Here is a 72,089-nt window from a genome sequence, read left to right on the forward strand (position 1 = left end):
AACCATGTCCATATATAGTACTGTAGGTGGTGTGGTAGACGCGTATACAACGAGGGCAATTACATTGCATAGACACGGTCACCACCCGCGTATTAAGAACACGGCCCACCGACCACTGCCCACTAATGATGGACCTAGTATCTGAGGGAATATTCCTCGTACCATTGCCTCGGGGGCTCCCGCCCCCAGCTGGGGTTCCCACTAAAGACATATGCACCATGGCTACTCCTCATAATGGGGGCCTAACAAATGTGCATTATACATCAAAGTGAGATACATGCTGAGATGCGGGCATTAAGTGTATACTAACAGCAACTTCCTTGTTGGTAACAAGAGCAAGCTCAAGGTTATTTCCTTGTTATGTAGGGCATGAAATGTATTACAAATGTCTCTTTACTAAGGCCATGTGAATTATGCAATGAGAATTATAGCCACATGGATGCCTGAGAGACTACCTGCCATGAGGTCCATCATTTGGTGCTTAGATAAGCAAAGGAGCTTTCCCAAGCCAATTGCTGATGTACCTCTTGGGATGTTGTGGGTAGCGAAGTTGATGGTGAGGTCCTCCATTTGATGCTTAGATAAGCAAAGGAGCTTTTCCAAGCCACTTGCATTACTTCTATTGTGTTGATGTACCTATTAGTGCCTAGATAAGCAAAGGAGATTTTCCAAGCCACTTGTATTGCTTCTATTTCTGATGTACTTATTGGCTCTTGGGATGTTGTGGGTAATGAACTTGATGGAGAGGTTATGGTGGAGATTGAAGAATTTCCCTCATGCAAGACGAGTACTTATGATGTTGCATCTTTTTTGGATGCAAGTCCTTGTGGTTTCACTCATGTAAGTGCAGTGAGGTTTTGTTGAGAAAAGAGATGCTCCACTTTTAAGAGTAGCAGTAGATCTAGCTTTTACCTACCCTTATAGTGTGTATCTCACAAGAGGTTCTTGTTTCTTCTCCAATTGCACTTGTGGTCTGCTTACTCTTTCTTATGCCTCCACTTGAGATTTTATTGAAAAGAAATGCTCCACTTTTACGAGTAGAGGCAAATCTAGCTTTTACCTACCCTTATCACGTGTATCTCACAAGCAAGTTCTTGTGTCTTGTGCCCAATACTTATGGTCTGCTTGCTCTTTCTAAGTTGATGAAGTATAGTTTTTTGTGAGGTTAGTGATGGTTTTGGGGCCTTGTGCCTAGGAACCCAAATGGTTGAGTTTCCATCTTAGAAGCCTTAAGCTTCTAAGAGAGTTTTGGGTAACCATTCTTCGACTTGTAACATGGGTTCTTTGTGGCCAATGCTTCCTAGTATTGTTTGGCGTCTTATTTGAATTAGATTGGTGTGAGGCTATGGGAGGTGATGTTGGAAGCTAGAGTTGGATATAGCTTTCATTAAAAAAAATGAGCATCTAGTAGGCTTTTGGGAACCCAACAATGTTGACTCCTTTGAGCTTGAGGTTTAAGGGCTCGCTAAGTTTAATGCTAAAGATTTCCCCTTTTAAGTCACATGTGTTGTTGACAACTTCTCTTTTGCTTTGGCAAGAGTGTCATAGTCTGAATTGATATTTTTTAATGTCTCTAAGTCATACCTAAATTAATAACTATTATCTAAAGAAGTGCTATTAAAGAATCTTATTTCTCATCATACTAGCATTTACTAATGTTTCATGGAAATGTCAAAGATCTCGACATCTCGATTGTACTTCAAGTTTATTCTATAGAGATTATTGAAAATATTAAAGTCTTTTACCAAAGTTGTTAAACTATGACAAATTTCTAGCAACTATGTCAAGTCTCAATAATTTGTGATATTAGTATAGAATAAAACTTCTTGGTCAACTATGATAGGACCTATGAAAAATCTCTAGCAACAATGTCAAGTATGAGAGGATCTATGACAAATCTTTAGAAACTATGTCAAGTCTCAATAATTTATAGTATTAGTATAAAATAAAGCTTCTTGCGATAGGACATATGGTCACCTTATCCTACTATCTTAAGGATAGTCTTAACTGTAGATTTGTAAAACTTAGCTAGTTTATTAATCATATAGATAATACTTTAATCATCAAAGTTAACCAATAGTAATCTAAAGTTAGTGGTCCTTTTGTGTGATCATAGATTTTCTCTATAATGTAATTAATGTACGAAAGTAAAGAAAAAAGGAAAGGAAAAAGCTTATCTAGCCCTTGAATTGTTTGGTGATTGCAAAATTTGTTTTGTGTTTGATACAATACTCAAACCTTGTTGGGTCATCTCTGAATTGGATTGGTGACTGTGCTAGTGATGTGAAGTTTGGTTGTTTTGATCATTTGGCATCCATTTGCTGAAGCTTGTTGAGTCACCTCCATGACATAATCATTGCTTTCTTTATTTTTTATCACCCAGTACTACCCTTTCATTTGTAATCTCTGTTTATAGGTTTAAAGCTCCTCGTCACCAATCACCTTTCTTCTTCTCGTGCTAGTTGGTTGATCCCCTTTTCATAACAGTTCTCCTACACAATGGCATGCCTCATAGGCTTGGATGAACATGGAATGATATGATAGTCTCATAAAAGTCCAAGAAACAGTGGGAAAGTGAATTTGAATACTACTTACAATGTGTTTGCGTATAACAGCTGGAACACTAATGTTAGGGTTTTAGTATGTTAGTTTAAAAAATCTATAAATATTACTATTATTTGTTAAAATGAAAGTACTATTATGTTAGTAGCATTATATTACAAAAAATGAGAAGGTACAAAATTATCATTAATAATTTTAAATAAGAGTAAATAATTCATTTTTTGGTAAAGATTTGGCCAAATAACATTAAACATAGAATGATTGAAACTAGTTTGAAGAGTAATCGAAACTATAAAAATGGTATAGTAATTATTTGTCATACATGAGTATAGTAAAATATTTGTTGTGCATAAGTGTGCTTGTTCAGAATGCGTAATTGAGTTGCTCAACTTGTACTTGAGCAAATTTGATAACTCTTCAATTGAAAAGATATTAACATAGAAAACTCATCAAAAATTAAAATTTTACAATATCTTTAATAGTTTCTAGTGGCAGGAATATAGAAAGGAATAATTATCTTTTTCGAGTGAAGTTTGGATTTTAGGTATTCCAAACGAGCATGGAATTGCTCATTGGATATACTTGGATCAACTTCAATAGTATAACCCTAGATAATATCATAGCATTCCATAAAATGATAGAATTGAATACTTGGTCCAAATAGCCCGATGATTGTTGATAGGAATTGACGAAATGTACTTCGTGATTTCTCGACCATATCTTTGACCATTCATCAATGTAATTGGCCCATTGAAAATTAGAAGTAACACTTGGCACAAAAAAGCATTTTGTTGAGAGATGATTGCCAAGTGTACACACTCCATAGAAGCTCCGAGGTTTGAGTAAATTGATGTGGAATTGTTTGAGCCATCAAGAAAAATATTGCTTTATTTCCTTTATCACCTTTTGTTCAATTTATTGCGAGAATTAATTTTGTTGAAGCCGTCTCTTTTCTAAAATTTACACAGATAGTCTTTGGTAGCCTCCCCCTTATGCCATTAAAAAAAAAGATCTTATTTAAGGCTTTTATTAATGCATTTGAGCCTTTTTATAGAGTGATGTAACTTTCGACTAAAGATATTTAATAAGTCTTTTGATTTAATAAGCTTTTCATTTTAAGGCTTTAAGCTTTTAAAGCTTAAAGCCTTAAATCCTTTTGATTTTTAAGGCTTTAAAATTTTAAAGCTGAAACTTATGAGCAATATATAGGGAAGTGAAGATCGTTATAGCTCAACCTATGAGGGAGAAAGAATCACAACAGTTCTAGAGGAAGAAGATGATTTCGATGTTTTTCCTCTTTTGAGAGTGGAGTCCTAGTCTTCTTTACCTACTGAATACATCCATGATGACCGATCTCGGAGAGGCTGAGGTTTTAGGAAAACCACTTTTCAAGAAAAAGGTGGTTTTAGACTCATGCAAATCCACTTCCCTCTAGCCTTTGGGTAATATGTAATATAGTTTTTCCTTAAGATAGATGTAATTTACTTTTTGAAAGCCGTGCAAGCTTTCCCCCCTCTAATTTAATTTGTTGAAGCTTCCAAATTACTCGAAACCTCTTGTGCTTCCACCAAAACTTGATATTTTTTCCTTTTTTTGTTCACAAACCTCCATGCTCAAATTATCCTTTAAGTTTGATCGTGCTCTAATGCCAATGTCAAAGGATCTTGTACATGGAGATTTATCTTACCCAAATCAATAGTAGAATCTTCTCACGAAGAGTTTACCTTCCAAGCGCTTTGCACAGAGTGGTGATGAGCATTGGATAGTATCTTCACTTGCTATTCTCCCTTAAAGGCACATTGGCCTTTAAGTGGGAGGTTGTTGGGGTGTAAAGGCCAATGGCCAAAGGTCGGGCGGGCACCCCTTATACATGTACACATTGTACTGTCATATATAAGTGAAGATAATGAAGAATAAGGGTAACTGAGTACCCACAAAAACTTTGTGTGTGCTTTGCTCTCTCTCTCTCACCCTCTTGCTCTCTCATTGCATTGACTCTGCATCCCACCATTGCTTCCTCTCAATTTGGTCTCATTGTTTGAGGGCGGATGTGGAACAGATTGTGTCTTAGTATCCCCCAACTGGCAATCAACATACATTACCAGTACTCCAAGTTGACCTCTTGGATGAACTAGACGTGCGAGAAGAAATCAAGGCTCTAGTAGCCATGGCATATGAGACGAAAATGAAGCACACCCATCGAGTTAAGGAAGATGATCTGGATGGTATGGGTCAGTAGTGAATTGGATCTAGAATTTAAAAAGAAACTCCATGAGTTACTAAAATCATATGTGGACGAGTTTGCCTGGAGTTACAAAGATATGAAGGGGTAGATCCTCACTTTTATCAACATTATATTAATTGTAAGGAAGATGTTGTTCCAATCAAGCAGCAAAGATACCAAATGAACCCTAAGTATGCAAAATAGGTCAAGGAAGAGATTGATAAAATCTTAAAAGTGGGATTTATTTATCCAATGAATAAGGTGACTTGGTTATCACCAATAGTAATAGTTTTAAAGAAGAATGGGAAGCTGCACGTATGTGGATTATAGAAAATTCAATGCAACAACTTAGACGGATTCTTTTCCACTTCCGTTTTCACAGATTCAATGATGGATGCTATATAGGAGGTCATGAAATGTATTCTTCCTAGATGGCTTCAACGGATATAATTAGGTCCTGATGGCCACAAAGGATCAAGAGAAGACATCCTTTGTGACAGAATAGGAAGCTTTTGCTTCCAATGTGATGACTTTTAGCTAAAAAATGCTCCAGCCACATTTCAAATAATAGTCCAAGAAATCTTTTATGAATATTTGGTCACTTTTATGTGAGTATTCTTGGATGATTTTGGTGTTTCAATCAAGAGACCCATGAGACTGCACCTCCTGTGAATGTGAAGACAAAACCTCTCGTAGACTTTCTAGAGTCCACATTCCCTGCAAAATCATCATCTGCATAGCCAAGGACATATGCATCCTTCCTTCCAAAGCAAATGCACATAGCTCTCGTAGACTTTGATGAGATCTTCTCACCAGTAGTATTCGCATGCCAAGAATGTGACCTGCATTCCCCAAGTCCTTCATGTCAAAGGTTTCATGCAACCTTTTCTTCAATGCATCCACATCCATGAGTGACTTCCCAGCAATAAGCATGTCATCCACATAAAGGATCAAGATCATAAGGCTACCATCATCCATAGCCTTCCGTGTGTATAAGCAGTAATCGGTCTCACTCTTTGTGTATCCTTGAGACCTCTTTGTGTATCCTTGAGACCTCATGAAGGCATCGAACTTATGATACCATTCCCTGGGAGCTTGCTTCAATTAAGCTTTTGTGGAGCTTACATACCAACTATTTTTTGCCTTCCACAACAAACCCTTCTGGTTGCTGCATATAAATATCCTCATGCAAGTCCCCATGCAAGAAAGCTGTCTTGACATCCATATGTATAAGCTCCATATCCTCCTTGGCAACCAAAGCAAGCACCGTACGAAGGGTGGTCATCTTGACTACTCGTGAGAAGATCTCATCAAAATCTATGCCCTTCTCCTACTTAAAGCCCTTATTTCTGGAATACATGAGAGGTATACTTCCCACCATTATCAGCATTTGAGCTTATTTCTGGAATACATGAGAGGTATACTTCCCAATCTTGCCTTGTACTTAGGCAATGCATCAGATGGAGACATTTTCAGCTTGTAGACCCATTTAAATGTTAATGCATGCTTACCCTTAGGCAAAGGAACCAACTCCCAAGTAGCATTTTTAACCAAAGAGTCCATCTCTGACTACATAGCCTTCTTCCGCTTATGACTATCATCCCTGGTCTTAGCATCAGCATAACATGAAGGCTCCCCGCAATCTGTCACCGTGACATAATCAAGAGACAGAGTGTACCTCTCTAGTGGTCTAGAGACTCTCGTAGATCGTCTGAACATTGGCTTAACCTGAGCATCTGGCTGTCCTAAATTGTCTATCCTGCTGTATATGTGAGGCTTCCCACCTTGCTGTGGCACTCCCACCTCAACATTTCCTGGCTGTCCTAGCCTTGCATGATGTGGGACGGGTCATACATGCTGCTCATATGGTGGCTGTCCATCCTCTTGGAATACTACCCTGCGTATGTCAACTGTCTTGATGGGCTGTTTATGCATATTCTCCTCATTGAAGATAACATCATGGTTGCGAACTATCTTCTTAGCTTCACGATCCTAAAGACGGAACCCCATCTCACCTGAATCTCCATATCCAAGAAAAATGCACTTCCTGGACTTAGGATCAAGCTTGTTCCACTTGTCCTTTGAGATATGCATATAAACCTCACAAAACCAAACACCCGCAAGTGATCAAGAGGGTTTGCCAGACAACACCTCTTCAAGAATCTTGCCATCCAATGGCTTGCTAGGTGACCGATTAATCAAATGAATAGCTGTCTTAATAGCTTCAGCCCAAAAACCCTAAGTGAGACCCGCATTAGACAACATACTCCGAACCCTTTCCTGTATGGTGGTCCTATTCATCTTTTCAGCCACCCCATTTTGAGGTGGGTTTTCAGGAGCAGTCAACTCCCTTTTGATACCATGCATCTCACAAAAGTTCTGGAATACATGAGAGGTATACTTCCCACCATTATCAACATTTGAGCTTATTTTCTAAAACTGATTTTTTGCATAAGCCAAGAACTTTTGGAATGCATTAAATGTATCGCTCTTCTTGCAAATAGGATAAGCCCATACTTTTCTAGCAGCATCATCAATGAATGTAACAAAAAAAGATGCTCCTCCCAAAGAAACAGTAGGCATAGGCCTACATACATCACTATGTACCAATTCCAATGGTTCAGATTTTCTAGTACCAAGACCCTTCTTATGTGACATTTTAGTTTGTTTTCCATACATGCTCCTCCCAAAGAAACAGTAGGCATAGGCCTACATACATCACTATGTACCAATTCCAATGGTTCGGATTTTCTAGTACCAAGACCCTTCGTATGTGACATTTTAGTTTGTTTTCCATACATGCAGTGCTCACACATTTCAAAGTCAGAGAAATTGAAAGTGAGAAAGAACTTTCATTCCAGTGAACTGACATATGGCCCAAACGATGATGTCAAAGAGATACAGATGGTTGTTCGGTTGACAGCTCCAATGTGATCTTTCACACTAGATACGCGCAAAGAGTACAAAGTGCCAGACTTTGGCCCTCTAGCAATAACAAGTGACCCTTTTCATATCTTCCAAGCATGACTATCAAATACCACACGGTAACCACCACAGTCATCTAGCTGTCTAGTACTTATGAAGCTTTTCTTTAAATCCGATATACGGACATTCTTAAGTACAAAAGAGGAACCATTGGCAAGTGAAAAATGTACGTCTCCCACTCCAACAATGCTGCATCCCAATCGAACACATCCCTTTCTACCAGCATCATATGTAGCAAACCACTCCCTATGAGGAGTAACATGAAATGATGCACCTGAATCAAGAATCCAGTCTTGAGACATACTATCATCTGTAGCAACAAGGAATGCATCCCCAAGAGTAAAGACATAAAGTACATCACCATCGTCACTGTTATTGCATATGGTGTTTACTTCTTCAATTTTAGCTTTCGGTTTGTCCTCTTTCTTGTCTGCATCACTCTTTTGCTTGCCTTTGTTCTTGCTCTTCCACTTAAAGCAGTCCTTCTTGATATGACCTTTCTTGTTACAATAAAAGCATTCCACATCTTTCCTTGTGCGAGACTCACTCCTTGAGTTCCCTCTATCACAGATTTCCCCCTTGCATTTGACCTCCCTCTAACTGTAAGTGCACTAGAGCTCTTGGAACTTGCATTATTCTTTCTGTTCACCTCTTCTGTAATAATAAGCAAGCTGCTCTCCACATTAGCACTAGTCAATCCACCAGAGGTGCCAAGTTACTGATTGTGGTCTTGAAAGTATCCCAACTTTCAGGCAAGGTTTCAAGCAAAAACATAGCCTTGACCGAATCCTCAAAGGCAATCTTTTGTGCAGACAACTGGCTAAAGATAGTGTTAAACTCATTCAGATGATTAGACATGGATGTCCCCTCCTCCTTCATATGAAGGTCTATGAGTTTCTTTAGCCAATTAACATGTGATGCAGCACTTTGCCTCTCATAGAGGTCGCATAACTTCTTCCAAACTCCATATGCACCACCCTCAGTGTCCTTTACATTAAAATAAATTGATTTTGATAGAGTCAACATAATGGTAGAGTGTGCAAGCTCATCCATCTCATCTCCCAATCATCTCTATCCATGCCTTCAGGCTTTACCCCTTCGCATTTGATAGGCTTAACCTGCTTCTTTTGCACTGAGACATTGTATATTTGTTCCTTCCAATATGAAAAGTTTGTACCATCCAACTTCTCAATATTAAACAAAGCATTTTCTGAAGCAAAAGACGAAGCCATAACCACAACTGCAATATGTGCAAACCAACAAGCAACCAAGATAGTATCAACAGCATAACCGAGAAGACAAGTATAGTTGCAATCCGAGTGCCACCGCAATGGCCAAACAATGGCTAATGCAATGCCAAAACAGCCCAAATTTGATGCCAAAATGATGTCCAGGCACTCCTCAATACATACTAATTTTCTGTAATTTTTTGGAAATTTTTAAGGCTATTTTTCAAGCATAAACCAGCCCCCGAAAAGTTGCATGAAATAGCCCTTTATGTCTTCCAAAGAAACTCGTTTCTTTACTGCAGTGAATGCAAAATAACTGAACCAGTTCACTGAAAAAACCAATTCAGATACATCCAGTGTGAAAACAGCTTCACAAATATCCAGTTTGCAGGTTTGCGGTGTGAACACAGCTCATCCAAGTGGTTTAATCTAAACCAGTTCAATTCTGCAGTGTGAAAGAAGCCTTCCAGAATATCCAACTCCAGAGTTCCAGTGTGAAAGCAGATTTCTTGAACCAGTTCTGTTTGAACCAGCTCACTGTTGCTGCCCAGTGTGAAAGGGGTTTGCTCCAAACCAGTTCAAGAGATGACCATAGTGTGAAAAGGGATTAATTAATACTAAGGTTAAGAAGCCTTAGTTAAGGCTTAAGGCCTTTTTTTTAAAAGAGCCTATCCACACAAAAGCAGGCCATCGACCGTCGCCAGACGGCGTCGATTTTGCCAGGACGAAGATGTAGGTTTGACACCGCCAATCCAGACGAAAACCTCCTCTAACAGCACTCGATTTGATTTGGAGGCACCAAGGCTACACTAAGCCATAGCCAATGTAGAAAAAAACTTTAACTCTTCTTCTCTTCTCCGACTAGTACAGGACTAAAGCAGGTCCACAGTATGTTCTTGATCCGATCGATTTGCTCTAGAGCACGCTTTTGTACCATGCAATGACGTTTGAGCTCCAAGGGCTCACCAAAACACCATGATAAGCTAGATTTCCAATCTCTTTTTTCTCTGTTTGTTCTCAAGACCCCTGCTTATGGGTAGCACAAGCAGGTCCCCTGTTTAAGCTGGCCCTCGTGCTTGCATATATCGAGTACATGTACCAAAAACTCTTCTCGAGCAATCAAAAAACAAGCTATTTTACCTTATTTCCAGCCACCACTATTGGCTGTCCAAACACTTCCGAATCGGGCTATGGCAGCCCCCAAACTGAGCCTCAATGGCTCCCTTAATCGGAGTACCTGTTTGACTTAAACGGAGAGCTCAGTAGTGAGATTTGTACCTCTTTCAAATCCAGATAGCAAGCACGAATGTCGCAATGGAGCTTGAATCCTCGATCTCGCGGACAAAGCTTGGCTCCTCGTGCTCCTCGGTCCAACGAGCTCCCACGGATGCAGCTCTGATACCAGTTGAGAGGAAGCAATGGTGGGATGCGGAGTCAATGCAATGAGAGAGCAAGAGGGTGAGAGAGAGAGAGAGAGAGCAAAGCACACACAAAATTTTTGTGGGTACTCAGTTACCCTTATTCTTCATTATCTTCACTTATATATAACATTTGGCCATTGGCATTTACCCCAACACAAATCTGGATTCTAAGAGAATCTCTTCCTCCTCATCAATATCTTCTGCCTCTTTCTCTTCCGTGCTCTTTTCCTATCGGGCTGTGCTTTAGCGACCTGCTTTGTATCACAAGCTTCCAAATCAAGTGTGATTGGTAATTAGGCACCAAGCACTGGTCCAAGGTCATATTGAGCTTCATGTCTTTAAGGTTTTCCTGCATATCATACTAAGCATTCGGCTTATCATCATCCCCAAGCTTCACCTTCATTTCACTTTTCCATATTGGCCTATCCTCCCCTATTTTACTTTTTTGTGTTGGGGTATCATCCCCCTGTTTCTTGAAGCATCATCCCCCCTTTTTTGTGCTGGGGTATCATCCCCCTGTTTTCTGAAGCATCCAACTTTTGGTTGCTTCGGTACTGTTGACTTTTCTTTCGGATGAACACCATCCAGCTGGATTTCCTTCACGCATCCAGTCTGTGCTCATGCTCTCTGGCCTTCCATAACCTTACTACTTTGTTCTCGGATTCTGGATTCTTCCAGTTCTATCCGAAACTGTTGTGCCTTCTTCTATCCTCCAAGCCACTCCAAACCAACAGCAACAGAATTACTTCTCAAACCTTTTTCTTGTATTTGCGGATTTAGACCATCCACTGGACCATCCACTGTCTCCTTGTATGGGGAGGAACCTGCTGATCATTTTGGACCATAACTTGTGCTTCTTGCACTAGTTTGGCAACCCGGTTGTGTGGACATGCCGTTGTTCTGCCCAATCCATAGTCTTCTCCTTCATCCTTGGACCCCCTTCTTCATGGGCCCTTGAGACCGTGTGACCACCACCAATACAGCCTATGGTGGGGTGTCTTCCAATGTTAACACAGCTCAATCTAGACCATATTAATTATCATGGCCTTGGAGGGAGATCCCTTTGTCTGATTCTATTATAGCTCCAGTTGATGGCACTACCAAACTGGGCATTCCAACTTCTAGTGCTTGTGAGCCTTATAATAATAACATTGACAAGTGCCTCTGGGTATTTCCCTTGGTCTACCTTGCCCATACAGATGATACGGTAGTGGGCCGGTGCTAACTTGATTAATAGGAGTCGCTTTGCTGTACTGAAATTGCTGTGTTTGTGCCGATTTCATTGCTCGTTGTGTGGATGATGAACTCGGCTATTGTACAACAAGCCTTGCTAACATGAGTAGTGGTTTAGCATATTGCACAATATGGGGTTAACTTACAATATTCCTTGGTATGACCTTGATTGGAGCATTTGGTACACCGACATCTAGTCTCTCCCGATCTAGTTCCTCCTACACTGCATCCGGTGAACTTTGCCAATACTACCAATAGTCGATCTTCAACTTTCTTATATGGCTTCTAGCTTTTCTTCTTTCGATTCTAGTGCCTTAAATCTAAATCCGAATCTGCATCCGAGTCTCCATCCGAAGTGTCCTCCACTTATTGGTATGAATCTGAGGAATCCATATCCTGCTTGTACTTTCCCTTCTTAGGAGTATTTTTTGTCAAACTGCATTCAAAATGCCTAGTGGCCTCCCCGCCGCCGCTGATGCATCAAAACCACCCACTATGAGGTCCATCGAGGCAACAACTGGTTTTAACTTTTTACATAATCTGCGTACAAACCACTCCTCCATTAAGGTTTAAGTTGGCCGATCCGTGTGATCTACCCTGCTCTGGAGAGTGTGGAACCTAGCTGCATAATCTTCTACTAGTAAACTCTTCTACTCTAGACGATGCGGTTTATCCAACACCTACGAGGATGTCTTGTGTTTTCGAAAAGACTGAAGGAAGGCATCTCGTAAGTCCTTGAAAGTGAAAAAAAATGATTAGGGCCATATTGATCATGCTAATTAGTTGCCTAGCTATCAAAGGTGCCACTGAAAACATTCCGCTTTGAGACAGTGGAGACAGTGTGGGCAACATGCCATTGGCATGCCAGATATTCTTAAACTTGGCGAAATGGATATCTAGATCCTCCTTCTTCTTTCCGATTAATTTTGCATACTTTGATGGACACATGATGGGCCGCAAGAGCAGGTTGCTGGGGTAATGTTGCAGCGTTGAGGCCAAGAGGAACCAAAGGTCTAACGTTCATACCAAGACTGGCGAAAAGAAGGCCAAAAATCAACAAAATCCATGCCCAGACAACCTTATATGGGGTCCCTAATTGATTGTTAAAATCCTCCTCAATGAACGTCTTCTTCCACATGTCCTCTCCATTCCCATCTAGGTGATCGTAAGCCTCCCTTGGACGGTCTTCGTCAGCCAGCTCCTAGTGAGTCGGAGAGTGCTTCATAACGTCACCCGCCGCTCGCGGTCGATCATGCGCTCCATCAACTTTAATGGTCATAACCTTGCTTGTTCCAAAGGGTTTCCAAATCATCAAGCTCTTGCTTGGTATGCGGATCAAAAAGTATAGGCATTCCACTCAACAACGAAAGAAACGAACAGAAATCCTTAAACCACATGGGACGAGGAATGATACTACTGACATGAAATTGTTGATAATAACCCAACCCATTAGAAAAATGGATAGTATTGAATTTGAAACGGTTGACAATACCCAATGACTAGCTAATTGAATATTGGATAAGTCAGCCAGACAAGAATACATATATGATAAAGCATAGGCTTCGATAAACAAAACCCAAATTCAAATTGGAGGAGTATTTGCAGGGGCCACATTGCGGTGAATTAATTTAACGTTTTCAGTCTCAAAAAGACCTTTGATGATTGCACGCTTGGTTGGGAGAGGTAATCTCTCAAGTAATGACAAGTCCATGAGAACAGAACAACATTCTAAAGAAACTTTGAAAGAATCATATGAGAATCGAAATCAGCAAGATCACCAAAAGTGTTGGCAATGACCAACACATACGATTTAACATGTTGATACATTATAATCAAGTGATAACATAAACAAATATCAATACATACCAAACGTTCACAAGATAAACAGTGATGGTATAACACATCTCTGTATGTTTATATTACTATAAAAGCTTTCTATGAGACTGCTGATGATTATTCATTTCATTGTGAGCTTGCGCTTTGCCCTATATGATAAAAGATACAAATAGATGTATTGTTTTAGTATGCCGGTTGATATGTAAATGCGAAACTAATGAGTAAGGTGACTAAGGTTTTAATGTTGTATAGGTAATACTATAGATTAATGTGTCTCAATTGTCATAACTATGGTTGCGCGGGTTATCTTATTGGCCATGGTCCGCTTGAGATAAACCCCGCTTAGGATTGACACAAAATGTTTAAAACATCATGGCATCGAACATGGTTTGATCGCTTCCTAAGAGGGTGAACCTTGAGGTTCTTGGTCTAGCTCCTACTCCTTCACTAGAGCTTTACCAAAAGATAGGGTAGTTTAGTGTCCTTCTTATGAAGTTTATGGTGCTCTTTATAGAGCTAGTTAGCGAATCTAGGGCTCGAAGGAGCATGGGCAGCTTGTGTTCCACTATTCACGTGCTCGCGTATGTGTTTAGTTGGCTCATTTTGTCCCAAAGCTCCTTATTGTTGGAGGTAGTTTTGAAGGAGTTTTACCTTCTTAGTAGGTAAGGGTTCTGTTGAGTGCTGGTCATTTACTAGGGCTGAAGGCTGGGTGGGTTTGAGGAAGTGTGGTTTGATGCACTATAATCAATAGTATTATCACTTCCAACAATTAGTCCAGATCGGGTTTACATAGAGAGTTTCACCACTATGGTGAAACGATCTTTATTGTTTCTTTGAACCAGGTCTGAAACTAATTTCAAACACGTCTATTATGCTCAGGCTACAAAAAAAAAGAACTTTTTTTAGCCTTCTCTCTCACAAAAAGCAGGGAAAATGGAAAAGGCTAATGCAAGAGGGAAACCTACAAACAAACTTGTCTACCATCAAGCATGCAAGATTCAATATGCAAGCAAGAAGAGACAAGAGAAGAGTTCACAAGTATTCTATTGCAAGGGAATGAACATGTATTGCTTAGTGTCAAAAATGACTTGTATATAAGTGACTAGTTTTCACACTAGGGCGACCAAACTTAAAAATGTTTCGCCTTCTATTACTAGTCTTAAGCAATACGTAAATGAAGTCCTTGGACTTTCCCCATTTAAGCTCAAGTTAAGGCTGCTTTATATGTTCTAGTGTCGTCTTATAAAAGATAAGTGCTCATTCGGGTAAGATGGTAGGCTGGGCGAGTGAAAGATTGTTAACCTATGAAATGGCAGGTAGTGGTGATCACAAACCCTAGGAAAGAAATTTGTGTGCACGCAACAATCGAGGTAACATGTATGGATATAAATAATGGTGTTTATGTTCCAAGGGGGAAATAGGGCTCCATTAAAGAGTTATGTGTGAGAATCAAAGATCATATATGATGTGAGAAATGCTAAAGAGAATAGATGATGTGGGGCATGGGATGTGGGACATAGAAGGTGTGAGTTGATCTAGGATCTCATAAAACTGTTGTGAATAGTATTATGAGATGACAGGATTAATATCCATGATGGGTTTTCTTGTGGATAATCCAAGGCTTTGAATTATCCTCTCTGAGTTATCCTCGTGGCTTCAAAAGCGCTAGTACAACCGTTGTTTGCGCTTGACTATAGGAATGCACACTTCTCATGTGCAATGAAAGATTATTTGCATTTCACGTGATCGTGTGAGGGGTTTAATAGTGGAATAGATATGTGACATAAGTGTGGATATGAGTAATGTAATATTAAGTGCCAAAGTGCGGTGAGATAGGTGATCATCATAGATGGAGTCAAGATCATGATGAAAGTGAATGCAAAGAGAGAGAGAGAGAGAGAGAGAGAGAGAGAGAGAGAGAGAGAGAGAGAGAGAGAGAGAGAGGCTGCAAGTCCCCCCTTCACACATAGCTCCTAGTGTGCCAAAACTAAGAAGCCATGGAGCCCCCTTCACACATAGCTCCTAGTGTGCCAAAACTAAGAAGCCATGGAGCCCCCTTCACCTAGAACAAGCCCCCTCCATCGTCTTTTTGTTGAAGCTAGTGTGCCAAAACTAAGAAGCCCTCTCTCCACCGGAGCCCCCTTCACCTAGAATGAGCCCTCTCCATTGTTGCAAATCCTATTTGAAAACCCTAACTCTTTACCCATGTGCCAAGTTTTTCACTCCTTTTGTTTGCCCTGGTTGGTGTCAAAAAGCCAACCCTTAGTGTGGGGTTCTTGGAAGTGGGCCTAGAAACACCGTCTCTCCGAACGAATGGGCCAAGGATACATATCCTCTTGCCAAGCATGCCTCAACATCTAGTTTCATGGAAAAAATCGAGCATGTGAAGGTCACTCCACTAATCTCCACTTGGGCTTCTTTGTTGTAAGAAAAGTCATACTAGCTTGCCTCCGATAGAAAGTGTTAAAGCTCGTGATCTTGGTTTTGTCGAAATTAACCGTGAGGTCTATCTTGTCACAAATGCATAGTAGCTCGCCTCTTATAGAAAGTGTTAAAGATCATGATCTTGGTTTTGCCGAGATTAACCGCGAGGACTATCTCACGAAAGATTTGTAATGCATACATTAAGATGTTTCTTTAACCCCCTTGTTGAATCTTGGTTTTGCTGAGATTAACTGCGAGGATTATCTCGTTACAAAAGCTTTGTAATGCATACATCAAGATGTTTCTTTAACCCCCTTGTTGAATTGGAGATAAGGTGTCAAGAAACAATTTCAGAAAGCAAGGACTTCATTCAATTATTGCACTAAGTTCCTAAAGATGTGGCATTTAATTAATACACGACTATAACCTTAATTATGCTAGCACTCCTCGCCCATCCCTCCTACTCCTCCCTACCTCCACACCCCCCTTGCGCATCGTGTTCGCAGCCATGACTAGCTCCACTACTTTTCCACACACTGTATCTTCTTTTTCTTCTCACGCTCTTGCGCCCAACAGCCAGTGCCTCCATCCCCTCCTAACCATAGCCGTCGAGCTTGCCACCACCACTACTCCACCCGATCTGCCCGTGTTGCTAGCTTCACATCCAGCCACCTCTCAGACTTCAGTCCCACAGTGCAAGAGAGCGAGAGTGAGAAAGCGAGGAAGCCCGTAGACAAGCAGTTCGTGAAAAAATTATGAGTAGAAAGAAGAAATCAATATTTGAGTGCTACATGAGAGAGAGAGAGAGAGAGAGAGAGAGAGAGAGAGAGGTTTTTTTTTTTGTCAGGATAAATGGAATTTGACATGTATTCCAAAAACAGGCAACAAATCTAGGTTTACTACTTGCAGAGGATCGCGAAAAAAAAACCAAACAACTAAAACCTTACAAATAAGTTCTCTTTGCTAGGATACATGCAATCTGACATGTATTCCAAAAACAAGCAGCAAATCTAGGTTTACTACTTACAGAGGATCGCAGAAAAAAAAAACCAAACAACTAAAACCTTACAGATAAGCTAAGATCGCAAATAACTTTCACCAAACTAATTGATTAATTAATTAATTGCACCACACAAGACGTTGTGGGTGCATATATAGTTTCGATTACGTCGAAAAGCCTCGAGAGAAAACTCCACAAATACTGAATCGGTATTTTTTGTGTATTATTTCTCAAATAATTAGTTGGACAAATAAAAATAAAAAATAAAATTAGGAGCTGTTGAAGCGAACCCCATAACATGATCATACTCGCGAACCCCATAACATGATCATACTCTCAAACACTACTCCCATAAGCCAAGGCTGGCGAGGCTTCACTCCACAACACCAGGTTTGCAAGGGGGAGTTCAGTTGATGTTGTGAAACCTATCACTCACATTATAATCGGATGATTTTTTGGTTGCAGTGGCCTCTTTTTGAGCTGTGGCGTGAACGGAGGCTGCTGTCCTCTTACGCTTCCCTTGGAGCCCTACGTCACCGCAGGACCATGAGCGCCATAGGAAAAAACCAGAAAATTCCAGACAAAGTTGCTCTTGAGGAGAAAAAGCTTGCAGAAAGCACCCCTCCTGATGAGGTCTCCATCGACAAGTCGAAGTTCGATGTACCATACCATCTCCTGGCACTTCGTGTGCCCAAACAACACTCTGGCCGCGTGTCCAAGCTGTTATCTGGGTACCATCCTTGCTTTTACATCATGCTAAAAAAAAAAAAAGATAGCACAATGCGAGCATATGTAGAATAGCAATAACATCAGAGATTGTACATCAAATCCTTTTCCAGTAAAGAAGATGGGTCTATCCTGTATGAAAAGGAAGACACAGCCTGCAAGAAGATGTGCTATGCACCCATGGCCAAATGTGGACACTCTTTTTACATAGGGTAGCTACCATAGTTGTCAAAACCGCTTACAACAGAGTGACAAAGGCAACCCTGAAATGCTTTGAAACCTTTGAAAACGGCAAAAAACAGATTCCAACGCCTCGTCATCATGCCACATCATAGGGTGCGTTACGTTCCTTAGGAAGTGTGGGCTAGGATCAAGATAATGAACGTGCAAGGTTACAGTGTGAGGAAGAGTTGGTTGAGGGTTTACTACAATGGCAATGACACAGTTGTGCTTATGATAATGCGAATAATTTCCTTCCTTGAGTAGATCCTTATGTAGTCGCAATTTGATACCCACCTAATCTTCCTGCCTAAAGGCATTACAACTTGTGGCATTGAGGGAGGTCATTGTACAGCTATATTGATGGTTTTAATGCTAGCAAAGACCAAGTGCACCTCCGAAACTTGGCTTATGTGGATGAACAAGTGTGTTATTCAAATGCTGTAGCTCAAGAACTCCCTTGTCCGTGTATAATGTCACATCTTTTGGGACTTAGTTTCTACTCTCAAGGTGTAAATTGTCTCACCATATAGCAAATTAGTCTCCACTTGGGGGTCCACGGATTCTCTTTATCAACTAAGGCTCACAAATGGGCAACGCTCACCTAATCTACAATATTCAGTGCTTCAGTAGCCATGACACATGCATCTAAGGCATGATGCTTCTGACATCAACTTTTGCTTATCTTCAAGTAAAGAGTAGCACTTGGTTTGTCATTTTAGGAATTGCACGAAACTATGTGAGTTACCCTTGAATGGAGCCTATGGCTGGGTGGTGAGCCGCTAGCCACAATCCTTCACGGTCATGGATCTGTTGATCTGACCCACACTTTGAGTTACCCTTACGGGGTTTTTTGGGGACCTATTTTCTTATTTGTCTTCTTTGTTGGTATTATGGCTTAATCACAGGTTATGCATATGATGTGGAAAAAGAAGGGGTGTTTCACTATTCTTGAAAAGTACGCGTTTCAAAAGCTAAGGATAAATATTTGAGCCACCCACCAAGCGTATAAATGCTCCAAAATTTGATGTATCCATAACGCCTCGGCTGCGGAGAGAAGATAGGATTTGTACTCAGCCTCGGTAGAAGAAGCAGCAACTGTCCTCTGCTTCTGAGATTTCCAAGAGACCAATCCTATACCAAGCATGAAACAATATCCCGTAGTAGGTCTCCGAGTATCAATGCAACCAGCCCAATCAGCATCCGTAAAGCCCATCAAAGAAGAACCACCAGAATAAGTGATGCCATAATCTGATGTGCCACGAAGATACCGAAGCACTCTCAAAGCTGCCTGTTGCCAATGAGATCTTCGAGCTGCTGAAGAGAACTGGCTGAGTACGCTCATAGCATAAGAGAGATCCGGTCGGGTGTTGACAAGATAAAGCAAGGAGCCAACTAACTGTCGGTACTCTGTGGAATCCACCAAAGGTGTATCATCCTCCTTAGACAATTTCGCATTGGGGTCCATAGGACGAGAGAGGAGAGCAATCTATCAAACCATAAGTTGCAAGCAACTTCTTCACATACTTCTCCTGGGAAATGAAGATGCAATCATTTCTCTGCCAAACCTCCAGACCAAGACAATAATGAAGTAAGCCAAGGTCCGTCATCTCAAACGTGAGGGAAAGTTGAGACTGAACGTGAGTGACCAACTCAATCTGTGAGCTTGCAAGAATGAGGTCATCAACATAAAGCACAATGATGCATATATCCCCATCAGAAAGAAGCACATAGAGGTTTGGATCTGCATATGACCTCTCAAAACCAAGAGATAACAAGAAAGCATCAATCTTTTGATACCAAGCACGAGGTGCTTGTTTGAGACCATAAAGAGCTTTCTTGAACAAGTAAACATGGTCCTCATGTCCTTGAATCACAAAACCAGGAGGCTGCTCCACATAAACTTCCTCCTCTAAATCACCGTTCAGAAAGGCAGGGGAGCAAATGTCTCATCAAAGTCCTCGCCGGCCTTTTGAGCATATCCACGAGCAACAAGACGGGCCTTGTACTTATCCAAAGTACCATCTGCATGAAACTTGACTTTGAAGATCCATTTGACACCGATGACTCGTCGATGTAAAGGCCGTGGTACTAAATCCCATGTATGATTCCTCTCAATAGAGGACATCTCGGCTTCCATAGCCTGTCGTCGCCACTGTGGTTGGGCAAGGGCCTCCTCTGGAGATTCGGGCTCATCAATCGTTTGCAAAGTACTCATAAGAGCATAATTCATTGTGGGAGTGGGAACCCGAGAAGATCTCCTCAGATCGGATGAAGAAGTAGAGACCTGGTCATGCAACTGACTGTGAAAAAGGCCAGAATCTCGAAGTAATTGCTGGACCCAACGGGGTGGACGAGCCCTCCTCACAAATGTGGAAGAGGAAGTATCCGCAGCTGTAATGGACGCACCCGGGGCAGCCGGGGATGAAGAAGGGACGTCCGAGCGTCTGGGAGATGATGTAGAGGCTGTCCAGACTGGCTGAGAAGTTCGAGTCGTCGACACCGACAATGTATATCATGATAGCATGGGGTTTGGTGACTATAATACCGTCATGGTGTGCAGAAAAGTTAAGTTGCTGGGTCAATGTTGATGATACCTTTGAGAATGTACATGTTGATGTTTTTTCCTTCTTTTGTAATGCAAATAAGGAGGAGTATCATGCTCTCAAGTTGCTATGTGCATTACCTGTTGTAAGAAGGATTCACTTGAATTGCACATGTTGATGTTTTTTTCTTCTTTTGTAATGCAAATAAGGAGGAGTATCATGCTCTCAAGTTGCTATGTGCATTCCCCGTTGTAAGAAGGATTTAGTTGGGTGTGAATGCAATTCAAGTGAATCCTTCTTACAACGGGTAATACACATAGCAACTTGAGAGCATGATACTCCTTCTTATTTGCATTACAAAAGAAGGAAAAAACATCAACATGTACATTCTCAAAGGTATCATCAACATTGACCCACCAACTTAACTTTTCTGCATACCATGAAGGTATTGTAGTCACCAAATCATGGTATACCTTGTCGGCGTCGACGACTTGTGAGGGTATTCAATAAGGAAAACATGAAAGCAATGATTATGATTACTAATCGAATTGCTTGATGATCTCCTTCACTTTCTTCCAATTCTCGAAGCCGGGTGGCAATCTCCTCCAATGGTGTCCTCACCATTATGAAGTCTTTATTGACCCATTTACAAAGACCATTAGGTAAGGTGGGTTAAAAAAAACCAAAGCCGAACTTGCTCGCCGTCTCCACCAAAAGATGTGACACAAAATTGGGGGTTTATTTTGGTTACTTCTTAAGATCATGTGTTGAAGAAGGAAGAAGAGATTTTGGTGTTAAATGAGGAAAAAAGACAATCTCACTTCCTATTTCCTTAGAGTAAAACAAAGATATAGACATTGAAAGTGAGGTTGTAATCCATAGATGGAAATAGAAATGGCTTAGGAGAAGCATTAATTTGGGCTAACCAGTCAGTCCCAAAAGCAAGGGCAAGTCTCTGCTGGAAGAAAATCTTTCGGTTAGCACTGTGTGAATAGAGGTGAAAGGGGTGTATTGATATGGCTCATTTGGACGCAGCATTGGGAAGTAAATGGTAGTAGAACTAGGTTACAAATGATTTAAATACATGGGGTTTCACATGGGCAAGATGATTAAGAGAAAATAATTGTGATTAAGGAGAGGGATGATCAAATATACAGAAAAAAACAGCAAAAAACAGAGAATTGCTGTTTATAATCCTTATGGCTACACTCAAATTAGACTACATAGATGCGTAGAGCTCGAAGAGAGCTTCGCGCCTATATAAAAACTTTTGAAAACGAATGACCGAGTGGAAAATTATGGGCATTTTACTAATGGCATAGAAAGTTGTCCAAAAAAAACAACTTTAAGCTAGCAATTTTGGGAGTGATTTTGATCATCATTTTAACATGAGATGGAATAATTGATTACACATACGGAAAGAGTATTGAAAGAGATTTCTAACCATATAAACAATTTTTGAAAAGATCACCCAAGAAAAGAGTAATTACCAATAGAAAGTAGGGATTAAAACCACCAAAACTGCATTCCTCTTTGCATTTAAGACTCTAACTTAGCAAAGTCCTTGCCTTCCATCTCGTTCATGATACAAACTAGAGAGTAAGGGTTAACATTGTGCAGTGGACGACGCAAATCTACCGATGGTTCCCAAAGTCTTTCCACATGCTCATTACCGCTAAAACCATCGGTATCTCCAAAGGAGGGTGGCAATAAGGCAAGGGCTACCTTGAGAAGTCATAGACCCACCGAGATAATAACTCCTTATCTCCCTTAGTTTGGATCATCAAGAGTTCCAATCTTAGGGTAAGGCCTTGGGAGCTAATGCTAAGTAAGTCTACATATGCAAAGAGAGTATCTTGGGAAGAGGATTAAGAGAATTGGGAGAGTAATAATGACACAAGAATGCTCAAAAGCTCCATTGTAGAGGCTTCACTCATTGATTTGAAAGGGAGAGGAGGGCTCCTTTTATAGATGGAAAAGTGACCCCCTCTCACCTTATTACAAGTTACAATTGTAGAATCCTTTCATCTTCCATGACGCCTGTGAAGAGGTCACATGAAATGTCTCTTTAGGCAAAGTCTTTTTTCTAATTTTTAATTTGGAGATCTTTGACTAAAGATACTTGCATGAGACAAGGTTGTAGCCAAGTTGGCACCTATGTGGCATTTTCACTTTACAAATGTCAAAAGACTCCTTATCTATGTAGGATTTCTAGAAGAATCTTCCCTAATTATGCACTTACACACACTTCTCCACATGCCTTCCACATGCTAGTTTGTGGCAAATAGCATTTAAATATTGCAAAGGTGAGCCATGTATACATTTAGGTCCACTTTTATTTTCCACATCACTCACCTATACAACCATACCAAAGCATTTATAGAACATACTTGGTATTTACAATGGACACATCCACACATTACCCAAACTTTTGATGAGAGACGCCGTCGGGGTAGCCGCCAAGCCACCGCCATGATGTCATTTTATTACAGGCCCGCGGCAATCTTCTTGGACAAGCTTCCACCTTATTACCATTGCAAAGCCATAAAACTATATACAAAGTTGAAAATGAAAGATATTATTTTTTCATGTCACACTACTACAATGTGTTTGGTACGAGCCTGCAACTTGTCTGTGCTATTCACAACTTCACATTGGACAGAGTGATCAAGTTCAACAATATAGTGACAACTTACAACTTTACAAGGCAAGGCAGCAAGCTTTTCTCTCTCTTCTCTCTCTCTCTCTTTCTCTGCTTGAACTTTTGGTTGTTTAAAAATTACATATGTCACAGTTTGCAGCAAATAGTAAAATTTAAAACTCCTTATTCTCTCTCGACTCTCGAGTCTCTCTCCATTATACAGTAGACAGAAAAGGACTCATTTCTCTGTAATGGTTAACTTTGAAAGTCTATTCAACTTTTTATGTGAATTCGCAGAAATCATGACTTACTTGGGTTCAAAGCGATCGGCTTCGAATGCTACTTGGTGGGACGAGGTTGAAAGGCTAGAACGGTATTCATCGAAGGGAGGTGCAACACGATGGAAATGCAAGCAATGTAACAAAGAGAAGTCAGGAGGAGCAAACCGTGTGAGAGCACATCTATGCCATGTAAACAATGAAAAAGCACAAGTGAACAAATGCCCAAGGACAACACCTGAAATGCGTAGAGAGCTTTTGGCAAAGTACCCAAGTGAAGAGGAGAAAGCATATGCACGAAAGAAACTGGCAATTGATGCATCTTACTTCAGTAGACATGGGGAAGATGTACACTTGGGAGATGGACAATAGTATGGAGGACTTGGGAGCTTTGCATGTTCCAAGGATTCGTAGCCTATGGGTGCAAGCTCCGGCAAGCAGCACACCTTGGGAGCAGCTTGGGATCCCCGCAAGAAAGTGAGGATAGATGCAGCTGTTGCAAGGTTCTTTTATCATGATCATGTAGCATTCAATGTTGCTAGGTCTCCATATTTCATTGAAATGGTCCAAGAGATTGCACTGTATGGCCCAACATATAAGCCTCCTTCGTACGAGACACTATGCACCACCTTGTTGCAAAAGGAGAAAGCTGCAATTTAATGTGCTTTAGAGTCTGTGCATGAAAGTTGGACAAAGAATGGTGTGTCACTTATTGTTGCAGATGGCTGGAGTGACACTCCAAAAAGATCCATTCATGGCATGGTTGCTTATTCTCGAGGAAGAATGCAATTCATTTCCTCACATGATGCTTCTGGGATTGGAAAAACTGTAGATCAGCTTGTGGAAGAGTGGGCCGAAGGTATTGAGAAAGTTGGAGCAGAGAATGTTATTCAGTTCTTAGCTGATGGTGAGGCAACAAATAGAGCAGCTGGTTTAAGCTTGAAGACAGGCATCCGCATATCACATTTAGTCCATGCTTTGCTCATTGTTTGAGCAACTTATTGAAGGATGTTGGCAGCTTGCCATGGGTTGATCCACACATTCAAAAAGGCAAGGAGATAATAAGCTTCATTCAAAACCATCAGTTATTTTGAATGAATTCTGGAAGAGATCGCCCAAAAAGGATCTCTTGAAGTACCTAGAGACACGCTTTGGTTATAACTTTCTCATGATGAAGAGGTTATCCAAAGTGCACTTGCCTTTGAAGCAGTTGGTTGTATGCAATGAGTGGATGGAATGGGCTCTTTCTCGGTTAAGAGCTGGCATAGAGGTTGTAAGAACCATACAAGACTTCACATTTTGGGATGAAGTCAACACTATCAATGTTGTGATGAAGCCGATCATGCGCTTGATGCGGATTGCAGATGGACGGGAGCTATGCATTGGCAAGGTTTATGAGGGGGTTGACCGAATGATCGAGAAAATAGGAGAAATGGGCTTGTCTGAAGAGAAATATTTAGAGGTTCGAGAATTATGTTAAGCACGATGGAATGGTTATCATTCTCCTATGCATGCTGTTGCGTATGTCTTGGATCTCAAGTTCCAAGGATGTGGACAAGAGGCCGATGATGAGGTGATGGATGATTAAGAGACAATGCTTTCTAGGCAGGTTCGTGATGCAGACAAATGAAGGTTGGTGAAAGACCAACTTGGATTTTACCGCAGCAAGTTGGGTAGGTTTGGATCGGCTGATGCACAGAGAGATAGGTTTAAGATAGGGGTTGCTTTATGGTGGGAGGATTATGGGGCTCGTACACCACAGATTCAATCATTGGCAGTAAGGATCTTGTCTCGAGGTGCAAGCTCCTCTCCGATTGAGCAACTATGGAGTGTGTTTGGCCATGTTGCATCCAAGAAGAGGAATAAATTTGGGACAAAACAAGTCAATGACTTGATTTTTGTAAGTGCTAATTTGCGCTTGCTCGGTGATATGGCTTCTCCCAAACCAGAGAAGTTTATATTGCTTGATGAGTAGTCCTCGGATGATGAGGAGACACATGGACTTGCAGATCTTGGTCAAGATGGGGTTGAAGATTTGGATGCTGCAGATGTTGGTCTTGATGATATGGCTTTCTTGGATGACATAGATGATAGTCTCCTTGATGGCATCACTGGCAGTAGCCATGCATGATATCTCTGTACTATTTGCATGTCACCTTGAGGCTTGGACTCTGGACTTGGGTTGTTTCTTTTATCTAGGCCGTAGGCCACATTTTGTGCCTTTTGTTACTTATGTCATGTAAGATGTGGGCTAATTTATTTTGACTTGTGAGATCTATTCAGTGTTAGTATCTAGCCATGCAAATTGTGTGGTGCACTAGACTTTAGTGTGTCTTTGATTTGGTTATATAAATGAGCATTGTCTGTTAAGATTTATTGTCATTTCTAGGAATTATCTAGGTCGTTTCTTGTTTCCGTTCCCTCTCGTTCCCGTTCCCTCTTTTTCCCATTCCGGTTCCCCTGGTGGTGGTTTCGTTCCATTCCCGTTCCCCTTCCATTGCTACTATGTCTTCAACCCCTTTTTTCATCTTCTCTCATGGTCCCCTTTTGGCCTAAGAGGGGGTGTGTGAAAACATGCCTTTACTTGCCATTTTATCTAGCCCAAAAGGGTATTTTTGGTATTTTATTTGTCTTTGCTGCTGGCTGAGAGTTTACCTGACCGACCAGCAGTCCTTCAGCATGTAAAAGAAACTCAAACATTACTCACTTGAATAGAACACACATTTGAGTCTTGTTGCAACCAATGCTTCGTCAGGCAGCGCATCTTTACCATTCTGCTGCTTTGGTGCTTCCACATCTACAGGCTGAGCATTCTCTTCCATCAGCGTTTTAGTCCTGCAACAGTCTTTGTCTACAGCACCTTTGCGTTACTCTGAAGCTGTTCTGCAGTACCTTGTCTACAGCACATCAGCGTTTCTCGGGTGCTGATCTGCTATAGCTTTTTGTCTACAGAATATCAATGTTTTTCTACAGCACATGGAACAACAGCCCTCTCTGCTACAGTAGAGCTTTCGAGTAGGTTTACTTCAGCATCTACTACCTCGGGATCGCGGCCCTCTCCGCCCTCATTCATCATCACTGGGAAAGCAGCCCTCTGTGCTCCTTTACCTCGACATCGGGACGGCAGCCCTCTCTGCTCATTTCTTTGGGACAGCAGCCTACCATTTGCCTTGGATTGTGGCCTTCTCCACCCTCTGCATTATCACGGGACAACAACCCTTTCTGCTTCTTCAGAGCGAGCCTGACACTAAGCTCTTGTACTGGATTTCATCATATATACACTCACTCATTTCATGCTGTGTTGATTTGCTCTGATCTCTCATACATTTGGTCCTTTCGTCCTTTTGCCCTTACACACCCAAGCAGGCAAGCGGCAAGCATTGAAGTAAGCGCAGCATTTACAGGGATATTTTTTGAGTATTTTTGTCCAAAGTTGGCCGACAGCAGTAGCAATGGATCGACCAGCACCTTCTTGACATATATAAGTATAAGTCATCATTTGCATTGTATCATAAGGGCCTAGAAGATGTACAGCCTTTTAAGTCACCTTTTTGTACCATAATACAAGACACCAACTCTCTCTCGTTCTCTCCTTTGTCTTAATGATGTTTATTCAGCATCTTGTTCTTAATCAGGCTTAGGGCTGTGGATTAAGCAGTAAAGCTTCTGCACATGCAACAATGATTGTTCTCAATCTGTTAGGCAGCTAAGAGGATACATAAATTTGGTGGAACATTGCACATGTTTAGCTGAGAGAATGGTTAGGATCTCCCTATTATAATATTGAACATGTTATGTTTGGTATGGGTGTCAACCAAGTTTCCCTTGAGAATTAGAACTTGAAGATGTACTTCTAGGTGTAGTCCTAGAAAGAATTGACCTGTTGTACAACCAATTTCACAGCTGTGCATTTGGCAGAGAATATGGTACAGTAGGAGAGTTATATCATGGGTGTTTTGGCTTGGACACGGTCTTCATAGGAACACTTTCAGAGGTCATTTATGACGAGAATGTTCAGATATGTGATAGTTTTGTGGTTCTCAGGGAGGGTTCTAGTTCCTTAGCCTTGAATTTTCTGTCTACTCTGGATTCATTTTAACGACATAGATAGTTTGCTTCTTTCTGAGTCCCTTGGGTACAGAGTTATAAGTGAAAAGTGGTGAATCAGATTATGGAGTTAGCTATCAGATGTAGTTTGAGTTTATTTCCAAGACTGGGAATGTCTTGGACTTGGGAGCCAAATGCTAGTTTACAGCAGAGGATTTCTAGTTTTCTTTCTTAGACATATTTTGTTTCCAAGAGTGGAAATGTATGAGGAGGGGAAGTATGTTATGTACCTAGTACTAAAGTATACTGGCTATTTATGATTGGACAATTATTTGTAGCAGCAGTAGCCACTATATGAGTGAGACTTGGGTTATTATTGTTCACAGAGAGTTATTGACTGTGGTCTGTGATGGACCAGGATTACCTTCAAGAACATGATTGGATTCGACACATCACGGCCAGTCATGCCGAAGGCCTTAGCACAGGTGTTGGTGGTCTACTAGTGCTGACTGGCATGGTTCGTGGGGTTCACAAACTACCTTCACCTTGCCTTGGACACTAGCCACATAGCCAACGCATCTGAGGCTAAAATTACCTTTGCGCTAACTTCTCCACCGTACCCCGCATACCCATATGTCCTCCCTGATGCTTAAAATTGCAATTCTTATGCAATAGTGGATGATAAAATTAAAGTGAACACAAATGTGGTCTTTGAAAAAGAGCCATCCATCATGGATTGCCTAGTCCCCACCATAATGAGTGACGACACTGGAACCATAGTTGCTCAAATTTGGATAGCCATGGTACCAGCCAGCATAGCAGCAAGAGCAGACTTGAAATGGGAAAAGAACGAATTTTTGGCTTCGGACATTTGTCAAAACTTTCTTCTCATGGGAATATGTAGACCTCTGTCATACTCTAGGGGCTTGAGGAAACAAGTAGGGTTATCATAGCCTTGTGGGAACAAAGAGGTCCTCACAAGGTCAAGAATGCTTGCCAAGTTTGGGTAGTGACTTGAGGGGTATCATAACTTATGGGTTTATAAATATGCGCTCTTTTATCATAATTTAAGCCTATAAAAGTAAGTTATTTGGACCATAAGTGGTATCCCTGGTAGGGAGGACTACCTGGGGATCAAGACTCAAGCAAGGCCTAGGTCATGTTTTTACCTTACACTTCGACAGTGGGCTTAAGTGGTATAGGACATTGGAATTTGGGCAACAAGCATGGCTTGGTGTTGGTCTAGCCTCAAGCTTGGGGATGGTTTGGATGGAGTTACGATTGGGAGGTGAGCTTGCCGGCTACTTCTATGTTTGGATTGCATGGGTGTTTGCTTTGCAGGAACTATCAGGGAGTAAATGGGCTGTTTTAGGCTTAGTAGCACACAAACCACCACGTTTTTGTATGTCTAGCTGGTTTGGCTCCTCATCCATTGGCATGGCTGTTTCACCCATCTCTAGCCCATAGGCATATAAACTTACGTATGAATTTTACTGTGGAAGTTGGAAATCTTTTAGAGGAGTTCGGAATACACTTTGCATTCAGATTTTTGTGTGCCTCAGTTTTTTGTTTTGAGAGTGTGCACATAATTTTTTTCAAAACTATTGGTCACAAGCTACTAATAGGTTCAAAAAAATTGTTTTCAGGTATGTGTTCGACATGCCTCGAGTAAGGCATATTGTGCCTGATCCATCAAACTCCGATACAAGGCTTGTCATTTTGGCTGAGCACATCACTGATCTAAGTAAATATCCTTGTCTGGAGCTTTAATAGCACCCATTTGTTTCGTTAAATGAAATGCATTTTTTGGTTCAACATCAATAACTTTACTGAGTTTATTCATGTTCTTGCTACAAGTAAGAATCAAATCAACAATGTATCAGGTGGGCTTTGTAGAAATAATAAATGGCACTGTTTTAAAACGGATGAAGATCACGTGGATTTCTTTGTAGGTGTTGCTCCTTCATATTAAAGCATTGGAGCTATCATGTCCATGTGAAGCCTGTGCTCTGGAGATAATTACAATAAAGAACTTTGTTGTGTGTAATGAAAGTGAGTTTTTTTGGTGTGTTTTTCAGGCCTCTGTGAGCTTCCAGATGATAGATTGGCTTCCTTAAGGTCCATGATGGAAGTCGAAGTGGTGCCACATCAAGTTGTGCTAGGCTACAATTATTGGCCAGCTGGTAAGCTAAATGATTGCTCTTGTGTTTGCTATACCAAACTGGATGACTCACGTGAGTGAATGGATAGATCACTCCAAAACAAGGCATTTAACTGCCGATCAAGGCTCTTCTGTTGTGTGTATAGGGTAATTATTCTGCTGCAACATTTTGTTGTCTTGGATACCTTGCCAGTTGTACCCATGGTCCACAATTTAGTGAGGTGGCTGCTGATGTACTTGTTGCAAGGCGAGATGGCATTTGAGCTTGCCCTCCCTTATCTCTATGTACAAGCCTTATTGCTAGGAGATGCAACCATCATTTGACATCTACACCTCATTATTTTTTCAGTGCTCTCACCATCAATGAGCTCTCCTTGAGCTAGTTGCACTCTCTTTTGCGATTGTACCACATTTCTGACTTCTGTTGGTCAGGAGCCACGTAAAATAGAGCATATCTTTTTTTTTTTTTTCTTGGAAAAAGATCCTTCAATTAGTTAAAGAAAAATAGCTACAAAGGGCTAGATACAACTAGGAAGGGCTAAATACAAACTCGCCTCATTTAAGGGTGGGAATCAAATGATCATAAGGGGAAGAGACACTTCTCCTCTGGCTAGCCGCTCTGTGAGGAGCAAGCTATCTCATATAGGGGGAGGGGGGGGTGGGAACAACCATGCAGGTGGTCTGTAGTGCCAAATGGGGTCACCGCGTCTATATGTGAGGAAAGGGCCAGGCCTCCAAAGTCTCAAGAAGCTTCCCGCTGCTTCCGCATGCGGTCAGAACCTCCCTGTAACTTCCCCCACTGACTACGGAGGGTGTGAATGATATCAAGCCATACGCTCCTGATGGTCTCTGTCGGCGGAGTGTGGGTACACTCGATGGCCTCACTGCATCTATCATGCCAACTGTGCCAGGCTACTATGCTACTGCAAATCTCCCATCTCTGGCATGAACTTGGCCGCCAGTCGCCTGTGGGTGGGGTTGTGACTAGTATTGCTGCAACAGGATGGTGAGAGACCTAAAGGCCTAGCCCTCCCCCATCCTCCTCCTGAGCCCTGACCACTCTAGCCTTTGTGGCCCAAGCGACAGTGCCCCATGTGATGGTCTGGGTCGGTGCCCTATCCATAGCAAAGATGCGGAGAATCCGCTACCAAATCTGCTGAGCCTTTAGGCAATCCCAAAGGCAATGTCCTTGAGACTCCTGAGGGTGGGGGCATGCTGCTGGTTGGCCACCAACTGCCAGCCAAGTACTAATCGCCAAAATCCTATGCACCATCAACCAAAGAAAGAGGGTGATCTTTCTTGGCCGAAAGCTTTCCCACAGTCTCTTCCAAAAGGAAACGCTGTGAGAGGCCCTGAGACTGCCAATGTGCTGTTGTTGTTGGTGTGCCATCTATCTCAAGCATTTGGATCCTGCGGCCTAGCCGCGCAGTATATGCAAAGAAGGGGGCACCCAGAGTCTCCCCCCAATCCGTTGGATCATGCCAAGTCCACTCTTTTGGGTCCCACTGAAGGCGCATGAGAGGTCTGCACTCCCATATCCATAGCCGCCATAATCTCTCCTTGGTCACCTTGGCTGGTGCTGGATCAATATGCCATTCCCGTGCTTGAAAACCAATCACCCTCACCCTCTGCAAGGTGCAACCACTAAAATCCTCCAAGGGAAGCTTAGATCTCTTTAGTCTGCCATGGGATCCAATCGAAGAAGTGAGCAGACTACTGTCCTCATCCGCTCCGTGGACTGCAACGAGGATATCGTGTCTGGTAAACACACCTAGTCACACTGGGGAGGTCGGGTCTTGAGGAGTCAGCCACTCCTGAGGGATCGCTGAGTTGATGTCGATGCTGAGCCTATCTCTACCCCGGATCCCTGGCAGGCCTCTCTCATGCACCTCCGGAGGTAATTGCCTATGGGCGATCTAATCTCCAAGAGACCTGGTTGGTCTCATGCTCAAGGCGCCCCAAGAAACATGTGGTCGGGCCCCTGGCATGTGGCCACTGGGTAAATGGATTAGGGAGTTCCAGACCAAAGGCTGTTGAATCCGCTCCTTTGAGGCAATTGGAGCTATCTGTCTGAGGGCTGGGCTAAGATGATCCCAAGCACGAAGTAAACTGGCTGCAAATCTGTCTTCAAAAGCCAGGCTAAAACCACGGGCTTGCATCTCTGTGAAGATCCAGTTGGTACTTTGCAGCCAAGGGCCCCCAAGACTCGGAGTGTGGGCTAAAATCCAGGCCAATAGGAAATCTTTCCAAAGCTCACCACTGGGAAGGAGGCCTCTAACAATCAGCTTGCCCAGCAGGGCGCGGCTCTGGATAGTAGGGTGATGAGGCTTGGCCCCCCTTTGCGATGTGGCTGAATGATCATTCTCCATGCCGAGGTCCTGGCTGGCCTCTCATCACTTCCGGCCCATAAGAAGTTCTGGATCAATCGTCGCTGTACTTGGCCAATACATGCCTGAGAAAAGGCCTAGCACGAAGTGATGTACCACATGGTGGCAAGAAGCACCTAGTTCGCCACCACCACTTTGCCTGCTAGGGAGAGCCTCGCCGAGCTCCAATATAGAAGCTTCTTCTGAATACTCAGAAGAAGTGGGGTGAGCTGCTGCTCGGGAGAGAGATCAATGCCAACCTGGCATCCGAGATAACGAACTGGAGTGCCCCTCGGGATCCCCTGGAAATCCTCAACTAGTCGCCAAGTTGGGGTGGGTGTTGAGCCTACCCAAAAACCACATGACTTGTGCTAGTTGATCTGTGCTCCTGATGCGCAACAAAAAATCTCGATCGCCTCCGCAAATCTCTGTAGATTCCCCTCATCTCCTGCAAGGAAAGCTGTTGTGTCGTCTTCAAACTTTGAGTCCAGCAGCTCTTCTTGCGTGCGGAGTGGATAACGCAATCCCCGAAGCCCGGTCTCTTGGGCGGAGAGAAAACTACTCATGGCCTCAGTGACGAATAGGAAAAGGTAAGGTGCTAGAGGACAGCCCTGTCTAACCGAGTGGGAGAGGGGGAATCTGTCGCCACACAGGCTCCCTAAATGAGAACCTGGCTGTGTGAGGCTGAGTAAAGTCCTGAGACACCACAAATCCACTCCATGGGGAATCCCATCCGGCTCATTGTGCCCTCCAGAAAGCTCCAATCCACCCTATCATAAGCTTTCTTAAAGTCTAGGAGTAGCACAATGAGGTCCTGTTGCCGCATCTTGGCCGAAGTTGTTGCCTCTCAGAAGGTAAAGATGTTGTCCAGAATGCTCCGATCCCGAACAAAGCCGGTCTGAGTGTCGTGGATCAAGTTTGGGAGAAAAGGCTAAAGTCTCTTGCTAATGGTCTTAGCCAAGATCTTATAGCCTGTCCCTAGAAGAGTGATGAGTCTCCACTGCCGGATCTCCAATCTGTCACCACCCTCCTTTTGAATCAAGTGAATCAAGCCCTCTGAGAGCCTCTCTGGCATGGCACCTGTGATCATAATCTCATTGAAGGCAGCTTGAAGGCTACCTTCCATGAGGTCCCAAATGGCAAAGAAAGGAGACTAGAAGCCCGTCCGCCCTAGGGCATTTGCCCCTAGGAAGTGCCGTCAATGCCTCCGTCAACTCCTCAATAGTAAATGGTGACAATAAGAATGACCGAAGAGATGGGGGAACCACCTTCCTCGTATGCCGCCAGACCCTCTCGCGTGTGTCCACTACATGTGGAGATGTGAGAAGGGATCGAAAAAAGTCCGTAGCGATGGCTTGGGGGGGGGGGGTGGGGTCTGAAACAATAGCTCCATCTTGGCCACGCAACCTATGAATACCATCTCTCCTCCTGTGGGGGCCAGCTATCTCAAAGAAATCCACTGTGACTCTGTCGCCGGCCTAAGTCGTCCAGAAAGAGGCGCCCAGGCATGATACTTGTACTCCACCCTCCTCTCCTCTATGGATCTAATCTCCGTGCAAGCAGCGGCAAGCTGACTCTCGACCTCTCCTGAAGCCGTTGTAAAGAGGCAAGACTTCTCCTTAAACTCCTCTCCTACTCCCGGAAATCCTCTAATCGAGCTGCCTCCTGCAGGAAACCGCTGATCTCCCCTAAGCCCACATCCAATGTGCACGGAGCAGTGCCTGAAAGAAAGTCCAATCTTGCCCATATCTGCTCGATCCTGTTGCATATCTCAGGCTGCTGAATGAGGCTGTCCGGAATCCTCGAGCTCACATGCTTGTCGTGCCTCCAGGGGTCTTCTAAGGACAGAATAACCGAGGCGTGATCAGAAAATGAGAGTAGAGGTATCAAACATCAGTATACTACTCCTTATACTCCACAGCAGAATGGAGTTGCAGAAAGGAAGAATCGGTCACTCATGGAGATGGCCAGATGTATGTTAAAGGCAAAGAAGCTACCACATGTCTTTTGGGTGGAAGCTGTTATGTGTGCTTGTCATATTTTGAATCGATGTCCCACAAAGGCATTGGTTTCCACTACTCCTTTTGAGGCTTGGCATGGCCGCAAGCCTTCGGTATCACATTTTCGTACTTTTGGGTGTCTTGCATATGCACACATACCCAAAGAGTTGAGGAGGAAGTTGGATGATAAAGCCACAAAATGTATTTTTGTTGGGTATAGCCGTGAGAGCAAGGGCTACCGGTTATATGACCCACTGTCGAAGAAGATATTTACTAGTTGGGATGTGATTTTGATGAAAAATCAGAAATATCCATGGCTGGTTATGATGCAAATCAGGCTGAAAATGATGCAAATCAGGCTGAAAATGATGTGTTTGAAGGTCTACTACCTATGGAGTTTCATTCTAGAGTTGGTGATCCAACCCATGAGGGTGCAGGACAGCCAGCCAATCATGAAGGTGGTGCAGAAATTCAGCAGCAAATTGAGCCAGAAGTTGAGCTACAAATGGGGCAACAGGCTCCACAGGTCAGACATATACCTAGATGGTATCTGAGGACATTACAGGACAGCCATCTAGAGGGTCCTCTTGCTGGCCGTACTCGTAGGGAGACACGGACCAATGAGCATGCACACATCATGGATTTAAATATGGTTATGGCAGCCAGTTTACGGGATGATGATGAGCCTGATTCATTTGTGGATGCACGAGACAATGTGCATTGGAACAAAGCCATGCAGGATGAACTTGATTCTATTAAAAAGAATCAAACATGGGATTTGGTTGATCTGCCCAAAGGCAAGAAAGCCATTGGTACTAAGTGGGTCTATAAGTTGAAAAGACATGCATATGGATCCATTGACAGGTACAAAGCCCGTCTAGTTGCAAAGGGCTATGCACAGAAGAAGGGCATTGATTATGAGGAGACATTTGCTCCTACATCCCGTATGTCGACACTTAGGTGTGTCATTGCATTGGCTGCACATCGTGGATGGGTTGTTCATCAATTGGACATCAAGACTACTTTCCTACATGGGGACCTCGAGGAGGAAGTTTATGTACATCAGCCCATAGGTTTTGCAGAACATGGTCATGAAGGGAAAGTATGCAGGCGGAAAAAGGCCTTGTATGGTTTGAAACAAGCTCCACGATCTTGGTATGCAAAGATAGATGCTTTCACGCTCACTCAAGGCTTTGTGAACAGTCCATCAGAAGCCACTTTGTTTGTAAAGAAAGAAGAGAAAGATCTGCTGGTCATCAGTCTTTATGTAGATGATCTTTTGCTCATGGGATCAAACGATGACAAAATTGCAGCTTTTAAAGAGATACTGCAACAGACATTTGACATGTCTGATTTGGGGCTCGTACACTACTATTTGGGCATACAGTTTGTGCAGGATAATAGAGGCATTGGGTTGTTGCAATCTCAGTATGTTGCTAAACTTCTGGAGAAGTTTAAATTTCAGGATTGCAAGCCTATTAGCACTTCTATGGAGCCTGGGATGAAACTGTCACTACAAGATGACAGTATTTTATTTGATGCCACTACATATTCTCAGGCTGTTAGGTGCCTTATTTACTTGTGTACTACACGGCCAGATATTCAGTATGCCGTATCTCAGTTGAGCAGATTCATACACAGCCCGCGATTGTCACATTGGCAAGCTGTGAAGTGTGTATTTCGGTATTTGCAGGGTACCTTGTCTCTTGGATTGCTTTATCCTGAGGGGGGTGACATGCAGTTATATGCTTACAGCGATTCAGATTGGGCTGGTGATTTTGATACCAGACATTCCACTAGTGGAAATTGTTTCTTTCTTGGCTCTTCATGTATTTCTTGGCTAAGCAAGAAACAGACCACAGTGGCCACTTCGTCTTGTGAGGCAGAGTACAGAGCAGCCTACACTACTACCGTTGAGTGTGTCTGGCTGCGTCGTCTCATGACTGATATGGATATTTCAGTGGAGGAGCCTACACCTATCTATACTGATAGTCAGAGTGCCATTGCCGTGGCCAGGAATCCTGTGTTTCATGCTCGCACGAAACACATTGAGATTCACTATCATTTTGTTCGGGAGAGATTCTAGGCAGGTGATATCAGTCTGATCTACTGCCCTACTACAGATCAGAATGTGGCAGACATCTTCACCAAGGCATTACCACGTCCGAAATTCGAAGCATTCCGCACTGCTTTGAATTTGTTTCCTTTTGGTGGATGATGTACAGTGATCACATATCACTCCAAGGGGGTTTGTTGGGTTTTATGCTGTGTATGCACCCGGGGGAGTGCTAGTGATCATCAGTAGGTTACTGGGGCACTTTTTACTTCAGTTAGTGGAGGTTTTTTCCCCCAGTTTTAGCTTAGTTTCACTTATAATAGTTTATAAGTGATTTGGTCCACCTGGCACACTTTATGGCCGGACCATGTGAACACACCTTTTAGGTCACATATTTATGTGGCTATTGTACTTCATTTTTATCAATACATGAGCAGTTGTGTTCCTCTCTCACACTCTCACGCCTCTTGCTGAAGTACCCCTAATAGCTGAACTCCTTCAGAAACTGTGGCTATGCCACCTCCGAGTCTGTCCTCTGCTGCCACTATCATGTTGAAGTCACCGCCCAAGCACCAAAAGTCAGCTTGAGGGAGGGCGTGCCGGACTGAGCTGCAAAAGAGGGCTCTACCTCCAGCAGCATTCACCTCGGGACAATGACTCCTGAGCCAGTCATTGTCGGTAGCAGCTACTCGCTGACAGATATACACACCCCTCCCTGTGTCCCAGAGGGGCCGAAGGATGGGGACCAGAAAGTACGACTCCTGCCTAGAAGAATCTTCTCGCATCTGCGGGTACGCCCCTCTGAGAGATAATGCTCTTGGAGGAAAAGAATGTCTATGGGTCCCCCCACTATGGCCCTCTAAAGCTCACCTTGTAGGACGCCTCGTCTATGAAAGCACTGAGGCTCCCCCAAACCCTGAATGTTCCACGAAACAATCCGCATATCAATCTCTGTGTGATGCGGCACTAGCGGAACTGCCCTCCACTCGAAGAGTCTTGGGCGAGGGTTTAGACGGGGAATAATCACAAGCCGTGCGGGGGCGAAGGCGCACCAGGCGGCCACTTATCTTGTCCTCCATGTGACACCACTCTGTACGAGCGCGCGCATATGCATACTCCAGACTCCATCGATCACAGTGGAAGTATCTGTAAGAGGGGGGAAGAGGTACCACAGCAGAAGTATGCATGAATACAAAGAGCAACACCTCTAGGCTGGAGACTACCATCTCCCCGTCCTGGCACGATGGACTGAACCTCCAAGCTCCATCCTAGCCAGAGGCCAAAAATGGGTGAGAATGTTGGTGATGCGAAGATTGTGGAGATGGTGGGAGAGCTCGACTGCCTGACCCTGGATGGCAGTGACCCTGGATGGCAGTTGCCACCAACTCAAGATCCCACTGTGTCTTCGGGGCTGCACTGAAGGGGAAAGAGAAGATCATTGTGCCATTATCTGGCGTAGAGGGCCTGGAGTGGTGAAAACCACACATAACCGAACAGGGGCTATTGTTGTAACACGCGGAAGCTCTGGGAGTCTTCTTTCAGCCCTAAACACTACTGGCAACATGCTGATGCAAAACGCAGATATAGAGAGAATAGAGAGAGAGAAATGCTAGAAATTCAGGTATCTTCATATAGTACAAAAAGGTACTCTTACACAGCCCTAGGCTGCCTTCATCTAAAAGGTGAACAACACCCAAAACTGTCCCCCTATGGGACTCCTAGAGACCCAATCCCTAGAGGATTGAATGAATTGAAAGAGGAGCTTCTTGGCCTATTTATAGGCCTTTATTTTGCTTGGGGAACTGGCCGACCAGCAGTCGGCCAGCAGTCCTGGCTTTTCCATTCATAAAACGCAGGGCTGCCCTAGATTTGATGCAGCCACCTCTGATAGGCCAGCCGCCTCAGTTTGGTCCAGCCGCCCACCTTCTGTAAGCAGCCGACAGCACCATCTTCTCCAAGCCGTCCTTTTCCTCCAAGTCCATACTGCCAATAGCATTCTGTGCTCCTAAATTCTGGTTCTAACTGTCTTTTTCTAGTTGCCTTCCTCTGGACTAGCCCTGAGAAGGTACATGGCATTGATCATGCACATGATATCCCCCTCTGCTAAACTTGATGACGGGATTCCAACCTGCTCTTGGATGACTGTCATCATCCCAAATCTTTTCCCGAAGTCCCTCTGTCATCATCCATCCCTGGCAAACCTTTTTCTCTGAAAACCCGGCCTGTTCTCCAAACCACTCTGTCTCTGATGAAGATCTATGCATCTGGTCTTCCTCTAGTCCACAATCCATTCCTGCCCTGACTCTGAACACCGTCTTGGTCTTCATTCCTGGAACTGAGTCTGGCACTCTCACATCACCCTTGGAGGATCAACCTCCCTTGGGACCGTTACCTGAGAACCTATCTGGCTCACGGAACTGCCATCCCCATCTGGCACTGTGGAACACCACCAACAAACCTCCTGGGAGCTCTTCCCGATTCTGTGTTCCTTGCCTTGGGCTTCGTATCCGTGTACTTTCCTGTACCTTGGACTTGTACACCATCATATGGGACTGAATCAGTGTTTAGCTTTGCTGAGCCTGATGCTCTGATACCAATGTAACACGCGGAAGCTCTGGGAGTCTTCTTTCAGCCCTAAACACTACTGGCAACATGCTGATGCAAAACGCAGATATAGAGAGAATAGAGAGAGAGAAATGCTAGAAATTCAGGTATCTTCATATAGTACAAAAAGGTACTCTTACACAGCCCTAGGCTGCCTTCATCTAAAAGGTGAACAACACCCAAAACTGTCCCCCTATGGGACTCCTAGAGACCCAATCCCTAGAGGATTGAATGAATTGAAAGAGGAGCTTCTTGGCCTATTTATAGGCCTTTATTTTGCTTGGGGAACTGGCCGACCAGCAGTCGGCCAGCAGTCCTGGCTTTTCCATTCATAAAACGCAGGGCTGCCCTAGATTTGATGCAGCCGCCTCTGATAGGCCAGCCGCCTCAGTTTGGTCCAGCCGCCCACCTTCTGTAAGCAGCCGACAGCACCATCTTCTCCAAGCCGTCCTTTTCCTCCAAGTCCATACTGCCAATAGCATTCTGTGCTCCTAAATTCTGGTTCTAACTGTCTTTTTCTAGTTGCCTTCCTCTGGACTAGCCCTGAGAAGGTACATGGCATTGATCATGCACATGATAATTGTCTCCTCAAATATATCGGTCCCTTCCGTCAGCAGACATTGGAAGAATTTGTAGCCCACAGGTTGTCCCAGGATCTTGGGGGCCCCACCTGGGGACTCTGGCAAGAGAGCCCTCACCGGGGAGGCGGCAATGGTCATCTCTACCGGCTCAGAAAATCAGTGAATCAAGCGATGGACATATCGCACCGGCTGCTTCCGTGCCGGGTCAGGGGCTGCTGGGGGCGACGAGAGTGCTCTGGAAAGGCAGATGGGGGAGGGAGGGCTTGGATGATAAGCTCAGAAAATCAGTGAATCAAGCGATGGACAAATCGTGCAGGCTGCCTCCGTGCCGGGTCAGGGGCTGCTGGGGGGCAACGAGAGTGCTCTGGAAAGGCAGATGGGGGAGGGAGGGCTTGGATGATAAGGGCGGGGCAGAGTGAACTGCGGTGGGTAGAGTCGGTGTCGAGGCTGGGGGAGGAGGTGGGGGAGGCAGTGAGGGAGGGCGGAGGGATGGAGAGGCCGGGGAGGGGTGCTGATGTGAGAGATCCACTAGAGAGGAAAACTGTGGGAAGGGGCCGCCGGGCGTTCAGAGAGGCCGGCTGGCCTCTCAGAACATTGGGAGTCGGGGGGGGGGGGGGGGGGGGGGGGGGGGGGAGGGGGGGTTCTCGCAGAGGGATCGGCCGCCATATCTCCGGGACTGGAGAGGGCACTGTTGAGTGCGCGAGAGAGTGCCCAGGAGCAAGGGAATGCAGTAGGAAGAGATGCGCTGGCTGATTTGGGCTGTGTGTGCAGGCTGAGAGATGGAGAAGAGAATGCGCACAGAGAGAGAGAGAGAGAGAGAGAGAGAGAGAGAGAGAGAGAGAAGGCTCGTTGAATTTTGGAAAAACCCACGCTACTTCTAGGGTTCTCTTTTTTTTATTATTATAAGTAACCTTTTAAAATGGGCCAGGTTCAATGTGAACCTGGCCAAAGAATAAAAATAAGGTACAAACATGTACAGAGGAGTTATTTAGGCCTTTATACCCAACAACCTCCCACTTAAAGGCATAAATGACGCCTTTAGGCTATACAATTCCCCCCAGCTGTATGCAATGCTCATGTTGAGCCTTAGCAAGACTCTTGGTGAGAACATCTGTAGGGTTATCCTGTGTTTTGATCTTAGTCAAAGTGACTAGACCATCCTCCAATACCTGACGTATGAAATGGTACCTCACATCAATGTGCTTGGTACGAGCATGAAACATGGCATTTTTGGCCAAGTAGACAGCACTCTGGCTATCACATCCCAACATTGGAGTACTAGCAAGCATACCAAGCTCCTCTGCAAGCCTGCCTAACCAAATAGCTTCCTTGGAAGCTTCAGTGGCTGAGATATATTCAGCCTCAGTAGTACTCAGTGCCACAATCCTTTGCAGCCTAGAACACCAAGAAACTGCTCCACCAGCAACTGCAAAGACATATCCACTGGTAGACTTCCTAGTGTCCAAGTCACCTGCCATGTCTGCATCACAGAATCCCTGCAACTTTAGGTCACCTTTGCCATAACAGATGCGTGAGAGAGTGCCCAGGAGCAAGGGAATGCAGTAGGAAGAGATGCACTGGCTGATTTGGGCTTTGTGTGCAGGCTGAGAGATGGAGAAGAGAATGCGCAGAGAGAGAGAGAGAGAGAGAGAGAGAGAGAGAGAGAGAGAGAGAGAGAGAGAGAAGGCTCGTTGAATTTTGGAAAAACCCATGCTACTTCTAGGGTTCTCTTTGTTTTATTATTATAAGTGACCTTTTAAAATGGGCCAGGTTCAATGTGAACCTGGCCAAAGAATAAAAATAAGGTACAAACATGTACAGAGGGGTTATTTAGGCCTTTATACCCAACAACCTCCCACTTAAAGGCATAAATGACGCCTTTAGGCTATCCAATTCCCACCAGCTGTATGCAATGCTCATGTTGAGCCTTAGCAAGACTCTTGGTGAGAACATCTGCAGGGTTATCCTGTGTTTTGATCTTAGTCAAAGTGACTAGACCATCCTCCAATACCTGACGTATGAAATGGTACCTCACATCAATGTGCTTGGTACGAGCATGAAACATGGCATTTTTGGCCAAGTAGACAGCACTCTGGCTATCACATCCCAACACTGGAGTACTAGCAGGCATACCAAGCTCCTCTGCAAGCCTGCCTAACCAAATAGCTTCCTTGGAAGCTTCAGTGGCTGAAATATATTCAGCCTCAGTGGTGCTCAGTGCCACAATCCTTTGCAGCCTAGAACACAAAGAAACTGCTCCACTAGCAACCGCAAAGTCATATCCACTGGTAGACTTCCTAGTGTCCAAGTCACCTGCCATGTCTGCATCACAGAATCCCTGCAACTTTAGGTCACCTTTGCCATAACAGATACACTTTGATTTTGTACCTTTCAAATATCTAAAGATGCATTTGACAGCTTCCCAATGCGCTTTGCCAGGATTTGACATGTATCGGCTAACAACTCCCACTGCATGAGCAATATCTGAACGAGTAGCAACCATAGCATACATAAGAGAGCCATAAGCTGATGCATATGGAACTTCCTTCATCGCATTAATTGCCATCTCATCCTTTGGGCTGTCAGTTTTGCTAAGCTTAGTGTATGGAGGCAATGGAACTCCAAGAGGCTTAGCTTCAGCCATATTGAATCTGTCGAGTACTTTCGCAATGTACTTCTCTTGAGATAAGAAAAGCAATTTCAGCTTTCTATCTCTTTTAATCCGCATGCCCAAAATATGCTCTGCTTCTCCCAAATCCTTCATAGAAAAAGCTGATTTGAGCTGAATTTTGAGAGCATCAAGACTAGCCTTATTTTTCCCACCAAGGAGCATGTCATCCACATAAAGAACAAGAATAATAGAGCTGCCATCCACATCCTTTTTCATGTACAAACAATGATCTGCATGGCTGCGTTTGAACCCTTGAGAGAGCATAAAAGTGTCAAACTTCCTGTACCATTGACGTGGCGCTTGTTTCAAACCATACAAGCTTCGTTTTAGTTTGCACACCCATTACTCTTTACCAGGAACTACAAAACCCTCTTTCCTCATCAATGTCACCATGCAGAAATGCCGTCTTCACATCCATTTGATACAATTCCAAGTCAAGTACAGCCGTGAGAGCAAATAGCACACGCAAGGTAATCATCTTCACAATAGGTGAGAAGACTTCTTGAAAGTCAATGCCTTCCTTTTGTGCATATCTCTTGGCAACTAATCTTGCCTTGTACTTGGGCTTTCCATCCACAGATTTCACCTTGTACACCCATTTATTCGGGAGAGCTTTCCTCCCCTTAGGTAATGGCACAAGATCCCAAGTATCATTTGCATACAAGGATTTAATCTCTTCTTGCATAGCAAGCTCCCACTTACTACTTAACTCACATGTCTTGGCCTCTTTGTATTATGTAAGAGGCTTACCCTCATCTGACAACATAACATGATGCAAAGAAGGATCAAATCTTTGCGGTTGCCTTCTCCAACGAGTGGACCTTCGTACCCAATGATCTACATTCTCTGGCAATGGTTCCACATCAAAAGGCAACTCATTTTCAGCTCTATCATGCTGCTGAAAATCATTTTCAGCCAATGCAGGTGGCTGTCCATCCTCATTTGGAGCATAAACATCCTGTCCTACCTCTTCTGTCTCAAGGTTAACCGGCTGATTATCAATTTCAGCTTGTGGTAATGCATCATGAGGCTCTTTTTCAACTACAATAGGAGGCACAAGAGGCTGAAATTTGACTGTTTTCTTGTCAAAATCAGCAGATGTAGCATTTTTGAGCAACTTTGCCTCATTGAATACTACATCCCGGCTGCGTATTACCTTTCTAAATTGCGGTAACCACACTCTATAGCCCATTTCACCTTCTTCTCCATATCCCAGGAAGACTCCTTTAATGGACTTCATATCTAGCTTTGTCCTCAAGTCATTACATACATGAACAAAAGCCTCGCAGCCAAATACTCTCAAATGATCATAAGAAGCCGGTTTGCCAGACCAAACCTCTTTTGGAATGCCATTTTTCAGCGTACTATTGGGAGAGCGATTGCGAATGTGAACTGCAGTTTTGAGTGCCTCTCCCCAAAACTCTTGAGGGAGATTAGCTGTGGACAGCATGCAACGCACTCTCTCACACAAAGTACGATTATACCTCTTAGCCACACCATTAGACGATGGATTATAAGGGGCTGTTAGCTCCCTTTTGATCCCATGAGTGTCACAAAAACGCTGAAATTCAGCAGATACACTTTCTCCTCCATTATCAGATCTGAGACATTTAAGCTTAACATTCTTTTGAGTAGTGACAAAAGCATGAAATTTCCTAAAGGCATTAAAAGTCTCACCTTTGCTCTTCAACAAATAGACCCAACCTTTCCTAGTGCAATAATCAATGAATGTAACAAAATACAGTGCACCACCAAAAGACTTAACAGGCATAGTGCACACATCAGAGTGAACATGATCAAGAGGATTAGCTTTGCGAGAGACACCAGAGTAATAAGAAGATTTCTTTTGCTTTCCATAAAGACAAATCATTACAGAAATCTAGTTTTGTGCCCTTTACATCAGCCCTCTTCAAAGAGGAGAGCACATCAATACCCTTTTGGCTCATGTGGCCAAGTCTCTTATGCCATAATTCCAAATGAGAAGCAAATTCGGCTACTGCAAGAAACTTGCCAGGCAAAGCTTTACGATGAAGGTAGTACAAAGTACCCCTCTTGCATCCCTTCACAATGAGCATAGAGCCCTTAAGCAACTTCCATGAACCCCCAGCAAATATGGTGGTAAAACCATGTGCATCCAACTGGCCCACTGATAGCAAACTCTTTTTAATGCCTGGTACATACAGGACATCATTCAACAAAAGCTCTTGACCATTGTTAAGAGCCAACCATATGGTGCCCATTCCCTCAATATTGCAAGCATGATTATCACCAAGGTATACCTTGCCATACCTGCCCGCACTATATGTAGCAAAACACTCCAGAGATGGAGTTACATGGAAAGAGGCACCAGAGTCTACTATCCAAGACTGAGATAGGCCATCATTAGCACTCAGCAATGCATCAATAACATCTTTTCTAGAAATAAGCATGTCTTCCGCATTTGCCATCACATAATCTGAAGGGCATGAAGATGCAACCAAGATCTCCTCAAGATCTGACAACTCCTCACTGACCACACTAGAAGATACATTCGCATTCTCAGCATCCTTGGAGGAGCCACTTTCTGACTTTTCACCCTTTTTCTCATCTTTCTTCTTCTTCTCCTGCGCTTCCTTCTTTCTTTCCAGCTCTTTCTTGAAATACCTGCAATCGGGTTTCTTATGACCCTTTCTGCCACATTGATAGCAAGTGACATCCTTGTCCTTAGTTTTACTTTTGCTTCTATTTTGAGTCCTGTTACCTGCATCACGCTTTTCACTTCTACCTCTTGCATTGTAGGCAGAACTGCCACCTTCCCCACTAGACTTTCTTCTAATCTCCTCATTGAGAATAGAGCCTCTCACTCCATCATAGGTGAGATTGGGGCTATTACTCAAGGAAACCACAAGTGTTTCCCATGAGTCAGGCAATGTCATGAGCAAAAAGATGGCTTTCAGCTTATCATCAAAAAGCTGAAGCCCTGTGTCCTGTAACTGACTCAAAACACCGGTGAATGCACTTAGGTGCTCAGAAGCAGACTTAGACTCGTCAAGCTTCATATTCACCAATTTGCGCATCAAATGTACCTGATTGACAGGTGTAGCATTCTCATAAGTGGACTTGAGCTTTTGCCATATTGCATATGCAATGTCCAAGCCCTTGATATCTACAAGGATGATCATCATTCACTGCCATCTTAATGTAGGCCATAGCCTTTTTATTCAGCTTAGCCCACTCCTGGTCAGGCATCTCACCAGGCTTGACCTCTTCCAAAGCATTCTCACAATCTTTCAAGAAGAGAATGCCCTGCATAGGATCCTTCCACAGATCAAAACCCTGACCATCAAATCGTTTGATTTCCATCAAACTCTTAGTGTCAGAGGTGGAGGAAGAGGAAGCCATCTCGAAGTAACGTGAACAGTGAATCCACAACACGTTCACTTAAGCTTGATTTTTTACGGCCACTTGTCCACACTTTGCCCATGAAATCTCAATGTTAGCCCTAATCACACACTTATTTTACAGATCCCGATGAGTGAGTTCAGGCCTAGTTCTTGAACATGGGTGACGTTCTCACCCTCAGTTGTGCAATTGGCAATGCATTCGACTCAACAGTTCAAGTCCAAACCATTTCACAATTTTCAAGGATGAGTGTCCAACAATATGAGTTGTTGATTCACATCTTTTGTGCAACAACCCTCACAGTTGTGCATACAATGTACCGCTTGCATACAAAGATGACTTGCATCTTTTGTGGTGATTTGCCAATGCTTGGGTTTGGGAAATGAGGACTGTCTTCTAGCCAGTGGTAGAGATGCCTATGAATGACCCGTGACTTGCCTTTATATAAAGAATTGATAGCAAGTTGTAATCAGGTTGGTTAGGTCTTTTATGACCCCACAAAGTCATCAAAAGGCTCTTTATTATGTTCATATTGTGCCCAACAGTCAATTTGCATCCTAACTATTGGACTATATCTTGTGCACCTCCAGGCACCTATTGGGCTGCCAAAACAGCCCCAATCAGGCCATACTCTGCCATGTACTTTGCCAACGGCTGCAAGTAGGAAGCATGCCCATGTGGCACTCACAGAAGTGATACTCGTGACAGCAGGCCTAATGAAAACCCTTTTCGTGATTATTGTTTATTACTTTAGTGCTCAAAAAGTGAGAAGGAAACAATCTGCATAGAGTAAGGCATGTTGGTGTAGTGGTCATCATAGCTTAATTTGTCTCCCAAATCAGTTCATTATCTACAGCATGGTCAGGATTTCTTCTGTTACCATTCTGTCTGACATAGTGTAAACACCAGAGTCTGTGGGTAGAGGCTTTAAGCTCAGTTCTCAGTTTCTTGAATCCTAATCGTTCACTGGTGGTCCAACTTCACCTATCATAATGTGGTAATCTTGCCGTTGTTTTCTTTTCTTATTTTGTAGATCATATTTTGAAGGGTCTGTTACCAACGGGATGTGAGGTACCATCTTCTTTCGAGACAATCGGTGCGTAAACTCTCACACATTATTTTAACTTTTTGATTTTGATGCTTTGGAAGAGAGTTTAGATAAAGATAAACATGTGGAAAGGAGCAGCAGCCTGTAATACGTCTGCAGGACAGTTGCTGTATTTCCAGCAGACTGTTACTTGCAATTATGCTCTCTCTACACATTAGAAGTTCATGCATTTCTCTCTCTGTATTTTTTCTACGAGCATGGCACATGATTAAAATGGTTTCTTGCCTCAGACCCCACAAGATAAGAGACGTTATTAACTGTGTGACCAACTTGCACAGACTCCACAAACTTCTTTGAGAAGTAATGTGCTTAGAGGCACCACTATCCAAAACCAAAGGTGAGCGACACCTGCACTGAGACATGAATCCTGGTCAGGATTGTAGCTACAAATAGCCATAAGTGCAAAGTCTTCAAGGACAACGTTTGCAAAGTTCTCTTTCTTCAAACTCTAATTGTCTGAGGCAGAACTATTGGAATTTGGAACCTTCGTTGGATTCCTTCTTCTTCTTATCCTTGTTTTAAAGTTTAAAGCAATTTTCAATTGCATGGCCAGGCGTTTTGCAAGACTTTCTTTGGCTTCTTGGAATCATCTTTAGCCTCATAAGTTTTATCTGAATTGGTCTTCCCCGCTGGAATTTTTTGCCTTTGTCCTTGGCCACTAGAGCTTGGCTCTACAGAAGGGGTACACATTTTGAGCCCCACCGTTTCCCCGAGGATAGGGAAGAAAGATGCTTATAATTGGTTCGCTAACTTCATGAGGACCCACATATTGGAGAGCAAAAAACATGAGAAGAATTACCTTTCCCAAAGAATGCAGCAGGTAGAGTTTGTTGGAATGATCATCTCTAGCCCCATTTGATCCCTTTTATGCCCCCTTTTATTTAGCATATTTATATGATATTTTTGGGTAATTTTCCGACCTTTTATTAGGTGTTTTTTCCTAGTCGTGGACTTTGTCCTCGGTCACGGGTTTTTATGCTGGCCGACCAGCCCTTCATGATGTATATAAGAACAGGCTTTTTGCGATTTAATTCATTCATCATTTTTGCTCAAGTGTTGGATAATTGCTGGTTGCTCCAAGTCTCTCCTCTGCTTCCGCTTGCTGCCTTCAATCATTCTCTCATGGTATTAGTGCGCTGAGGTTTTCAAGCTTTTGCTTCTACACTCTCCAAGAAGACTATCAACCATCGTTTTTTCTCCCCCAGCCCTCCCTCCCTGCAGCTTAACGCAAATCACAATTTTTTTGGCGTTTGTATTCTGTCTCCACCCCGGACTTTGTATTCTGTCCCTACCCTGGACTAGTGGTAGCACCGTGCACTTGCTCCATTAGCCTCTCCCTCCCTTACGTCATCGTGCATTGGGTTAGCTCCTATCTTCACCCGTGTGTCTTGATCTCCAGTAAAAGTACAATTCTACATCTTTCTTTCACCTCACCTAGCATCTAGGGAGGAGTGGGCAGCCCTTGGGTACCTACTTGCAACCTTTCCGCTATAAATTCAAGAGGAGTGTTCCATGGCTTCTACACCGACTGTCATCTCTTCATCTGTTTCCCAACTTCCCAAGGAATCCATCCTAGATGGCTTTACTCCGGTATTATCAGCTATGGGGTATTGTTACCGGGGTCCGGGGCCGACGCCCAGCCAACTGTAACTTGATAAGGATGCTTGGGCACATGCGTACATCATCTTCAACATTAAACCGTCTGTTGCTGGTCAATTTGGTGACAATGATAATGAGACCACATAAGAATTGTGGGATGCCATTCAAAGGAGGTATCATAGAGAGAACTCTACTCAGAAGATTGCCTTGGAGAATGAGCTTGCCAACCTGAAGATATGTGATATTGCCAGCATCATGGATTCCATCTCAGAGTTTGTTACCATCCAGAAGCAATTGGTCTCTTTGGGGAGCAAGGCTACCGATGAAGACTTTATTCATTGGCTCCTCGCCAAATTGCCCGAAACTTTCTCATCTTTTTGTGATACTATTTCACTTCTTCCCTCTCCTCCCGATCTGCATACTATTGTTGGCATGCTTCAGGATAAGAGTGACGAGGAAGAAAACAAGCCAGGGTGCTTTGGAGACTCTTCTTCAGGTCAAGGTCAAAGGCAAATGGCAGTCTAGGGGTCCCACTAGCAACTCAGTTGACTCTAAACCTGCTAACAATCCTACTCATAAGGATCCTACTTTCCATTATTGTGGTCACACAGGTCAGATTCAGCCTGACTGCTGCAAGAAGAAGAGAGAAGGTAGTTCTGCAAAGAAGCCCACCAACCAATCCCAGAGTTTCTCTTCCAGCAAGGAGACTGTCTTCATTAGCATTGAGGAGCTTCCTGCGGACTCACCTGTTCGTGCCACCTCACATCTTACGGATTGGGTGGTTGATAGTGGGTGTGCTACTCACATGACTCATGCCAGGTCCTTTCTACATGATATTCGGCCTGGCTCTTCGAAGGAGTCCATTGGCAATGCTTCCAACCTTGAGGCCTCTTGTGTGGGTAACGTGTAATTTAACTCTTCTCTTGGCCAACCTTCTACTATCCGAGATGTGCTTTATGTTCCCAAGCTCTCCAGCAATTTGCCCTCAGTGTTTCAGATTGTAGAGAAAGGCTACGGTGTCTACTTTGATAGTTCAGTTGTTGAGATCATTGACACTAGTACCTTGCAGATTGTTGCCACAGGTGTACAGGAAGGCGGTCTTTACGGGTTGAAGGACCTTGGTGGCTCTTTGAATGAGTCACAGTCTCATTTGCTACAACTTCTTCAAAGCTATCATGCCTTGGTAGCTCAGGAGGATAGAACGTTGTGGCATGCTCACTATACGAGCACTTGAACTATGCTTCTCTTTAGCAGCTGCCTTCTTAGCAGATGGTCAAGGGTCTTTTGCAACTGAAACCCTCCCACTCCACTTGTGTGGCTTGTTTGCATGGCAAGCAACAGAGAACCTTTTCCTCACGAGGGTACTCATTAGGCTTCTCACATCCTGGAGCTTATCCATATGGACTTGTGCGGTCCCATGCAGACTACTACCCAGGGTGGTATCAAGTACTTCTTGCTTATTATTGATGGCTTCTCACCTAAAGTTTAGGTGTATCTCTTGGTAGAAAAATCTTAGGCTTTCTCCTGCTTTCAAGAGTGGGTGGCTCTGGTCGAGAATGTGGCCACACAAAAGGTTTGACAAGTCCGTTTGGACAATGGAGGAGAATCCATCTCCAAAACCTTCCACAACTTTTGTTCATAGAAAGGTATTGGCCATCAGTTCTCCACACTTGGCACTCCACAGCAAAATGGTGTAAACGCAAAAATAGGACTCTTTAGGAGATGGCCCATACCATGCTTTCTTCTTCCGATCTTCCTCCCTCTTTCTAGGGAGAGGTTGTGACCACTGCTGTCTACATCATTAACCGTTCTCCCACAAAGGCGGTTGCTAATATGACATCAGAGGAGGCTTTTACACGACAGAAACCTTCAACTTCACATTTGAGGGTTTTCAGCTGTGATGCCTATGCTCGTATCCCTGATTCTGCCTGGTCCAAATTTGATCCCAAATCCAAGAAGTGCAAATTCCTTGGTTATGGCTTTGAATCCAAAGCTTACAGATTATGGGATCCGGAGAGGAAGTCCTTAGTGATTTCCTGCGATGTGTTCACTTTGTTGAACCCTCGTCCGATGATTCTCGGTCTCACCCTGAGCTTACCGCAGAGGTTCATCACCCTCCTACCTCTTCCTCTTCTCCCGGCACCCCCACCCCCCTCAGCCTCTTCACCTCCAACTTCTCCACCCCAAGTTTCTCCGCCCTCAGCCTCTCCTACTCCTCCTGCGTCTGTACGACGGAGGATTCCCCCCAGGCTTCCACAATGGTTGGAAGCCATTGTTCATGACTCTCATCTCTCAGATTTTGGTCTTCATCAGCTTGCTGACTCCTCAGCATCACCTTTGACACGGGCATAGAGATTATAGTAGCTTCGTCATTCCTGTAACCTCGCCTTGATGAGTAAAGTGGTGCAATCATATGAGCCTATTACAGCTAAAGAGGCTCTTGCTCTTCCTGAGTGGTGGGCAGCCATGGAGGCCGAGATTGATTCCATTGAAAGGAATGGTACATGGGAGCTTGTGGACCGGCCTTTGCATAGGTAGGTCATTGGGGTCAAGTGGGTCTTTAAAACCAAGAAGTTTCATGCTGATGGTTCTTCGGACAAACACAAAGCTAGATTGGTTGCAAAGGGGTATTCTTAGATTGAGGGTATTGACTATGAGGAAACTTTTTCTCCTATAGCCAGATACAACACTATCCAGACAATTCTTGATTTCTCTGCTCATCCTGACAGGCCGGACATTTCCTAGAAGGTCAGTATTCTCAATCTCTTCCACTTCTCAACATTCTCATTGGCAAGCCGCTCTCAGGGTTCTTCGATACTTATCTGGTATCTTGGACTATGGTCGCCTTTAAGAGGAGGCACTGAGCTTGTTGGATACTCTAACACTGATTGGGCAGGTGATTAGGATACCAAGCGTTCCACTTCTGGTTACTGCTTCACTTTAGGTTCTGGCCTCATTTCTTGGAGATCCAAGAAGCAAACTACAATTTCTCTTTCTTCCACTGAGGCTAAGTACTGTGCTTATTTGGATACTTGCTGCGAGCTATCATGGTTGTTGCAGATGCTAAGTAATCGTAATCTTGATGTTCTTTCAGACTCTCTGGTTCACATTCTTACAGATAGCCAGAGAGAGTGCCTTGGCATTGACACGTACTTCATCTTTTCATGGCAGGACCAAGCACATTGAGGTTCATTTTCACTTTGTTTGTGAGCTGGTTGCTAACAGCATCATTTCTCTGGAGTATTGTTCCTCGTAGGACAACCTAGTTGATCTCTTCACCAAACCTCTTCCTCAAATTAGTATTGATCATCTCCTTACCTGTATGGAAGTCGGACCACCATGCTGGAGCTGAGAGGGGGTGTTGGAATGATCATCTCCAACCCCGTTTGATCCCTTTTATCCCCTCTTTTATTCAACATATTTATATGATATTATTGGGTATTTTTTTCACCTTTTATTAGGTGTTTTTTCTAGTCGTGGACTTTGCCCTTAGTCGTGGATTTTTTCACCTTTTATTAGGTGTTTTTTCTAGTCGTGGACTTTGCCCTTAGTCGTGGATTTTTATGCTGGCTGACCAACCCCTTCATGATGTATATAAGAATAGGCTTTTTTCCATTTGATTCATTCATCGTTTTTGTTGAAGTGTTGGATCATTGTTGGCTGTTCCAAGTCTCTCCTCTGCTTCTGCTTGCTGCCTTCAATCATTCTCTCAGAGTTGACCACAAATTGTAGCTCATACACAGTGACGTGCATGGTCCAATGCAGACTCTCGTCTTTGTGACCTTTATTGATGATTACAACAAATTTTTGCTGGTCTTACCCGAGACCAACTTATCGACTGATCAGCTCTTTCACACGCTCACGTGGTGCTAATGGAGTCATCTTCTCTAACATAGTTTGTATCTTCCTATTCCTCCGTTCCAAACTCTGCACGTTAATAGACAAATGATCATTTTCTATTCGAACTACATGCACTGCATCCTCCGATTAATCACACACGATTTCCTTCTCAATCAATGCATTTGAAACTTCTAATGCTTTCAAAGACTTTTTGGTGCAAAAAGGCATTAAGCATCAGTGTACAATTCCTTATATACCACAGTAAAATGGTGTTGTTGAGAGAAGAAACACGACTCTCATGGAGATGGTTAGATGCATGGTTAAGGGTCAACAAGTTCTATGTAAGTTTTGGATGGAAGCAATTCTTTGTGCTACTTATATACCCCATTAAAGCTTTGAGGACAATCACTCCTTATGAACTTGGTTCAATAGAAAATCCAAGGTTGAACACATGCGTGTCTTTAATTGTTTGGCATATGCACATGTGCCATCTTAGATCCGGACTAAGCTTAATGACAAGACAATGAAATGCATTTTTGTTGGCTATAGTGCAAAAGCAAAGGTTATCATTTCTACAATCCTCTCACCAAGAAGATTATTGTCAGTACGTACAATCCTCACCAAGAAGATTATTGTCAGTAGGGACGTCCTGTTTGCAGAGGACTTGGTCTATCCAATGATGGAATTCAACAGACATGCGTATGCCAATTCCCCATCTTGTTTGATGGTTTATTACCTGTGCTAGTACTTGTTGATTCTTAGTAGATTTTGCCTAGTGATCCAAGTTTGTTACAAGGGAAGAATGCTCGAGAAACTGATGCACCAACTTTTGATTAGCTGGAAGATGCAGTGAATTCTGAAAAATTAGCAATCAATGAGTCTAGGCTTATGTCTAAATGGGTTAGAAGCACCTTGCAGGATAGCAAATCATCTGCTCCTTTGCAGAGTAGGTCTGTCCAAACATGAGCAACCTGGCATTATGCAGTGTAGCTGAAGAAAGGTATGCTCCTCATGGGGTTATTCACATCAGTCCATTCCCATTCACCAAGGTCCCAATGTATACCCATAAGCACCACAAGGCATGAGTAATCATCACTGGGGAAGGGTGAGTAATCATCACCAATGCTTCCCAGAGCGACCCACTACTCTCATTGGACAGATCACAGACGAGGTGTGATCACCTGAACATCACATCTCTCCATCTGCCATCTAGACTGAATGGACAAGAAGGTGACACCCTTTTCCTCCTTTGGCTTCGGGAATCCCAACACCGGAAGGGGCAGACCTATCCCAAAAAAAAACCCAAGCGATCTTACTCATCTAAAAATGTACCAGTGGTCCAATGGTGGTTAGGTATAGGTGCATCAATCTGTGCAATCCGTCGGTGACTTTGTGCGAGATGCTGGATAAATGCCTCTCTCTGATCATCTGGAAGACACCTAGTACTGTCGCTGTGCATCTCTCTCAGCCTGGCCAGCCTATATCCTGCTGCTTCAGGGGTCTGCCAAGACCATCTCTGATAATCGCTCCACACAATGGGCTGCCTGTCAACCTCCTCTACTGAGCTTGGGGGTCTATAACGTAAAAATATCTGCATACTGCTCCAAGCCCGAATGATGAAAGAAAGCAGTGGGGAGGATGAGGGGCTGTAATCTGCCTCAGAGAAAATAAAGCGTGTGCTGTGCCTCCAGTCAATGTCGCTCTTAGGGACACATCGAAGAATTCCAGGGCTCAATACTAGGAAGGAATGCTCTAACCACCAGCTTGGCTTTGCACTAATCACTAGATCAACAATGTTCAATCCCCCTTTGCGCTTGGGAAGGATAATAATTTCCCAAGCAACTCTGGCCTTGGTATCTAATGTGCCATCATGCCTTAACCAGAAGAAGTTGCAGATCACCCTCCGCAAACATCTAATGCTTCTACTGTCATAACACCAACAAGAAAAGACATACCAAGCTGTAGCAAGCAACACTTGGTTTACGACGAGGGCTCTAGATCCGACGAAGGAGCTTTTTCTTTATGCTCATGAGCATAGAGAAAACTGCTGGGCAAGTGTAATGTCTATCCCGACATGGCATCCAAGATATCTGGCAGTGTGTCCTCCCTCAATCCATGTGAAGCCAACATCTGTGCCCCAATCAATCCTCTGAAGGTCACTGACCCAAAATCCGACAGACTTATGCCAATTTATAAAGGCCCCTGCTGCTAGACAAAACTCTTTTAAGGCAGTGTGCAAAACGAGCAAAGACATGAGTAAGATGCCTCAACAAGCATCACTGTGTCATCAGGCAAACCATAGTCCAAAAGCTCCTCTTCTGTGCGCAGTGGAAATCTCAACTTAGATACTCCGGCATTGGAGCAAACGAAAATGCTCAAAAGTTTCTGCAACAATGAGATAGAACAGGGGAGCTAAGAGGCAGCTCTGCCATATGGAGCGAGAGATCTGGAAGTGCTCACCTCGACCTCCACAAGCAAGCACAGTGTTGTGAGCCTCCCATTATAAAGGCAAGAGACACCTCTGATATTATGAAAATGATGGGACCACGTGCTTTACCTCTTCAGTGCTACTATCCATCTTACCTGTTTGTAATGTTCGTGTCAATCTGAGAGTCAGCTGGATGTCTACCAGTTTTACATTAGCGTCTTTCAACATTCTTGCTTGTGAGAGATTTCCTCTATGTCTGTGCATAAGAATACAGGGGAGGCCGGTTTTCTCTATGGGGTGACCAGCAAAAATGGGGGTCCTATATGGAAACTGGGTTATCCCTGAACGCCACAGATGTGAAAGAGAGAGAGAGAGAGGTGATTCTCAGGCTAATGGCGATGGGCAGGGAATCCCTGTTAGGCTAAGCCAGGTTCTGGCTGGAATGGTGCTGATTTGCAGAGCAGGTCTGCCAGTCAAACATGTGTGACATTGTTGTATAGGCAGGTTCGCTCATTTGATCTTTTCATCTTGGTTTCTTGTGCCTTTTAAATGCCTGATTATTTTATTTTATTTTGTGCGCAGGGCATATTGCTCATCTCAATATACGAGATGAGATGACTCCGTACAAAAAGCTAATTGCTTCAGTCATTCTTGAGGTGAGCTCTCGAGTTCCGAATCTATTTGTTATATGGCCGTTGTAATTTTTGTAAATGTCTTCAAAAAGATTACTTTTTCTGATGTTTCTCTGTCCTTTCGTTTTTGTCTGTCTGTCCACCAGAAGAACAAGCCAAAGATCAAGACAATACTGAACAAAGTAGGTACTATAACTAATAAATTCAGAGTTCCAACATTCGAAGTCCTAGCAGGGGATCAAAGCCTTGTTACTGAAGTTAAACAGCATGGCGCTACCTTCCAGCTGGATTATGGACTAGTATATTGGAACTCAAGGCTGGAACACGAACACACTCGGCTTGTTTCCCAGTTCTGCCCAAATCAAGTCATATGTGACATGTTTGCAGGGATTGGTCCTTTTGCGATTCCAGCTGCACAGAGAGGATGCATAGTATATGCAAATGATCTAAATCCCCAAAGCATCAAGTACCTGAAAATCAACGCAGAGATTAACAAGGTAAGCAACAAAATTCATGTTTACAATATGGATGCCAGGGAGTTTGTGCGGAAGATTGTGGTTTGGAAGGAGGAACCATCCTCTCAAGAGGAAAGGCAACCAAAGGTTTCTGCAACAGGGAAAGGCTGTGAAGGTCAAGAAAATGACTTATCGATAATGACCTCAGAACCAGTTCTCAGCACAGCGGCAGGTAAAGCTAAGCTTTATAGTAACATTGGGATTAGATGTAAAGGGATAAATTGAGCTGCTAAAATTTATGTAGAAGTGTGCATGCTCAATGTTGTACCAAGTATCGAGCTTTATTGGACATTGCTATGTTAGGGTGGCTTTATGCTGGATCAAATAAGGAAGCTGATTGTTTTTGTGGTGGCTTGTCCAGACAAATCAGAAGAAGAGAAAAAGCACATCAAAACAAGAGGGAAAAAGACACAGGCACAACTTTGTGACTTGGTGGAAGGGAGACCTTGGGAGCATATTGACCATGTAGTAATGAACTTGCCAGCTTCAGCTTTGGAGTTTCTTGGTATGTTCCAAAAGAGAAACATGTTCTATACAAAGATTCCGTGGTAGTTTTTACCTATCTTTGCTGTCACTTATGGATGTGCATTTTCGCTCAGATGTTTTCCATGGCCTGCTTTCAAGGACAAGATGGAAAGGAAGAATGCCTCGAGTGCACTGCTACTGTTTTATGCGAGCACATGAAACCATAAAAGATGTTATCAAGGTTTATATCTCTTCTTACTTTGTGAACTTTCATCCTCTTGTCTTTTTAAGTGTTCGTAAGAGCATGTTTTTGGGCGGTTCGGTTCATGATGTTAGGGTGTAGTGTTGCTCTTTTTTTTTTTGGGAGTTTTCAAACTGACCTAAAGGATTTTCATCTTTTTGTTATTGAATGTCTTGCAAACATGTACAAACCTTGTCTCCAAAGTAGAAACAGGTCTGGTTAAGGACCTGAATTGTGCGGGGCCTTGGAAGTGTGCCTGGTGACATTGTCTCTCTAGCATGGCCAGAGCTGCATACCCTCGTGTGAGTCTATCCTTGGCTGCCTGTGCCATAGTAAATCTTCTTGGCGGAGTCATAAATGTAATCCTCAGGTACACATATGAGTCTACCACCTCTACCTGTCCTCCTGCTATTGTGAAGATGGCCTGTCGTTGAACCGACCCTGAGGTGTGGAAAATCATGGCCTTGGTTTTCCCAAGGTTCACTGTAAGCCCCCTATGTGTGCAGAAGTCATCGAGTGCATGGAGATGATGGTGCTGTAGTCCCATCTGCGACTCAGAGACCAGAATAATATCATCTGCATATAGCATAATGTGGACTGTGGTACCTGAGATGTCTACCCCGTCCCCACCACCGTGACCAATGAAGTCAGCCACCTCATCGATGTATAGCCCAAATAGTGTAGGAGAGAGTGGGCATCCTTGCTTCACACCTATGGTGCTAGCAATAACATCAAATAGCCCCCCGGGGCATCGTATGCGCCCGAAGACCTGCTCATATAAAGAATAGATGTCCCAAACCATCTCTGATGGGATCCCCAATGACTGTAGGCGCTGGAAGAGTCTCTCTCGTGGCACCGTGTCAAATGCTTTGCCGAAATCCACAAAGCAGCAATATAATCTCTTCTCCCGCGCCCTAGCCTAGTCAATCAGACATCTCAGAGTGAATATATGGTCAATAGTGGAGAAAGCTCGTCGGAATCCAGCCTGCCCTGGTGCTCGCAGTCCCTCGTCTGCATATGAGCTCAACTCTGCCTCGAGCATTGCGCCATAAAGTTTGGCCAATGTATGACCAATCATGATAGTCCATATCTTCTGTGTGTCCACTTTGATGATATCCATCCTGATCACGCGGTTTTGCTCTAAGGGGTGAGATCCAAAAATGGACAATCGAGACTATACTGAAAGGGTGGTAGTGCCTCTATCCGCAAACCATGTAGGTCAAACCATGATCTCATCTGAGCGTACCAACAATGAGTGTCTCCATCCTCTGATGGATGAGGTCAATGCCAATCGGGAGTACCTCTGCTGAGGGAGCTCCCATAGCCGTTGTAAAAAGGTAACTGCCTGGAATAGGGCCTCGGTTACTACTGGTGGGGCACCCAGCTCAGCCCGAACAATCTCATGTAGTACTGATGATTTGCTCCGAATCATGCGGGCAATCATCATAATCAGTGGTCTCTCCATTTGCCTCCATCCCTCATCTGTCCCTCTCTGAGATCTGTGATGTATACTGGGTCCCCAAATTGGAGCTCCGTACAGGAGGGTCGGTGTGACAAGCGTATCAAATAGCCACAATTTGGTGCATGGCTCCTGAAACTGTATGGGTGGCTCCTGAGAGAGAGAGAGAGGGAGAGAGGGAGAGAGTTCTCAAGGTGAGTGGTAAACAGTGTGCAGAAAAAGCATTGAATGGCACAATTCAGAAACCCAACGTATGGGAAGTCAGAGATGTGGCTCCAAATAAGGCAAGCGGAAAGGCAGACGGGCCAGCATAGCGAGCCAGCCCAGGCGGGAGAGAGGGCGGCGAGCAGGGGCGAAGGCGGCGGCTACGTACAGAGGCGCGAGGTGCTAGCGGAAAGGCAGACGGGCCAGCATAGCGAGCCAGCCCAGGTGGGAGAGAGGGCGGCGAGCAGGGGCGAAGGCGGCGGCTACACACAGGCGCGTGAACAGAAGGCGGACAGTAGCGATTCGCGAAGCGAAGGCGGGAGAGTTGCGAGCGGCAAACAGCGAAGCGAAGGCGGGAGAGTTGCGAGCGGCTAACAGCGAAGCGAACAGAAGGCGGACAGTAGCGAAGCGAAGGCGGGAGAGTTGCGGGCGGCGAACAGCGAAGCAAACAGAAGAGAGAGAGAGAGACGGGGAGAGCAATAGAAAGAGAGAGAAAGAAGTAAAGAGAGAATGAAGAGAGGAGAGAAACAGAAAGAGAGACTGTGGAGAGAGAGAGAGAGAGAGAGAGAGGGAGAGAGAGAGAGAGTTCTCAATGTGAGTGGTAAACAGCGTGCAGAAAAAGCATTGAATGGCACAATTCAGAAACCCAACGTATGGGAAGTCAGAGATGTGGCTCCAAATAAGGCAAGTGATTTGTGTGTTTTCTGTTATGGATCTTTTATAGGACTTCAATTAAGCAATTTGCTAAACTTTTTGTCACTTGAACAGACCATGCTATGCTTAAGCTTTGATTTGCCTGAGGAAGTTGGCTTCAGTGAGAGCATAGCTTCAAACTGTGTTGTACATGGTATCTCCACAATGTCGAATGCAGAGGCAAACATGAAAAGGCCACGTTTGGACAGCTAGCCTATCATCATGCAACACTTGATAGCACCTAAAATGGTAAATATACCAATTTCTGGCCTCCCCGTGTCTGGCACAGCAGTTCGGGATCATCATAAAATGGGATATAAGGATTACAATTTGAAACCCAGTTCCTTTTTGAGCGGAAAGTTTTGGAGATTTGCCTAGAAGGCAGGGGAGACACTTGTATGGGGGCCACCATCAGCATTTCCTAGCATATTATAGCAATGTTCATCTCCTTGAACATCCCACATCATAAATGGCAGTCTCACATCCAATGAAACTGTGGTAAGTATTATCTGCTTTTGCCCATCTTCCAAGCTTTACATGGGCTCAGGGATTTGAAGTCATTTGTCCGGGAAAGTTTCAAAAAACAATTATGGGATATCACTCCTGCGTTCCCAATCATTCCATAGAGAACACTCTTGTTTAAGATAAAATATTTTTTAAAATATAAAATCGATCAATGAGGAGGTTGTCAAGTGAAGTTTAGGAGCTTTTCATTTGTCAGAAGATGTGAAGGGGCATAAAAACTAGCTGCTAACTTTTGTTCAAAGCAAGAAAAATCTTGCTATGTAAGCTTCATTTCTCTGTCGCCTGTGATGGATCAATATATGTTGCCAGACCTAGCGGCCAGCCATCGAGACCTTCCTTTTTGAGACCTTTGCCTCATTTGAGGGTTTGTAGCTGCTCTCTTGCATGTACACATTTTTTAATTAATGAATGGACCTGTTTTTGGGAAAGAAAATGCATACGAAATCATGTATTGAATTTTTTAATTTGCAAGGTCTGGTGGCTAATAGAGCACAAAACATAGTGTGTTAAGATTGTGTGTAGAGTTGTATGGCTTAATTAGTGCAAGGTGTATGTGTCTTCCTAGTAGTTTTTATGAGAAGAGTTTAGTCAAACCCTTCATTGAATGATTGTAAAGCATTCTCTTAGCATTTTCATGCTGCAAGAGTAATGATTTCACACCACGGAGGATGTCAATGTTCAATGTTGTTGGGTCATACAGATTCTGTGGCAGACCTCTCTCTAGTCTTGCAGTAGCGAGCATGCCAAATCTGCCAAGCAGGGAGGCTACGATCATCTCTCGCGGCGTGGATGTGACCTGCTGTGTGCAGGCATCGAGCCGGCCTCCATGGCGTCCTCGAAGCTCTTATCACCCATGCTACCACACCTCATCTGATGAAGTGCTTGTTCTGGCGATCCTGGGTGCAGATCTCCCCCTGTTGTCTAGCCGGGTAGTCCTGAAGGTAGAGTTGATTTGACTCCAATGCCATACTAGCACGTTGGCCCATAGATGCCACCCTTGCCCCACTTCAAGACTCCAACGAGTTATGAGCTTTGAGAAATTAGGAGATCTTGATGGAAAACGGAAGCTGCTCCCTTGACGTTCAAATTTTGGAGAGGTCGTGGCTTCACACATAAGCTGATCAATGCTGATGGGAGAGATGGATGATAATGCCTTGCTGGTGAAGTTGAATCTGGTGTCCTAGGCAGGTGAACAAGGGGTAGCAAGAAGAGGACGGGCATCGCTGTGGGTTCAGGCAGGGCGTCTGTTCTCCCAAACCTCTAGATGCCAAAACAGAGTCTGCTACCCCTTAAGAGGAGTAGGATTGATGTGCAAGTGCAGCAATCAAAACTAAGGATTGGGTTTCTAGGGTCCTCAATGGCATCGAGAGAAAGAATCACAGTGCCATCATATTCGATTGAGACCCAGGGAGTCTCTCTACTTGGAGGCCACAAACTTTTAGGGGCATGTTTTTGTTGGTGGGGGAACGCAGGAGATTTGCCATCCATAGAGGTGGGAGAGGAGGGTCAATTGATGGTTAAGTTGATGGTGGCAAATGAGGTCATGACCTCCAAGTAGCCCTGGAAGAACAAGGGCAAGGCTCTATGATCCAATCTGCACTTTCCGCACGCTACAGAGTAGGAAAGCACACTTATTAATATATATATAGTTACATGTAGGCTTTTTTTTTAAAAAAAAAAGTTTGGCTGGAATTAGATAGAACAACACACACCCCTTACATGCCACCGCTTGTAGAGGGGAGGCTCGAACCCATGACCTTGATATGTAGGCTTTTATATTAACCCACACCCAAAAGCATCCATAAGCCACTTATTCGTTGTTTCATCCCAGGTTGTCCTACATGGAGCCTAGCCTCAATTTACATGCTAGTTGTTATGGCCAATTGGGCCCATAACCTTCTGACTCCTTTATTCTAGACCTCCCACTCATCTATAGAAGTGGTAACTATTTCAAAAGGATAGAGAGCAACACCTTAGAGATTCTACAATCTCGTGTATGACTTGTACACTTCTTGTTTTAGTGAAACATACTAAGTTTGCTATTTGAGTTGAACTAAATTTATAAATTCTCTTCACATGTCCATTTCGCCAAGTAATTAACTTTATAAAATCTTTCACCTCTAAATCTTCAAGGATCTAGGGATGAATTAAATGAATAACCTTGGTTGTTGTTACTAAGATGTGCCATGACTTACCATCTTTAACGGTGCAAATCATTTGGTTTGGAGTAACCCGCTCTAGTCTTTAGCCTTTTTCATATCCTCCAGTTGTATGAGAAAGTCAACTATATCTCTAAATCAACTGTTGGTAGGCAACTTTTCATAGCGAAGAGAACTTGCTAATGCTATTCAAAAGAGTATGCTACAATGGGTAGAGGTAAACAATACTTTCTACATGTTTAAACCCAAAGTTGTCACAAAATGTAATGGTCCTCTAGGCCAACCTCTTCTACTCATTAATAAGAGATTTATTTGCAAAGAGCTAGCTAGAGTCTTTTAGGCTACATATTGTTACTTTGCTCCAAATTTGTGAAGATTCAAACTAAAAGCCTTTGTCTCCCCCTCTTTATCGAGCATGAATAAGCAAAAGCTCTTCTAGCAAGTATCAAAGCATTGTGTTAGGGAAGCCAACTTAGATCATATTTTAAATGTGTCCTCTCTCTCTCTCTCTCTCTCTCTCTCTCTCTCTCTCCAGCATTAACAAATTGAATCCATGCAAATTTATTTTCTTAATTATTTTGTAATTTGATTACAAAGGTATTGGAGGATGCAAGGACTCATTTATATATAACAACCAGAGATCATAACCAAGGCTCACCTGGACCTTTGGATGAAAAATGCACTAGTCTTTTTTCTTAAGCAATCTTGCCATCGTTCCTTTGACGCTTTTTAAAAACTTTTAAGCTTGCTAGCACATTCAAACTCGTAACTCCAAAAACACTTAATATTGCTAACACATTCACACTATAGCTTAAACCTTTATAAATCAATGGAAATATTGCAATAAAAAATAATTTATTTAAAAAAGATTAGGGTATATGTGGAAGAGAGAGTTGCACTAATATTTCTACGCTTAGAAAGGTCATGGCCATCATGGCAACGACCTTTAAGGGAAAGACCTTGTGTCGTTGAGTGACTCATCATATAAGCTTCCCTTATGCTAGCTACAATGTATGCGTTTGTTTTTTCTCTAATCATTGTATCACCCAATATCTTTCTACTTATATGTTATGTTATAACTAACCTTAACATAGCCTTGCTCTAAGAGAAAAAAGAACTTGTGTTTGGGTTCTTTGTGATTGGTGCCTCTATACAACATTATAAGTCCTTTAACACTTTGCTTGCACGTGTTTGCTTGCACCCTCTCTTGTGCCTCTAGTTGATTAATGAAACCTAGACCTTGTACAAAGTGTTTTAGAAATTCTATCACTATCATACAAGTTGGATTGATTGAAAGAAATGAATTTGTTCATTTTGACAATATCTTAAATGTAGGCGAAAAATGTTATATATTAATTTTAGGTCACATTTACTCATTTAGTTTGAGTGATGAGAAGCGGCTCTAAGTGGGATTGGTACTTGCCCATGTAGAGTGAAAGACTAGGAAGGTGTTGCGACCTTACTAGCATATGAACTCTCAAAGGCAAATTGTACTTTTAAGAGAATTTGCAAGGCTGTCAACTTGCACACTATTGCCCATTACACAAGCTTCCTCCATTGCCATTTAAAGGGAATTCGTTCTCTTGTGCGTAAAATGACCAATCAAGTCCCTTGTGTATGATCAAACAAATCTAGACCTTGTAGTAGGAGAAGCATACAAATTCTATCACTATTATACAAGTTGGATTGATTGAAAGAAATGATTTTATTTTGGTTAATATTGACAATATCTTAAATGTAGGTGAAAAATGTTATAAATTAAATGCAGGTCACATTTACCCAAGTAGTTTGAGTGATGAGAAGAGGGTCCAAGTCGGATTAGTCCTTGCCCATGTAGTGTGAGTGATGAGAGAGGTTGGGACTTTATGAGCATATGGGCTTTAAAAGGCAATTTGTACTTTTCAGCAAAGACACAAATTCCCTTCTAGGTATAAATAGCAATGGAAGAGGCTCATGTAATGGGCAATAGTGTGCAAGTTGACATCCACACGCTGTAGCCATTTATATGGTAGTGATGTGTGGACGTAGGCTAATAAGTGACCCTATCATGTCACTTCACTTGTACTTGACTCATTCTCATCGCTCTACTTTGAGTGTTGCGCTTCTCTCTATCTCTACTTGCTTGCTCCATCTTTATGTGTGTTGCTAACTTTCTCTCGTGGTTGAGATATTTGCATTTTGTGTCAAGGATTTATCATTTGCAATTTAAAATGACATGTAGCGATGTATTTGGGATGCTTTCCACTGCTAAGGATAAGCTTAATGGGATTAACTACCCATTGTGGTCCTATATGATGTGTCGTGCCAAAGGGCTTTGGAATGTTGTTATTGGCACGGAGAAATTCTCTATCTTGCCACCAGCGCATGATAGTACATGTACTTTGGATTGTGATACTAGTTAAGATGTAACAGTGGCATTTACCTCCACAATTGTCGCAGTGGAACAAGCCAGGTGGGATGGTCGAGATGCACATGCACATGCATTGGTGGAACTTTCAATCAAAAGGAACATTATTCCTCAAATTTGCACTTTCCATAAAAAGGATCATTATTCCTCATATTCGCTTATGTAAAACTGCTAGGTAGGCTTGGCATGCACTTATTACTGCGCTTTACTAAGTCCATAATGAGGCACACGTGACCTACTTACACAAGCAATTAGAGTCTAAGCATATGCTGGCAATCAATCCCAAAGCTTAAGCATTGTGTGAATCCCATCTTCTTTGGTCAGTAGTAATTTGAGGAGCATGATGCTAGATTTGCTAGCTCTAACCTCTTTGAGGAGTAACTGTGCAAGGGTGGGGCTCATCACCACTAACAAGACCCCATAAGCCCAACAAGGACATTTTTTACCATAAAACTCCATAAGGAGATTTGTCCCATCTAATTTATCCTCTTTTTAAAAGTACCAAATAAATCATATGCAAAGTTATTGCCATACCTGACTGCTAGTGAATTTAAGAAGGAAAGATGCAAAAAGAAAGCGTGAACTAATCTTCAGCAGATGTTGAATAACTTACAAGCGTGAACTAATCTTCAGCAAATGTTGTTTAGTAATTTACAAGCTACTGGAAATTAGCAATAGGATCATTGATTGGAGTCTTGGATCGCTGATGGATTTGGCGATTCGACTTTAGAATGAGACAACGATCAAAGAAAGTAGAATCAATCGATCACAGAAGTGGAATCGGATGATCATAAAAAGTGGAATCGGATGATCTCAAAAAATAGAATCAGCGGATCACAAAAAGTGGAATTGGATAATCATAATAAGTGGAATTGGTGAAGCTGGATCGTCGAGGTAGGATTGCTGAAGTAGGATCGTTGAGTTAGATCATTTGAGTTGGATCACTGCTGAGATTGAAGGATTGTTGCTATTGAGGTTGAATTGTCGAGGAAGGATCGTTAAAGCTTGATCGTCGCATTGAACAATCTGACTTTAAAAATCGTGAGAAAAGTGGAAGCGATTGATCAGGCAAAGTGAAATCGATCAATCAAAGAGTGGAATTGAATGATCGAAGAAACCCACGATTGAAGAGTTTAATCAGTTGATTGTAAACGTGAAAACACAAAACTGGGCGATTGCACTCGAAAACAATGCTACTGAAATCAATCACAAAAATAGGCGATTCTATCCACACATCACCTATTGGTGCGCAATGAGGCACATCTCACAAAATAGTTAGAGATAGAGCACATGCCAGAGGGTGATTTAGGTGATGCTTACATCACAAGGATTAAAGACCTCAAGGAACTGCTGGCAAACATAGATGCGATCATTCTCAACAGTTTTCTTGTATCCACAGTTCTTATTAAGATTGTGATACTAGTTAAGATGTAACAGTGGCATTTTTCTCCACACTTGTCATAGTGGAACAAGCCAGGTGGGATGGTCAGGATGTACATGCACATGCATTGGTGGAACTTTCCATCTCAAAAGGAACATTATTCCTCAAATTTGCGCATTCCATAAAAGGAGCATTATTCCTTATATTCGCTAATGTAAAACTACTAGGTAGGCTTGGGATGCTCTTATTACTACGCTTTACGAAGTCCATAACGAGGCACGAGTGACCTACTTACGCAAGCAATTAGAGTCCGAGCATATGAAAACAGAGATTTAATGGATGAGTTACAAGGATTAAAGATTGAGGAGCAGCTTGCATGTATTAATGAGGCCCATCCAAACAGTTCATTGGTGTCTACTATTCTCACAGCTTTATCAGATTCATAATAGGATTTTATATCCACACCTTGGCTAATGATGACGAAGGGTAACCCTAATCCCCTTACGTTTGATGAAGTGGTCGGAATGCTCTTGCAAGAAAAGAAATCTTAAAAAAACATAACTAGTACGCGCGTGGGAGATTAGGCATTTATTGCTAGTTAAAAAATAATCTTAATAAAACCAAACTAGTATGAGCGTGGGAGATTAAGCATTCACCGCCAGTCAAAAAGGTAAAGGCTAAGCCTTTTTTCAAGGTGGATATAAGCCAAAGGTAGAATCAAACAAGTCTACTGGCAAGGATGTTGAGAAGGGAGGTGATAAGCCTTTAAGAAGAAAGATAAATGCAACTATTGTTAGAAGCCAAGCCATTATATCAATGAAGGCAAAAAAAAAGGCAGAGACAACGAAGAAGAAAATACATCCCATGCCTATTCGGCCTAAGGATATGACCTTATGTGCGAGATGATGTGCCTCTTGCATGAGGCAATTGAATTAGTGCAGGCAGGCGATTAGACTAATCATGTCAATTGGACCTGTTTTAGTTGCCTATTGGACTTTTTGTAGTCACGCTAATTGGGTCTTTTTTTTTCAGTCTCACCGATTGGATTTTTTAATAGTCTCGCGCGGTGGGTGATTGTTGATCCAAGAGATTGTAGAATCTAGGCGATTGGCAGCAGATGATTACATAATCAATTAGGCAATCAGAGAACCTATACTACCGATTACACAAAAAAAGTTACCGATTGCTAAGCAAACACATTGCGCACTATGGTGATGCGGTGGGGGAGAAATAGGCAAAAATGGACAGATCTAGATGGACGGAATTGCACCTGCTCCATCAATTAATCAACAGATTTGACTAACATTGCTACTCTCGATTGATACGTAGCTTGCTCTACTGTAGACTACTGTATGTGAAGTTCTAGTACTAAGAAAGTTGACTATAGAGAGTTTTGAATCACCCCCTTGGCATAGAATAATCCAAGATCGTGAGTGCCTTGCATGTATCTCAAGATACATTTAACTGAAAATGCTTAGTGCCTGGGTAATGCACGAACTTTGAAAGTTGTGACACACCATACTGGATGTCTGGTCGTGGTGAGTTGCACAAATAGATTAGGCATCCCGTAGCTTGATCCTAAGTGGTTATGTCAAACAATATCCTAAGATCTTGAGTGCCTTGCAAAGTATATAAAGATACGTTTAAGTTCCTACCAATGCTTAGTGCCTAGGTAATGTATGAACTTTTTGTGACACATCATACTAGATGTCTAGTCGTGAGTTGCACAAATAGATTAGGCATCCAAAAGCTTGATCATAAGTGGTTATGTCGAATGGTTCACCAGCATCCTACAAACTAACTTTTGCACCAGGTTCCATTGGTATAGAGATTTGTTTGTAACTTTCCATATTGAACCGCTTGAGCAGTGTCTTGATGTACTTCAAACTATACCATCATCTTGCTAGATATATTGCGCACCTAAGTAGTAGTGCAAAATACCAAAATCTAACATTGAGGCAAGGTCGGCCTTGAAAGCTACAATGGAATCCTCATTGGTGCCTGCCACTAACATGTCATCTACATACAGAATGACAACAAGCAAATCCTACTAGTCCAGTCCTTTTTCACATACAAAGTGCTTTCCATATGTCCAGTCAAATATGTATGAATCTTCTGGTATCAAGCTCTCGGAGCTTGTTTTTCAAACCATATAAAGCTTTGTTAAGCTTGCATTTCTTCTATTCTTGACCAGTTTGGGAAAATCTAGTTGGTTGACTCACATAAACTTCTTCCTGAAAATCAGCATTCAAGAATGCTATTTTGATGTCCAATTGGCACACTCTCCATCCATGATGGAGTGCCAAAGACAATAACAAATCGGATAGTGGGCATACGGGAAGTGGGAGCAAAAGTTTCATTATAATCAATCCCTTTCTGTTGGGCATGATCTTTTGCAACATAAGTCTCGTGTTGAATTTGTCAATGGATCCATTTGCCTTTCTCTTGATTTTGAAAACCCACTTATACTAATAACTTTCTTGCCGAGTAGTAGATCCATCTCTAAATCCCAAGTATCATTTTTTTGAATGGAATAATGAATTTTATCCTGCATGGCTTTCACCCAATACAAGGTAGTGATATGCATTTTCATTGGTTATAATGCTGAAAGCAAAGGTTAGCATCTCTACAATCCTCTCAAAATGAATATTATTGTCAATAGGGATGTCATTTTTGTAGAGGATTCTATGTATCCAATGATAGAATTCAATAAACATGCTTATGCCAATTCACTTAACATGTTTGATGGGTTATTACCTATGCCAGTATCTATTAATTCTCAACAAATTTTGCCTACTGATCCTTGTTTCTTATAATTGTTTGTTAGGGGGAATGCTCAAGGATTTGATGCACCAACTTCAGATCAGCTAAAAGATGCAGTAAATGCTGAAAGATTAGTAATCAATGAATGCAGGCTTACACCTAGATGGGTTAGAAGCACCTTGCAAGATAGGTTAGTAAATTATCTTCTCCGTTGCAGAGTAGAAATAGATATGGTGCCTGAACCAAGACGAACCTACGTCTTTTGAAGAGGCTTAAGATTGTCATCAAGTTTAGTTCTATTTTGTGTTGGCACATGTGCATATGCCAAATGCCAAATGCCAAAAACAAGCATGTGCATATGCCAAATGCCAAAAACACGAATGTGTTCTACCTTAGATTTTTGATTGAACCAAGCCTCATAAGGAGTGATAGTCTTCAAAGCTTTAGTGCATATGCCAAATGCCAAATGCCAAAAACACGCATGTGTTCTACCTTAGATTTTTGATTGAACCAAGCCTCATAAGGAGTGATAGTCTTCAAAGCTTTAGTGGGGCACCTGTTTACCAGATAGGCAGCATAAAGCACTGCTTCTATCCAAAACTTGTGTGAAGTTGTTGACCTTTAACCATGCATCTAATCATCTCCATGAGAGCTTGTCTCACCTCTCAACAACACCATTTTGTTGTGGTGTATAAGGAGTTGTACACTGATGCTAATGCCTTTTTGTCTCAAAAAGTCTTTGAATGTGCATTAGACGTATTCTCCCCTCTATCGGAATGCTGAGTTTAAATTTTTGAGCCAGCTTTATTTTCAACCATAGCAACAAAGTGTTGAAATGAGAAAATACCTTTGATTTTTCTTTCATAGAGTAAGACCAATTGTGCATGCTGTAGTCATCAATGAATGTAACAATCGTACTTGCTATAGTCATCAATGAAGTTAAGAATCATACTTACTATAGTCATCAATGAATGTAAGAGTAATCGTACTACTGTAGTTGATTTTTCTTTCATAGAGTAAGACCAATCGTACTTGTTATAGTCATCAATGAATGTAACAAAGTATAAGTTTCATCCCAAAGAAGTAGTCCTCATTGGACCACACATCACTGTGTATGAGTTGCAATTTGTGATCAACTCTATCTACTAAAATTTTGCCAAGGATGCATCCTTCACAAATATATCTTAGTGGATCAAGTCGAGGAAGATCCTCTAACATCCCATGGTTCTACAAAATCATCAAACCACCAATATAAGTGTGGCCATGCCACAACTCGGAATCTTTTATTACATTAGAAGTGTGGCCAAATCTCTAAGGCCATAACAACACATTGAAAATTGGGCCTTTGGCATGCACATTATTGTAACCAAATGTGATCAACTTTGCAATAGTGAGGGTAGGGTCCACATATACACTCTTGCAAAGTTTGGTCACTATCGAACCACATTTGGTTGTAATGTACGTGCCAAAGGCCCAATTTTAAGGAGGCTCTCTAAGGCCACAAATGGGCATCTTTCATTACATTAGAAGTGTGTGCCACTAGACAAGCAACATCACACTTTTGTCATACATATCCAATTTGTACAAATCACCATTGGTTAAAGATCTAGTAAGTATAATATGCTTGTCTTATTCTATGTAGCAAACAATGCATTTATCTCATTTGCAAATTTAACGATAAGATCCCCCCTTGCTAGAGTGGGCACTGAAAGCACATTCTTGTGAATTCTTAGTACAAAAAGTACATATTGAAGACAAATACCCTACTAACAGTAGTGAGAACTATGTCACCAATACCTTTGGTGGGGTAAGAGGCATTGTTAGCATATGTAACAAGGTGACTATCTTGTGCAGTCTCCATATGTTTGACCAAACTTCTTTGAGAAGTTATGTGCTTAGAAGAACCACTATCAAGAAACCAACTATCAGAGACAGTTGCACGGAACAATTGCCCTAAAACAAGTATCTTATTTAGGATTATAACTGCAAATACCCATTAATGGAAGTCTTGATGGGACAACAACATTAGCAGAGCCCTCTTTCTTTGAAATTCAACTTTAGAATTAGATGATGATCAAATAAAGTAGAATCAATCGATCATAGAAGTGGAATCGAATGATCATAAAAAGTGGAATCGGATGATCACAAAAAATAGAATCAGAGGATCACAGAAAGTGGAATCAAACGATCACACAAAGTGGAATTAGATGATCATAATAAGTGGAATTGACGAAGCTGGATCATCGAGGTAGGATTGCTGAAGTAGGATTGTTGGAGTTAGATCATTTGAGTTGGATCGCTCTGCTGAGATTGAATCACCAAGGAAGGATTGTTGCTACTAAGGTCGAATTGCCAAGGAAGGATCGTTAAAGCTGGATCGCCGCATTGAACAATTTGACTTTGAAAATCGTGAGAAAAGTGGAAGCGATTGATCATACAAAGTGAAATCGATCAATCAAAGAGTGGAATTGGATGATCGAAGAAACCCACGATTCAACAGTTGAATCAGCTGATTGTAAACGTGAAAACACAAAATCGGGCGATTGTACCCAAAAACAATTGCTGATGAAATTGATCACAAAAATAGGCGATTCTATCCACGCATCACCTACTGGTGTGCAACAAGGCCGCACGTCTCACAAAACAGTTAGAGATAGAGCACATGACAGAGGGTGATTCAGCTGATTCTTACATCACGATGATTAAAGACCTCAAGGAATTTCTGGCAAACATAGATGAGTTTATTCTCAACAGTTTTCTTGTATCCACAGTTCTTGTGGGATTAGCGGATTCCTTACATAACTTTTCTATTACCCTCTATTTGGTTACCAAGGGAAATGCCAACTTGTACTCCTTTAATGAGTTGGTGTCCTTATTGCTACAGGAGGAACAATCTTGAGTAAACCGAGATGGGTAAATCGATCATGCATGATTTATGAAGATCGGGCTTGTTCTACGTCTCACATAAAGGTAAGGAAAAGTCAGGAAAGCCATCAAGTGTCGCCAAGCCTAAGGGTAAGGCTGCTTCGTCCCACTGACTCATCCTTAACCAAAGATGAGGATAAGAAGAAGAAGAAGTGGTGTAACTATTGTCGCAAGCCTGGACACCTCATCGAAGAATGCTAGAAACATACTGAAAGCAAAAAGAAAAAGAAGCAAAATAGCATAATAGTCTTAGCACGTCATGTGCTGTGCGAAGGAAGAGTCAACAAACATAGCTCAATCTAATTAGGCATTTGTGGTCACATGTGCTTATGATCCTTCAAAATACATGGAATACATGTCAGTTGGCAAAATCCAAACATGCTTGGTACTTTGATAGTGGTGCTTCTAAGCCCATTACCTCATGTAGAGGGTTATTTGTCTCTTTATAGGATGCCCCTAAGGGGGCACTATCATGTGTGCCAACAATGCTTCATATGCCATCAAAGGCATTGGTCAAATTCTACATGTTACAGTGATTGGACATGTCGTTACCCTCTCAAGGATGTTTTGTATGTCCGTGGCATTAAGAAAAATCTCATTTCGGTTTTAGCAATTGCACAAGCAAGCTTTGTTGTTCAATTTATGGATGACAGATGCACAATGCATGATCGTCTCACAAAGGGGATATCATTGTCATTACTAGTACATTATGCCATGTCTTATATAAGCTGAATGTCTATGAGAGGAGTGCATCAAAAGATGCTTTCATAGTTAACATTGCAGTTTATGACCAACACAACATTGTGGCAATTGGTTTGGTCATCTGAACTTTAACAGTTTACTTCCCCTCAGAAGGCATGACATGGTGCATGTCTTGCCGTCACTTAAAATGCCTGCCAATCATGTGTGTGAAGGATACAAACTTCAAAAAACGCAACGCACCTCATTTCCCAAGGATGGATCACCTTTGTGTGAGCTCAGAGTAGGCTTTATCCCACTAATACTAATAGGGACCCGGACGCTTACGACATTAACTGAAAACGCTACCACAACCGATGAAGACGCTGTAACAACCTTCGAAAGCGCTATCACAATTGATATCTTGCCCGATTCCAAACCTTATGAGCCGAAGATTGATTTCACTTTTTTTCGCTCTCACTGGAATCGATAAAACCATTGGCATCAAGAAATACTTCATCGGTATTGTAGAGAGTATTGTCATGAATGCTAATATACTGACTGATTTGCGACAGCATTCATGGAGTATCGCTACTCTCCAAGGGTGGCGGGGTGTCATTTCATTACTTATTTTGTCTAAGCTTGAACCTATGCCTAAACTCTCATGCAAGCTTTCGTACACCCACGTCGGCGATATGCAGACTAACACTAATAACCCGTGTATCTTCCATAGGCCTCGATCTATGGATCCTAGCCAATTTTCGCTCACATAGGCTGTCAACCGCCACACGGGTTGCTGCCTACTGCAAATTATAGCTTGTCCACAATGATGTATGTGGTCCTATGCAGATCCATCTCTATCAGGGGCTATCTATA

General features: G+C 42.9%; 1 protein-coding gene across 2 annotated transcripts; it reads left to right on the forward strand.

Moving 5' to 3' along the window:
- The first annotated feature begins 17,185 nt into the window (after positions 1-17,185).
- On the forward strand, positions 17,186-59,333 carry LOC147625738 (S-adenosyl-L-methionine-dependent methyltransferases superfamily protein). Of its 2 annotated transcripts, XM_086817272.1 has the most exons (11): positions 17,186-17,304; positions 17,380-17,645; positions 29,018-29,115; positions 29,450-29,554; positions 46,225-46,287; positions 54,749-54,822; positions 54,945-55,485; positions 55,675-55,818; positions 55,913-56,019; positions 58,292-58,366; positions 58,451-59,333. In XM_086817272.1, the coding sequence occupies exons 1-11, from the start codon at positions 17,239-17,241 to the stop codon at positions 58,586-58,588; spliced, it is 1,677 nt and encodes a 558-aa protein (XP_086673398.1). In that variant the 5' UTR covers positions 17,186-17,238; the 3' UTR covers positions 58,589-59,333. The 2 variants fall into 2 exon arrangements, with proteins under 2 accessions (XP_086673398.1, XP_086673399.1); XM_086817273.1 differs by lacking the exons at positions 58,292-58,366; positions 58,451-59,333 and adding an exon at positions 57,695-57,890.
- Positions 59,334-72,089: the final 12,756 nt, after the last annotated feature.

This window comes from Cibotium barometz, chromosome 23 (genome assembly GCF_041138505.1).
Source record: "Cibotium barometz isolate CiBa-2024 chromosome 23, ASM4113850v1, whole genome shotgun sequence".
Classification (NCBI taxonomy): domain Eukaryota; kingdom Viridiplantae; phylum Streptophyta; class Polypodiopsida; order Cyatheales; family Cibotiaceae; genus Cibotium; species Cibotium barometz.

Excerpts from the sequence above, each read along its gene's own strand:
- LOC147625738 (XM_086817272.1), top strand. The coding sequence starts at position 17,239 with ATGATCATACTCTCAAACACTACTCCCATAAGCCAAGGCTGGCGAGGC. Across the intron at positions 17,305-17,379 it reads GCTTCACTCCACAACACCAG|TGGCCTCTTTTTGAGCTGTG; the intron begins GTTTGCAAGGGG and ends TTTTGGTTGCAG. Across the intron at positions 55,819-55,912 it reads TTCAGCTTTGGAGTTTCTTG|ATGTTTTCCATGGCCTGCTT; the intron begins GTATGTTCCAAA and ends ATTTTCGCTCAG.